The 72,089-nt window shown below is 44.0% G+C and overlaps 2 protein-coding genes across 6 annotated transcripts; one reads left to right on the top strand and one right to left on the bottom strand.

The window, feature by feature from the left end:
* The first annotated feature begins 25,446 nt into the window (after nucleotides 1-25,446).
* SAP18 (Sin3A associated protein 18) lies at nucleotides 25,447-38,193 on the top strand. Of its 2 annotated transcripts, none has more exons than XM_075592273.1 (4): nucleotides 25,447-25,655; nucleotides 28,997-29,106; nucleotides 31,291-31,413; nucleotides 37,871-38,193. In XM_075592273.1, exons 1-4 carry the CDS (start codon nucleotides 25,584-25,586, stop codon nucleotides 38,025-38,027), a joined length of 462 nt encoding a protein of 153 aa, XP_075448388.1. In that variant the 5' UTR covers nucleotides 25,447-25,583; the 3' UTR covers nucleotides 38,028-38,193. The 2 variants fall into 2 exon arrangements, with proteins under 2 accessions (XP_075448388.1, XP_075448390.1); XM_075592275.1 differs by lacking the exon at nucleotides 25,447-25,655 and adding an exon at nucleotides 25,720-25,829.
* Nucleotides 38,194-41,104: 2,911 nt separating this feature from the next.
* On the bottom strand, nucleotides 41,105-70,861 carry SKA3 (spindle and kinetochore associated complex subunit 3). 4 transcript variants are annotated; one of them, XM_075592272.1, is made up of 11 exons: nucleotides 70,770-70,861; nucleotides 67,839-67,992; nucleotides 66,745-66,815; nucleotides 63,139-63,304; nucleotides 59,712-60,105; nucleotides 58,518-58,621; nucleotides 56,914-57,095; nucleotides 54,599-54,808; nucleotides 53,637-53,744; nucleotides 52,956-53,074; nucleotides 41,105-41,287 (listed from the first exon to the last, which is right to left on the bottom strand). In XM_075592272.1, the coding sequence occupies exons 2-11, from the start codon at nucleotides 67,945-67,947 to the stop codon at nucleotides 41,278-41,280; spliced, it is 1,473 nt and encodes a 490-aa protein (XP_075448387.1). In that variant the 5' UTR covers nucleotides 67,948-67,992; nucleotides 70,770-70,861; the 3' UTR covers nucleotides 41,105-41,277. The 4 variants fall into 4 exon arrangements, with proteins under 4 accessions (XP_075448387.1, XP_075448386.1, XP_075448384.1 ...); XM_075592271.1 differs by lacking the exon at nucleotides 70,770-70,861 and adding an exon at nucleotides 69,526-69,663; XM_075592269.1 differs by lacking the exon at nucleotides 70,770-70,861 and adding an exon at nucleotides 69,320-69,491.
* Between the last annotated feature and the right edge of the window lie 1,228 nt (nucleotides 70,862-72,089).

Here is a 72,089-nt window from a genome sequence, read left to right as displayed (position 1 = left end):
GAACCCATCAATGTAGTAGATTGTCATGTTTTTAACTTCCAAAAGAAACGAGGGGAAGGGTGAATGGAAAAAAGAGGCGGCAAAACTTCAGATATATAATAAATATATGTAATATGACAGAGGATACCTGTAAGTGTCCTAAAAAACTGGGGTATGTGTTGTTCCCCCTGGAACAGTCATTAAAAAGTATCATTGTAGCCTACAATCTTCAAGTACTATGTGAGTGCTGCATTAAAGCTGCCGTTTTAATTGTTTGTTTTTTTCTCTTCAAATTTAATCTGCACACTGACCAGTGATTAGCTAAGCTGCAGATCGATCCGTTCTCCTGTAATCGATCGCTTGCTACGGGTTATTTCATTCAGTTCTTGCACGGCATTCTGGGCAATGTAGTTCCTGGAATATGATTGACTGGGCAGTTACTAGATACAATTGGTTCACTGCTAGAGAGAGGGCGGCGCCTATCAGAAGGGGAAGGGGCTGTCACCTTGGAAATGCATCCTATATTAGAAACATTAAAAATGTCTTTAAAACATATTTTTTTCAATGCTACAAGCATTTTCTCATAGTACAGAACTGATTTATTAAAAAAAACAAAAAAAACACACCTAGGATATTGCTTGGACTGCGGCGTTAAGGGTTGCTCTGATATTTCAGGTAAGTCAGACTAACAAAGGGGCAATTTAAAAATTATGTTTTAAAACACTGTGACTTTAAAGTGAATGTGTGGCAATAAGGAACTTCCAGGGATATAGACCTACAGTAGCTCAACAGCCACCTTGATAATGCATTATATTTGATTGAGTTCCTCTTATGAAATACATGTACGATTTATTGGCATGAAATGCGTTACATTTCCCCCTCCGCGGGTTCTGTGTAGTTTTGTGTTTCTGTTTTAAATATTTTAATACTTGTTTAACGTTCACCCTGCTTGCAGAGAGTTGTGCTGTAATTGTGAGCAGCAGCTGTGATTTGTACTGTTACTCTTGTGCACAGCAAAGTGTGTTCTGTGTGGCTTTGGCATCCGCTCAGGGTGTACGCTGCATATTTTCAGCATGAGTATATGCAATTCTGAAGGGCCCTCTGAGTTTGAGTTAATGCAGATGTTCTGAGCCCCCGTACCTCCTTGGAGCACGAAAAGGTATTGTTTGCTTGAGTGTATTGAGTCTGGAAGACAGCCATCCAAATGTAGTCAGATGTGAACATATGGAGTTGTTTCTGTACTTAACATATACTGTATTAAAGACACATGGTTATTTACTAAAGTCTCCTGGCTGGAGAACTGGAGCAAAAGCCTTACAAAAGAATTGCATCCCATATATTCAAATTAGACTCTTTTGGCTGGATGTCTTCCATGAACAAAATAGTCTAATGTTCATGAACTTCTCATACACTCACTATCAATGTTATTACTCTTCCACTTTCTATTCTGCCCTCTATTTTGGAAGTGATTCTAATTACCTGTTTGTAAAGTAATACAAACAAGTGTGTTGGTTACATAATTACATACAGGAGGGCCCCGCTCATATGGCGGGTTCCGTTCCATGGCGCCACCGCAAAGCGAAAATCGCAGAATATGGCGTCTCCTTCCCTTCTGCGCATGCGCAGACTTGCAGTCTCCACTTCTACGCATGCGTGAACTCGGCCGCTACCACGTTCTATGCATGCGCAAACTCGGCTACTCCCCGTTCTGCACATGCGCAAACTCGGCAGTCCCTGATCTGCGCATGCGCAGACATGGCGGCCCCCTTCTCAGTACCGCCGTATTGGCGGATCGTCCAGAAGCGGGTCCCTACTGTATTAACATAGTAGATGAGGTTGAATAAAGACGTACGTCCATCAAGTTCAACCTATGTTAAATTTAGACAATATATTTGTACTTACAGTATATTGATCCAGAGGAAGGAAAACAAAAAACAGCAGTGAAATATCATCTAATGATATCTCATAAGGGGAAAAATAAATTCTTTCCTGACTCCAAATATTGGCCATCAGATAACTCCCTGGATCAACATCCTTCCCATGTTAACTTATTTGGTATATCCCTGTATACCTTTTCTTTCTATAAAGATGTCCAACCTTTTTTTGAAGATACTGTATCTATTGTATCTGCCATCACAGTCTCCATGGGTAATGAATTCCACATTTTAACAGCCCTTACTGTAAAGAACGCTTTCCTTTTTGCTGGTGAAATCTCCTTTCCTCCAACTTTAAGGGATGACTCTGTGTCGTTTGTACTGTCCTTAGGATGAATAGTTATTATGGTCTTACTAAGTGTGGTCTTACTAATGCTTTATAAAGGAGTATCATTATGTTTACTTCCCTTCCATTCATTGCCTGTTTAATGCAAGATCAGATCTTGTTTGCCTTTGCAGCTACTGCATGAATTTGGACAGTATTGCTAAACCTGCTGTCTACAAGCACTCCTAAATCCTTCTCCATCCATAATTATCCTAATTTGTCCCCACTTCATTTGAAAATTGCCTATTTATTCTTGTTTTCCAAATGCATAACCTTACATTTATCTGTATGAAACCTCATCTGCCATTTACCAGTGCAAATTTCCAGTCTCTCCAAGTCCTTCTGGAGAGAAATTAAATCTTGCTCTGATTATACTACCTTACACAATTTAGTGTCATCAGCAAATATGGAGACATTGCTCTCTATGCCAACCTCAAGGTCATTAATAAACAAGTTAAAAAGCAGGGGTCCCAGTACAGATCCCTGAGGTACTCCACTCATAACTTTAGTCCAACCTGAAAAAGTTACATTTATTACAACTCTCTGTTGTCTGTCCTTCAACAAGTTTTCAATCCAGGTGCATATATTTTTACCGAGTCCAATTTGCTTTATTTTTACACCAACCTCTTGTGTGGAACCGTATCAAAAGCCTTTGCAAAATCTAAGTAGACCAAATCATCTGCATTACCCTGGTCTAAATTCCTACTTACCTCCTCAAAGAAACTAAAAAGGTTAGTTTGGCACGACCTACTCATCATAAATCCATGCTGACTATTACTAATAATTTTGGTTTCCATTAGGTATTCCTGAATATTATCCCATACTTTTCATTATCCATTTTTGGTCATTTGATTGCCCTTTTGCAACTTTTGTTACATTCCTTATAATTCTGATATGATGCCTTCGCCCCTTCTGACTGCCTGCTTCTTCTTTTCCACTTCCTCTCCTTCCTGTTTATTTAGCCACAATGTTTTAGACTTGTTTCTTTTATATTTATTACCCAAGGGTAATGTTAGTAAAGTGCTTTACTAACAATGTTTTAAAGATTGTCCATTTATATTCCTACATTTTCCCTGCAAAAACATCATCCCAATTTATTCCTTTTCCTCAATTTATTAAAATCTGCCTTTCTGAAGTTTAAAGTCTTTGTTGAACCCAAGTAATATGATTTTTGATCATTTATTTCAAATGAGACTATGTTATGATCACTGTTACCCAAATGTTCCAGGACTTGAATATTTGTTATTACTTCTACATTGTTTGATATTACCAACTCTAGTATTGCCCCTCTCCTGGTTGATTTCTCAATAATTTTGGGCATGTAATTGTCTTTAAGCACCCCCTGAAACCTGTTTCCTTTCGTTGTAACGAGGAGAAGGAAAAACTGGCGCACAGTCAAAGGAGTGAGTTACCAACAGAATGAATGAAAAAAATCAACTCCTTTATAAAGTGTATTTTGATACACGAAACGCGTAGGAGGGTGTCTACCCCCGTTTCCAATATGGACCAATAAAGGATATTTTTTTCATTTATTCTGTTGGTGACCCACTCCTTTGGCTGTGCGCAAGTTTTTCCTTCTCCTCGTTACCTTAAGCACTTGGCTGCACGCCAACCAGGACAATTGGATTGGGGCATATATGTGAGTATTATTTTTCTCTTTATTTGCGCATTGTTACATGCTGTGAGTCCAGGGACCATCCCTATGAAGATTTGGAAGAGGACATTGCTATCTACCCCATATCTAGGGATATTGGGTCTCCTAGGGGACTTTACATCTGTAAGGATCCGCGCTGCGGGTATACCCGCTTCCAGCACCTCCTTACCTCTGTTCCATGCTGCCCAGGCTCCCCGGTGGCGTACCTCGCTCCTTGTGGCTCCCTCTCCCGCTGCCCCCACACTTCCGGGTCGTGCGCGTCACCCCTACGGGCGCGCGCGGACCCAGGCTGCCATTTACTGGCGCCGGGCGCCTGACCCCGCCCCCGATGACATGGCGCACTCCACGTGCTTCCCTGCCTCTTCCCCATCAGGTCCGCCCCCCAGGCCCTTCTCTCCCATTAGGCTCTTCCCCGGGTTGCTCCTCCGCTCCTCCCCTTGCTGTGACAGGCCCCAGCTACCCAGGCACCTTCCCCCTATCAGGTCCTCCCTCGGGCGGCTCCTCCGTCCCTCCGCTTGCTCCGATAGGCCCCAGCTTCCCAAACACTTCCCTCCTATCAGGCCTTCCCTCAGACCACTCCTCCGTTCCTCCCCTTCCTCTGATAGGTCACAACCCCCTATTTAGTCTCCCCTCACCATTTCCTCTTTGCTCTGCATAGCTTCTGTACCTTGGTGCTGTCTGCTGTTGCCTGGCCCCTTTTGTCTTTCAGTCCCTGTTCCTGTCCCTGGATATACTGCTGACCTCCCTGGATATTGACCTTTGGCTTTGGACTTCGTTTATGCTGCTCTCTGGTACCCTTGGAATTGGCGTTGGACTCTTTACCTTGCAGACTTCTATATCCCTTGGACACGGCTTACAGACAATCTACTTCGCTGCTCTCTCCACTCCACGACCCAGGCTTACGGACACTCTACTACGCTGCTCTCTCCAATCCACGACCATTGGCTTACGGACCTTACCTACCACCGCTGGAGTTGGCAAGTACGGCACTCTTTCTATTGTTGTTACCCGGACCATCTATGCTACTTCCACACTCCAGCCGTGCCCCGTTTACTGTTAGGTGTGTGGTATTATCCCTTTCCACCTCAGTCCCGGGGTCTCGTCTGGCTTGTGGGCCGGCCGAGCGTTACAACATCCTTATATATCTCAGTAGCCCCAATCCCAACACCTACCTGCATTATTTGAATTACATGGATCCAGCGCTGGAGCGCATTAATCACTAACCATTCCTTTCATTGTAATGCTGTCATTGCCCCAGTCTATTTCTAGAAAGATAATTCAAATCACCCATAATGCAAACATGACCTAGTTTTGATACCTTCTCCATTTGCAAAAGTATTTTGTCTTCCTCTATCTCACCTATATGGTGGTTTATAGCAGGAGTGAGCAAACTTTTTAGGCCGAGCCCCCCTTTTAATCCATGAAATTTCTCGGGCCCCCCCCTGTCTGATCAAAATCACATTAAAAAAAAACCTTTATTAAACGGTATACAATGTAAATACAAATATGTCTAAGGCCGCGCGTATAGTGCCCGCGACGGCGACGCTAGCAAAAGTTGTATTTCGCTTTGCGGCGGCGGTGCGGGCGACCTGGCCATTGATTGGTTATGGGGCTGTCACATGAGGCGACAGCCCCTGAAAAATCAAATATTGCCGGCTTCAAAAAATCGCATCGCCACGTCACGCTTACTAGAAGCGCACGCGGCAGCGACAATGCATTTTTCGGATGACGTCGCGTCGCCGGCACTATAAGCGCAGCTTAAATACTTACATACTTCAACAGCTCGCTCTTGCAAAATTAGACTGCGTCCACGCTGCCGCTGAGAGCGGTGACATCACCAACTCTCCAAGCATGAGCACAGGGTGTCCTGCATAATTTTGCAAGCACAAGTGGGGAAGTGTTTACACTTTTTTTACCTTAATTCTGTACATTCATAGTATGAGTGATATAGTGGCAGCCTACCCTTTCACTTGCAGAGGATCGCAGCGAAGCAGGTTGCCAGCGGAGGAGAGCAGCAACACAGCGTTATTGTAGGGCAGACACCGGAGGGAGGGGCGTTTGACATCACAGGGCTCGCGCGTGCTCCTCCCCCGTACCTCCGAATTATGTGACCGCCACCTGCACTATTCTGTTCGGCCGCGCGCGCACATCTTTTTCGCCTGCGCAACCAGGTTTTGCCGCACGCGCCCCGCCTAAATAATCTTGCGCCGGGGCGACCCCCCTCAGATTGTGCACCGCTGCATTCAATCACCACCAACACACAGACACAATACACACTGCAGTCATATATATACACATATATATATATATATATATATACACACACACATATATATATATATACACATATATATATATATATATATATATACACATATACATACACACACACATATACACATATACATACATACATACATACACACACACATATATATATACACACATACACACATACATACACACACATACATACATACATACACACATAAATACATATACACACACACATACATATACACACACATACATACACACACACACACACATATACACATATACATACATACATACATACACACACACACACACACACACACACACACATATATACACACACACACATACATACACACACACATACACACACACATACATATACACACACATACATATACACACACACACACACACATACATATACACACACATACATACACACACACACACACACACATATATATATATATATACACACACACACACACTACCTGGGGGAGGGAGTAACTAAACCTGCTCCGGTCCCCCCATGTGCTGCAGAAAACGGGCGGGTAACAGACAGGAGGAGGAGGGCTTGTCTGTGTGCAGGGAAGGCCCCGCCCCCTCTGCAGGCCCCGCCCCCTCTGCAGGCAGACACAGCATAGAAGCAGCAGCAGCAGTCTCTGCACGGAGCTTCTGGCCCCGCCCCCTCTGACACAGACAGCAGGGAAGCAGCCAGTGCACGGAGCTTCTGGCCGCCCTGCACAGCTCTGCCCGCCCCCAGGTTTCCCCGCACTCAGCCCGCGCCCCCCCTACATAATCTTGCGCCCCCCAGTTTGCGCACCGCTGGTTTATAGCATACAGTATCTCTACAAACATTTTCTTGGTACTCCCAGGGTTTAATTTCACTCCTCACCAATTTTTAAGGTAAGATAGGTTCTTTCATTATCCTATATGGATGGACTCAGTGTAGTCATTCTCCCTCCACAGAGGTAAAAGAGAAGTTTCAGCAGGTCAGTGTTAGGACCTGCAAAATTTGGTTATGCCTTGACGTTGGCTTGCAGGCTTATAACGCTTTGGCCAAAGGTTTTAACTAAATGATCCTTATTTATGAGAATATTATTATTGAAGTATTTAACTATATACTAATTACTATATATTTTGTGAAATTGGATGTAGCATTGGGCTTTTCTGTCTTTTGTTGTATACATTTGGCCACACTCAGTAGCACTCCTTTCACACACACATACACACACACACACACACACACACACACACACCCCTCCATTCTAGTTTAAAATCTCCTCCAACCTTTTGAACATTGATCTCCCGAGCACAGAAAATCCCTGTCAAGACTTACCTATGTGTGAGATGTGGACATGTGTTCTGCATCTGAAGGAGCTGAAGGAGAAGCTCAGTGGTATGGTCAGGTGAACCTGGGTTGAATCCCAGTGTCAGCTATACTTTTGATCTTGGGGAAATCTCTTTATCTTAGGCACCAAAATTAGATTGTAATCACTGCAGGCAGGGGCTCATTGTGCCTGCAAAAATGTTATGTAAATAGCTGTGTACATATATAAAAAATACATCATGATAGGGAGGTGGTGAAATCTTAGTTACACTAAACTTTCAAATATTGTCCTGTATGGGTATAGGGAATGCATCAAAAGTCAAATGCTCTCAAAGGTCATATGTATCTAGATACTAAAATAGGAATAGCTTTTGCTTCATGGTTTATTAATGATATATATATATATATATAATTAATATAATATAATGTATTGGAGCATGTTCGGAGTATCAAAAATTCTGAGCAGGACTTACTCAAAGGCAGGAAGCGCACGACGGGGGCTAAATATTTTCGAACAAATCACAACTCTGATCCTGGTCTACTTAAGGCTTTTGCTATAGATCAGGTGATGTTGGGTATTCGGGGGCAGGGGGAGAGAGTGATATGGAGAGGGCCCTCCTGCAGCGTGAGTGCAGGTGGATTTTTAAACTTGGCACTCTGCTTCCGGGGGGCCTGAATGAATACACAGGGTATACTATGTTTTTGTAAGTATATGATCTTTTCCCTGTGTCTGTTATGTTTCATCATTCACTCATTTTTTCCTCCTCTTTTAATTTCAATTCTATTACCATCCCCCCTACATATCCTCTTTTTCTTCGCTATACATCTTTTTACTCTTTCCCTTTTCCTATGGGATACTGTTCTTATGTTATGTTTCCGTGTGCTGTATACTAGAGGCCATTATCTCTAGGTATATTTTCTTCTTTTAAATCACCATTGTATTTAATTTCCAAATTGAGTTTGTGCAATCTATATATTTTTTAGTATAATTCTTGCTGAGATATATATGTAGATTAAAAAGATTCTTTCACAGTGATCCCTCTAATGAGGACAGTGCGAGCAGATTTGAATATCATACATCATTGTGAGCTGTGGAGAGCGGCTTTTAGCTACGAATCTACCTCTGGATACATTGCTGCAGAGACGTTTGCTCTAAGGGACCTGTGTAAAGATACACACACTTTTTTTTTCTTCTCAACTCTGTCTTATACATTGCGGGCTTAGGTATGTCTTGGATGTTTTGCTCTTTTCACCTGGTCCCTTAGGGGAAGTAACTAATGACTAGGTGGAACTCATTCTGGTGTGCTTTTTGAGCCATGCAGGCACTCTTCCACCTTTGCACAGCTGCAGGCTGGATGGCATTATAATCAGTGGGCTATTTAAATCCTTGGTAGCATGCATTATTTTAAGCCCCCTGATGAAGTGAGGGTGAAACATGTGTTGGGGCGTTTGTTGTTCCCCGACACCCCTGCGGATGGACCCCTCAATTGGAAGATCTTTACCCTTTGGACATTTTACTATCACAGTGTGGCATGGATGGTCTCATGGACTATGTTAACTGATGTGAACTGTTATCCATTGTTGATCCCATACTAACAGTCTCTTTTTGGTACTGTGCCTGGTTTGCCTTGATTATACCAACTGCATTTACGGTGTATGTATATAATATATGTATTTGACATCAGCATGTATTAGGCAATTTGGTGCATGTGTTATCTATGCTTGCTGTGTGGTTTTATATTTACTAGGGGTGAGGCTGGCCTTGTAGGTTCAAGGGGATATTGTTAACCCCTTGTTCTACATATATTTTGTGCGTATAGGCTTTTTCCCCTTGCCTTGGGTATTGGGCGTCCATCAGTATCTTCATAGGGGATTCCCCTGTCTGATACATATTCTATCACAGGAGGATGTCAGTGTTTGTTTTAATATTTTTTGTATTTTATGTTTGATTATTTGTGCTGTTAAATAAATCATAATTTTCTTTGATATTTGTTCTGAGTATACTTGAGTGCTGAGTTGGGATGGTTTTCTTTTTCTTTTCATTATATATATATATATATATAATCATTCGACAATGCTATACATTTACACACCCGGGGCGTGTAGATTTAACCTCCGGGCGAGTAAATATTAGTCCAAGCAGCACACGTGTTTGTTTTTTTAAATTTCCCCCGCTCACGCTGCCTTTTTTCCCGCACTCGCGCTGGACAAAAAAAAAAAAAAAAAGCCGGAGGCGGGTTCATGTTGTTGGGGGTTTACCCCGCCTACGGCTCTCTGAGCAGTGCCCTCCCTCCTTCCAGCAATACTTTCCCTCCTCTCATCGGCGCTTTCACTCCTCCCCTTTCTGGAAACCAGCCCCTTCCGCGCCTGTCTGCTACAGGCCCCTGCAGGGCCATCTGTCGCCCCTCCCCCCCCACCATCGGGCCATCCACCCCCCCCTCCCAACGGGCCATCCACCCCCCCCCTCCCATCGGGCCATCCGCGCCCCCCCTCCCATCGGGCCGTCCGCGCCCCCCCTCCCATCGGGCCATCCGCGCCCCCCCTCCCATCGGGCCGTCCGCGCCCCCCCCTCCCATCGGGCCGTCCGCGCCCCCCCCTCCCATCGGGCCGTCCGCGCCCCCCCCCTCCCATCGGGCCGTCCGCGCCCCCCCCCTCCCATCGGGCCGTCCGCGCCCCCCCCTCCCATCTGGCCGTCCGCGCCCCCCCCTCCCATCGGGCCGTCCGCGCCCCCCCCCTCCCATCGGGCCGTCCGCGCCCCCCCCCTCCCATCGGGCCGTCCGCGCCCCCCCCTCCCATCGGCCGTCCGCGCCCCCCCTCCCATCGTGCCATCCACGCCCCCCCTCCCATCGGGCCGTCCGTGCCCCCCCCTCCCATCGGGCCATCCGCGCCCCCCCCCTCCCATCGGACCATCCGCGCCCCCCCCTCCCATCCGGCCATCCGCCCCCCACCTCAAGCGGGCCATCCGCCCCCCACCTCAAGCGGGCCATCCGCCGCCTGGCCCATCATGTTGTACCAGAGCATCCGAAGGTCCCAGGCCAGGTAACGGCTGTGCCCTGGGGGGAAGGTGGGACATCGCCGCAGCTCGTGCTCTTTCTGGGTGCAGTGAGGCTCAGGGCGGCCCTGTCTCATGTGTGGGGGCTGGGAGACCTCATGATGTCCCTGGGGCGGCCGTGGCCTTGTCTCTGTGTGGGGGTTGTGAGGCCTCGCTTGGGGGTTCCCGGGTACGTTACTGATGTAACGCTGCAGTTGCCCAATCACCCACAACTCACCCACCCTCCCCCCAGCCTCCCACTCACTCACCCCCCCACTCACTCACCCCCCCACTCCCTCCCACCTACTCATCCACCTACTCACCTACTCGCCCTCCCACCTACTCACCCTCCCACCTACTCACCCTCCCACCTACTCACCCTCCCACCTACTCACCCTCCCACCTACTCACCTACTCACCCTCTCACCTACTCACCCTCCCACCTACTCCCCCTCCCACCTACTCACCCTCCCACCTACTCACCCTCCCACCTACTCACCTACTCACCCTCTCACCTACTCACCCTCCCACCTACTCCCCCTCCCACCTACTCACCCAGTCACCCCCCCACCCAGTCAAACCCAGTCACCCTCTCACCCCCCCACCCTCTTACCCAGTCACCCTCTCACCCAGTCACCCTCTCACCCAGTCACCCTCTCACCCCCTACTCACACACTCACCCCCTACTCACACACTCACCACCTACTCACACACTCACCCGCTACTCACACACTCACCCGCTACTCACACACTCACCCGCTACTCACACACTCACCCGCTACTCACACACTCACCCCCTACTCACACACTCACCCCCTACTCACACACTCACCCCCTACTCACACACTCACCCCCTACTCACACACTCACACACCCACCCACCGACTAGTCACACACAAGCTTCTTAGTAGCAATTTACGCCTTTTTAAAAAGTGGGGGTGGGGCTAGGGGCGGGACTAATGGCAGGCTGGGGGCGGGGCTAGGTGGCGAGTAGATTTTTTGGTTGGGCGAGTAGATTTTTGGGTGATTTGTCGAACACTGTACAGGCATACCCCGGTTTAAGTACACTCACTTTAAGTACACTCGCGAGTAAGTACATCTCGCTCAATAGGCAAACGCCAGCTCACGCATGCGCCAGCCAGCACGTCCTGAACAGGAGTACCGGCTCCCTACCTGTACCGGAGGTGTGTGCAAGCAGGGAGACTATAGAGCCTGTTACAAATGCGTTATTTACATCAGTTATGCACGTATATGACGATTGCAGTACAGTAAATGCATCGATAAGTGGGAAAAAGGTAGTGCTTCACTTTAAGTACATTTTCGCTTTACATACATGCTCCTGTCCCATTGCGTATGTTAATGTGGGGTATGCCTGTATGTATAAGGGTATATATATATATATATATATATATATATATATATATATATATATATATATAATGTGTATGTATTATATACAGTTGTGTGAAAAAGAAAGTACACCCTCTTATAATTCCATGGTTTTACATATCAAGATATAATAACAATCATCTGTTCCTTAGCAGGTCTAAAAATTAGGTAAATACAACCTCAGATGAACAACAACACATGACATATTACACCGTGTCATGATTTATTTAACAAAAATAAAGCCAAAATGGAGAAGCCATGTGTGAAAAACTAAGTATACCTTATGATTCAATAGCTTGTAGAACCACCTTTAGCAGCAATAACTTGAAGTAATCATTTTCTGTAGGACTTTATCAGTCTCTCATATCGTTGTGGAGGAATATTGGTCCACTCTTCTTTACAATGTTGCTTCAGTTCATTGAGGTTTGTGGGCATTTGTTTAAGAACCAGCCACAGCATTTCAATCGGGTTGAGGTCTGGACTTTGACTGGGCCATTGCAACACCTTGATTCTTTTCTTTTTCAGCCATTCTGTTGTAGATTTGCTGGTGTGCTTGGGATCATTGTCCTGTTGCATGACCCAATTCCGGCCAAGCTTTAGCTGTCAGACAGATGGCCTCACATTTGACTCTAGAATACTTTGGTATACAGAGGAGTTCATGGTCGACTCAATGACTGCAAGGTTCCCAGGTCCTGTGGCTGCAAAACAAATCCAAATCATCACCCCTCCACCACCGTGCTTGACAGTTGGTATGAGGTATTTGTGCTGATATGCTGTGTTTGGTTTTTGCCAAACGTGGTGCTGTGCATTATGGCCAAACATCTCCACTTTGGTCTCGTCTGTCCAAAGGACATTGTTCCAGAAGTCTTGTGGTTTGTTCAGATGCAACTTTGCAAACCTAAGCCGTGCTGCCATGTTCTTTTTAGAGAGAAGAGGCTTTCACCTGGCAACCCGTCCAAACAAACCATACTTGTTCAGTCTTTTTCTAATTGTACTGTCATGAACTTGAACATTTAACATGCTAACTGAGGCCTGTAGAGTCTGAGATGTAACTCTTGTTTTTTTTTTTTTTGCAATTTCTCCGAGCATTGCACGGTCTGACCTTGGGGTGAAATGGCTGGGACGTCCACTCCTGGGAAGATTGCAACTGTCTTGAATGTTTTTCACTTTTGAATAATCTTTCTCACTGCAGAATGATGGACTTTATATTGTTTGGAAATGGCCTTATAACCCTTCCCAGATTGATGGGCAGCAACAATTGCTTCTCTAAGATCATTGCTGATGTCTTTCCTCCTTGGTATTGTGTTAACACACACCTGAATGCTCCAGACCAGCAAACTGCTAAAACTTCGGCTTTTATAGAGGTGGTCACACTTGCTGATCAATTAATCAAGGGCATTTGATTAGCAGCTCCTGTCTGCTACTTAGCATCTTAATTCCTATGGAAGCAGTAAGGATGTACTTAGTTTTTCACACATAGCTTCTCCATTTTGGCTTTATTTTTGTTAAATCCTGACACGGTGTAATATGTCATGTGTTGCTGTTCATCAGAGGTTGTATTTACCTAATTTTAAGACCTGCTAAGGAACAGATGATTGTTATTATGTCCTGATATGTAAAACCATAGAATTCAAAGAGGGTGTACTTTCTTTTTCACACAACTGTATACTCATCTTATACATTTGCAACACCTGTAAATATCTTGTACACCACTTTGCAATGTGTTTCCGGCTCCCCTAGCACGAAGGGGTTAATGCAACCAGATGTATGTGTATTGCATTTCCCTATTCAGCATTGCGTTGTTTGTAAAATATGCAGCAACATTAAAATATATATATATTTGTCGTAATGGGGCGCAGTTTTGCCTAAAGCCTGGCTATAAATTAAGCTTTTTATTGTTACATTTTCAGCTCTGTGATCTCCCCCACAGAGCTGAAAAAAATGTATTAATTCCACTCATCAAGCTGAGCACATTCTGTACACTTAAATATGTACTTCTGTCTGGTCTCGTATTTCTCTAACATGACAAATCTTTACCCATGTAGACCGAAACCTGGGAGTATCCAGTCTGTGGTCAGAATAGATTAGCCGAGTCCACTAACCCACTGTGATTCATATACATATGTGGTATGTACAAGGGATACTTTCCCTCCTGAAAAGCAATTTATATCCTCCGATGATTTTGTGATGTAGCGAGTACCGGTCGCCACTATAATAAACCTACTCAGCCCCCTGCTGTGCGTTCACAGGTCCTCAAAAGCAGAGCAGGTGATCTCAGCAATTGCCAATGTGGAAGACAGCGGCAGCAGAAATAGACCTCCAACCATCTGGTGTGCAATGGCTTCACCACAATAAAAGATGTCACACAGATGCGCCTTCCATAGAAACAACAGCTTTAATCTTATCACTACTTCTTGGATTCACATGGACCATATCTCTCCGGTTGTGTGGGTGGAATCCTAGAGGTGGTGATAGGATTAAAACTATCTCCCAAAAGGAGCCCTCTTGTATACATAAATTAAAAAATTTAGTTCCCCAAGGATTGATATAGACTTGGTTTCCTTCCTTGATTAAAAAGACAAGTTTATTTAGGTGGGAATTCTCCCTTTTCTGATATTTTTAACTAAATTAAATTAAATCAATTAATTCAATAATTAAATTAAATGTATTAATTAACTCTACCTGTTTAGACTTATGAGTAGTGTTGTACCGAGTCCTCTTTTTTTTTTTTTTACAAAAAAACGGGTACCAGGGGAAAATTCAAAATTTTGCCGGGCCGGGAACCGGGTGCCCGGATGGGTAGCATAGACTTACCTGCAGCCGGTGGCAGAGGATGAGGAAGACCGCTGCAGAGGGTGAGGAGTACCGCGGTGACATCGTGGGAGCAGCGGCAGACATCCTGGTGGCGGTGGCAGCAGAAGACGTCCTTGTTGAGCCGGTGGGAGCAGCGGAACAAATCACAGCCGATGCCGGTGGGATCCAGGGAACCATGTGACCGGAGCAGGAGCGTTACTATTGGACAGCCAGCTCCTCCTCGGCATATGGTTTCCCGGCTCCCACCGGCATCGGCTGTGATGTGTTCTGCTGCTCCCACCGGCTCAACAAAGACGTCTTCTGCTGCCACCGCCACCAGGATGTCTGCCGCTGCTCCCACGATGTCGCTGCGGTCGTCCTCACCTTCTGCAGCTGGCTGCAGGTAAGTGTTCTAGTCTTCAGCTGCTCTGCTCCTGCCGTTCTCCAATTGGAGGACTGAGGGAGCAGAGCCAGAATGCGGAAATTACCCAGTGCCGGTTCCAGCTCCCTGCTGCTGGGACCGGGTAATTTACGGGTAGCTGAAAAAGCGCGGGTAAGCCGGGTACTGGGTAATTACCCGGTACTAGGTACATCACTACTTATGAGAGATGAATTTGTTATATCTGTTGCGGAGTCACATTATAAGATGTCTCATGTGAGTCATTGCAAATGGAGGATTACTACTGCACACCATATATTGCAAAATCTTTCATATTTACCGGTGCACTTGCGTTGAAAGAAGTCCTGCTGGAAATCCAAATCATACACTGATATAAGAATAACACAAGGCACTGCGGATGTTTCTAAATGCTATTTAATGAGCCAAGAACTTAGCGACGTTTCGACCAAAGCAGTCTTTTTCAAGTGGTGAGTGGCTTAAACTAAAGTGTCTCATAGTCTTATAAACCCATACAAATCCCCAGAATGCTCTTTGACGATAATCAATGACACCTGCTGTCATATGCTGAATCCTCATTACTCCTTAATGTTGCAGCTGAAAGGAGGCCGTGGCTTCTGCACTATCCAATGAAATTTCTTGCTGCAAACATCTGACCCAATACAGCAGGTGTCGTCCACACATGCGTCCCCGTAGTCGTGGTAACGTTTCAGCATCGGGCTCCATCTTAATACCATCATTGTAGATGCATTTACTTTTCCTCTCTGTGTTTAGTGATTTGACACGCCCCCAAATCCTCCGTAGTCATGGAGATACTCCTATTGTGCCGGGCACCATCATGATGACGTCATTAAGGCTGTGTTTCTTCTCATTTGTGCCTTGGGATGTAAACATGCCCCACGTCCACCTACCTGGCGTCCGTCATCGTCATGGAGATGATCCCAGTGTGTTTCTTCTCCTTGCTGTACACTGCGGTGTAGATACGCCCCGCGTCCTTCTGCCCAGCCATTACCATGTGTCACATTACATATACATTTGTAATATTACACTTAGTTTATATAGATACAATATATTTGTACATTTCTTCTTTCTCTTCTCAAAGTTCGCAATAGAAATTCCATATTGTGATCAAGATACATTTTTCGTATACATCTGGGGTATTCTATTTCTTCTCTTCTACTGACGTTCAATACTCTAATTTGTTACTACAGTATAGTTAGTTCATTGTAATTGTTTTGTGTATATACAATAAACAGGGACTGTCCCTTTAAATTAATGTCAAGAATTGATTGTTACAGTAGTTCTCATATACATTTAGGATCTTTTACTCCATTGTATAAAACGGCTTCTATAAAACTGTATTATCTCACTAAAGTAGGTCCTTCATTTTGTTTTGTGTATGTAAAATTAGGACTGTCTCTTGTATGAATATATATCAATAATTGATTAAGCGCAAGGGTATTTAAAGCAGCAATACGGTTTCACTTAAAAATAAAAACTGATTACAGGATTGTAGCAGGGGAACTCTGCAGCTGAACTGTGTTAATTTAAGCTCCGGAGACACCCTGCTTCCAGAGATACTTACCTCCATAGGACGTGCCTATGATTCAAAAGACTGTTAATTGTCCCAAGGTTCAACAAAGTATCCGGACGCTCCTCCTTCTCTTACTGTGCACCCCACAACTGGAACAATCTACCTGAGATTCTCACTGCCGCCACCAGTCTAAATTCTTTCAAAACTAAAGCGGTCTCACATTTTAATCTGGTCTGTAACTGTTACATACGCCTATAATATATATTATCTGTAACTGTGCATGCAATGTCTTGTATATAATGTATAACTTTGTTCACTTAATGTAAGAATGTATTTGTAACCATGTACATGTCATTATAACTCTATGCCCAGAACATACTTGAAAATGAGAGGTTTACTACTCAATGTATTACTTCATGGTAAAACATTTGATTAATAAATAAAAAAGATTCAAGTTGAGACTCTGGAAAAGGTTGAGCACTTTCCATATCATGTAAGCCATCTCTCACACAGGGCTGGCATATATGAAGAAATCCAACATTGCCACAAATGTTCCATGTGCAGCCTTCGGACACCTGAGGAAACGGGTGTTCGATGATCACAAAATCAGATACGAAACCAAGATGCTGGTTTATCAAGAAGTCGTGATCTCCACTTTACTGTATGCAGCTGAGACATAGATAACATATGGGAGACATCTGGATCTGGAAAAGTACTATCAATGCTGCCTGAGAAAGATCCTTCAAATACAGTCGGAACACATTTCCTGGTCACATGATGCATGGAATTTGAATGGCCATTTTGTTTCCCCTGGAGACATTGGTAACTTCAATGGAAAGTATTTTAGTATGGGGATACTGAAAACTGAAAATAACGCTGTTCAGCTATGGAGGACCCCCTGGTTCCCAAATAAGGGGTTAGAGAAGCGGGATTGCTACTTTAACCCCTGGCATCCCTTATGCATAATTGGCAATCCCTCACAGTGAGGATGATTGTCTTCTTATTATGTCATCTGTTCGTCAGCAGATGACTGATCTGGGATATATAAGAATACTTGCACAGTGGACACAAAATGACCACATGGTCTGGACTTGCTCCGGCCAGTGGCCAATAAATGTTGTAATGTCATCAGGAGATGACGTTACAATTTTCTCCTTGTGACCCCATCGATATATTTGTTCTGTTTTTTTGTGGCAAAAACGGCACAAACTACTTCAATATCTTTGAGGGTTCCTGTTATGGTACAATGTGCAACTGAAACATGCAACACCAGATTACATTTTCCTTTAGTTTTTTTTATTTATTTATTTTCATGTTTCATATTTTCATATGTCAAAGGCAGAATAGGACAATTCTGAGGAAAAACAAACTGCATCAGATGTATCAAAGAAACAATCCTACTGATTTCAATGGATCTTTTTTCTTTTATACACGTATAGCAGGGTCATCCCTGACTACTATTCTGCCCTTCTCCTGGCAGTAAGCCCTGGTACAGCAGGCCTGCCAGTAGTCATCATGGGGTTTTCCCCCTTCACTGGTGCTGCCCCTGAGTGTCGGAGGATTGGGGTACAGCAGGTTTGAGATTGCCCAATCCTGGGACAGACCTGGTGCCTCTCCTGGTTTTACTTAAAGGCAGACACCGCCCAAATGATGTGTTCCGTCTCCTCTGAGGACGGCAGGTCACACAACTGGGAGCCTGAGATTGGGGTCTTCCCATGTGCTCTACCCTCTGGGGGAGAGTGAGTGTGGACCATACCTTTGCCTCTGCTAGGGAGGTGGGGAAGGGCTAGGACGGCTACGGGTGCCCTCGGCCTGTAGTGACGGTCCAGGGACCATCTTCAGTGATAGCTGACCTGACAGACTGTATCCGGCAGAAGACTGCCGTGTAACTGTTACTGCAGTGTAGTAATAAACCCGTTCCTGTTTTTGCAATATACCTCCTGCCTGGTGCGTGACCTTACTGGGGGGAGAGGTAATAAGTTCTACCGTGGAAGATCACCTTCAGTTCCTGGAGTCCACAGCAGATGGAGGCGCTGCACTGCTAAGGAGATATGTGGGTTATGAACCCCAGAAGCCTGTTCCTGTGTCCACATTACCATCGACGGACGACTCAGCCCTCCTGTTGCCAGCAGGTATGTAGCGGGGTACCCCCTGGCTACTAAATCTACCCTATGGGCTGGCAGTAAACCCTGGTATTCACAGGTCTGCCAGTAGTTATTATGGGTTTTCCCCCTTCATCCTTGGTGCTGTGCTTGAGTGACAGCAGGGGGTGGCATATCCTGTTGCAGCTGGGCCAACGGGATGCCCGCCCTCTGGCTGTACTTAAGGGCTGGACCGCCCTAAAGTTAGTGGGTTGTTCCTTCCCCATGAGTAAGGAAGGTCACGACTGGGAGCCTGAGATTGGGGCCTTCCCATGTGCTCTTCCCTCCGGGGAGGAGTAGTGACTATACCTCTGCCTCCGCAAGGGAGGTGGGGAAGAGCTAGGACGGCTGCGTTGCCCTATGCCCATAGTGACGATCCAGGGACTATCTCCGGTGATAGGTTTGTGTTTGGTAAAGGCGCTACTGCGCATGACAGAAATGCTCAAGGTCCCGGATGATACAAAAAACTTTATTGGCACAGATTCATAATGGGGCTACACCACGATCTCCTCCTCTACGCGTTTCACCCTTAGGAATAGGGCTTCGTCTTGACTTTTTTCTTTGGATACTATCTCCGGTGATACCTGTGAGCTGATATACGAGACTGTGATCCGGCAGGTGACTGCTGAGTACCTGTACCTTACTGCACTAAGAGTAGTAATAAACCCATTCCTGTTTTGCAATATACTCCTGCCTGGTGTGTGATCTAACTGGGGGGAGAGTTACGATTCTACCGTGGGAGATCGCCTCCATATTCCTGGAGCCTACGGCAGATGAAGGCGCTGCACTGCTAAGTATATCATGGGGTATGGACCCCAGAAGCCTGTTCCTGAAGTCCCAAAGTTACCGCGGACAACTCTGCCCTCCTGTTACCAGCATGTATGCACCACAAACACCCAGTAATGGCCCCGATCTGCAATTGGGGGGGGGGGGGGGGGAGGGGGAGGGGAACACAGTTACACATGTAGCCATGCATAATAATGACTGCGTACATCTTCCCTGTTGGCAGTAAGCCCTGGTAAGTACAGGCCTGCCAACAGTAGTTATGGAGGTTTTCCCTCACACTCTGGTGTGGTGCCCTGTGTAAGGAAGGGAGTGGCTGTATGCTCTGAGTCCCTGGATAGTGACATCAGAGATGCGCCTGCCCCCTGAGGTATAAAGGGCACAGCACTGTCAGTTAGTGTTGTTGAAAGTGTTAGCCAGCAGTTGTGTGAAGCAGCTGGTAAAATGTATGCTACGGCATAAAGGATTGGAGGAATACTTTTGTGACCCTAGTGCTGTAACTAGCGGTAGCAGAGTGACCAATTAAGTCTGTCTAAGCCACACTGTGTCCAGGGACCTGGCGCAGTGGTGATCTCCCTAGGAGAAAGGGAAACCCACTTCAAGACGGGAGGGCGTACCTGGCAAAGGGACAGCACGGAGAGATGTGCGGCTAGAGCCGGCAGCTGCATGGGGCAGCCTGCTACATCCCAGTCTACAATAAAGATGCCATGTTCAAAGAAAACCCCACTGTGTGAGTGTGAGATTACTCTGCAGTGGCAGTCACCACCAAGAAGGAGTTCCTCACCAGGACAATCTCCCTGCGGAAGCATAGATCCTGATGAGGTGGAGGCGCTGCACGTGAAGTAAGTTGCACTCGTAACCACTACCTCAGATATCTGTCCTGATGATATCCTCTATAACACCAAGCGGGAGGCTCAGGAGTCCTGGTACTGGCAGGTGCACCACCACACACGACCTTGTAATGGGGACCGGTTAGACCACACGGGCCAATGTGAGATTGGGTGGGTCAGACAAGGGGGGTCCAGCCGTTACATTTGGAGGCGCTGCTGAGAGACCTGTTAACAGGACAGGCTTTTGCTAGGCACACATTAGGAAACAGGGAAAGTGTCTGCTGCCACTTTGTGCTGCGTGGGACGGAGCCAGGGGTAGTCAGGGAGATGCTAGAGCTGCATGCCGCAAAGACGCCTTGGGATCCGTAAGGGGTTAGTGAGTCTGGAGCAGGGGGCTATTGCTGTTCTAGTCACCTTGAGGTAGCGCTAGCGGGGGACGCCTGAAGGGATAAACTGGTAACTTAGGGCAGGAATTCTGGAAGGGTCCGCACTAGGCTAGCCAAAAGTAGGTCGACGCCCAAAGTACTGCATGGAAGAGCCAGAGTACTCTAGTCTCCATTCCAGATCACTTACCAAGGAGCACAGACTGGAGGAACGTGTTACAGTAGACACAGAAAGAGTGAGCCTAGCCTGAGGTAGTGCAAACACGAGTCAGATCTACGTTAGGTATACAAGGTGGTGCACAAGGCATGTTTATTGTACGGATGTGGTAGCTGCCCCGCAGAGCGGAGCTCCATGTACGGGAACCCCGTGTTCAACGATCAAGAGAGACCTGTCGGAATGGAGGATCTGCACAGAGCAGAAGGTCCAGGATGGCAGCGAGAGAGAACCGTCAGAATGGAGGATCTGCATAGAGTAGAAGGTCCAGGATGGCGGGGAGAGAGAACCGCAAGAATGGAGGATCTGCACAGAGTAGAAGGTCCAGGATTGCGGTCAGAGGAAGAACACGCATATAAACTGTGCGTGGGTGAAGAACAAGCTACAGAAGAGACTTTTGTGAGTTTGTTGTGGAATGGCGTGAAAGCCGTGGCTGCGCCGTGTTTATCATGTTTTTGTTCTCTGGATGATACCCCTGAGAATAATGAGCATGACAGTGTTATCCGATGGGAGGAACGAAATGGACTTTGTTATACCCCAATTAACAAACAGCCAGACGCTACCTCACATGGAAAGAAGGACAATACTTACCAAGATGGCGGTTCCCGCGTTCCCGGGACACCGCGTGGGCATGCTGCAGAAAGTCTTGCAACTTTGCAGTTTGCTAATTGTTGGCCAGGATTGGCGCCAATGAGAAAACTCCACCCCGAGGGGGAGTTTGGCGCGAAAGCTGGAGCCGCGCCCTCATGGACTATGACTCACTCTGCACCTGTGCTGGGTCAGCCTACAAGTGTACGAGACATCCCCCTAGTTTCAACCAGGGGGAGTGGTTTGCAGTTCCACCGGATATCGATGGAGAAAGAAGGAGGAGGGGTTGCCAAACCCGCCCCTGCCCTTCAGTTGCGAAGAGCCATTGACCAGTACAGACCTCTGAAACGAGTGCCTCCGCTGGTGAATATGGCTGCAGTTGCTGATAAAGTGGACCAGGGTCCGTTGATCTCTACTCATCCCTACTCGGCTCCAGGAGGCTTCCTGATCATCCGTGTAGAGGGTGTGGAGACTGTGGCGTGTCTTTGCCTGCAGTGCAGACTGCCGGGCGGAGCCGTGGGCAGCGAGGCCTGATGCCCCCACTGTGGACTGCAGTACATGTGGCCCATGACCACTTTTGTACCGGTACAAGCGGTGGGAGTGGCAGGAAATGTCCCGATGCCGATCGATGAGCAGCCGGGAGCACTGTGGAATGAGAGTGCAGGTCCCGCGGAGTCGGAGTCAGGTTCGGTGCTCCCGACGGAGAAACCCAGCCATCGGAGAGGTGATCACCGAGGAGCCCATCGCCGGTCTCCTACTGGGATGCCTCGGCCGAAGTGCCAAGTGGAATCCTCGGACGAGGAGTGTGCTAGGCTGTCGAGTAAGATGGTCATAAAAAGAGACTGTCATACTATTGGTACGCCATGGAGAGATGCCATTCCCCGTGGTGTAGAGACGCGGAGTAGAGTGTCTCCAGTACCGCGACCACCCGATCGCTGGAGTCCCACTGCCGTGGTGACTAGTGGATCGGAAGGAGGTCGATCCACCCCGACCCTGCGAGGTACTATAAGATGACACCGTGCCTGTCGCAGACCCAGGGGGTGGAGGAGAAGGAAGAGCGAGTCCAGAGCCAGACTGGATCGCGCAGCAGACGGGTGTTGCCGAATGTCCTCGTGGAGGAAGAGATCCCGATTGGGGATCCAACCCAAGATGGCGTCGAAGCACGTGCGTGTGCGGAGGTGATTCCGGATGACCAGAGCGGCATCGAGTGGGAGATGGTCGCGCCTCTGAGGTCGAGCAGCGGAAGTCGTTCACCTACTGCCAGACGGAATGGGCGCTCGAGTCGGAGAGTGAAGAGTCCCACTGCCGGTGAGAAAGAGACTTTGTGCCGAAGCCGAGACAGGTATTGCTGGGGAGCAGGTCGTAACCCTGCCTATACCTACGGTTCGGTCCCGTCCCCAAAACCCGTCCACACCCAAGGTTAGCCCCAAGGCCCTAGCTAAAGCCCCTGTCCCCGTCACTATTTCATTCGGGTCCAGTTCTAGCTTAGGGTTGTCCGGGGAGTCACGGGGTCCTTCCGAGGATCGGACTGGAAGCCTGGACTGGGGAACTTCGGATGATGGGTCGGAGGGAGGATGTGCCGACAAGTGTCGGTATCCAGTGATTGCCCTAGTGTGCTAAGCGTTACCGTTAGAAACACCGCACAGTACAAAGGAATTGTTGAGCGATCTGAGGGTACGTCCGGGGTATCTTCGGGTGGGCCTGATGAGGAATCAATAGAGGAGTCTATAGACCCTAACTCCGAAGAACGGAGGGAGACTAGGTGGTGGGCCCCGTTATACGAGGGGTATGTAGCCTGGTTCGACCGCACTCGATTTATCCTAGAGAGGGAGGGAGTGGTTGATCACTGGTGGGCTGCAGGGGACTTTGATGACGAGGCATACCTTAGGGCCCTAAGGGTAAGGTGGGATCGCATCCAGGCAGGCCTTATTATCCCAAAGGGGTCCGCAGGGTTGGATGACCCGGTAGAGACCGATGAGCCCCTGTCATGGGTGCTGCCCGGGGCGGCTGGCAAAAGTAGCTTGACCAGGACTTGCCGAGCTGAACGGGCTATTGCGGCAAAATACAGAAGGTCGCATGGGCTTGATTACCCGTATGTCCCGGAACCTCTAATGAGAGAGATAGAGGAGAATAGGGAGAGATGGCTTAAAAACGATATTCAGCACTATATCGTAGAAAAAGGGGGAGCCATTAAAGGAATTCAGGCCGAGCAGAGGGTAGCTCAACTTATGCGGGTCTGGAAGATAGGACGCAGTGTGTACATGCACAAAGTGGTGTATTGCAATGAGCGAGGAATACCACGGGAATACAGCGTGACTGTGCATGATGCCGCGGGGCAGGAGGTGAAGAAGCCAGATCCTCGACATTACTATTGAGTGCCAAATTAGAGTGGTCTGATTTTTCTTTAGCGCTCCCTGCTGGTCAGTGAGTGAGATGGGCTTGCATTATTATGTCAATGTGATGAGGTTTGCCATGTTATTTGTGTGTTCTTTTGCAGTGTTTCCTGGCGCAAGGTACACCAAATTTAGGTCCCAGCCGGGACGGTGGGTATTAACCAGGGGGAGTATGTAGCCATGCATAATAATGACTGCGTACATCTTCCCTGTTGGCAGTAAGCCCTGGTAAGTACAGGCCTGCCAACAGTAGTTATGGAGGTTTTCCCTCACACTCTGGTGTGGTGCCCTGTGTAAGGAAGGGAGTGGCTGTATGCTCTGAGTCCCTGGATAGTGACATCAGAGATGCGCCTGCCCCCTGAGGTATAAAGGGCACAGCACTGTCAGTTAGTGTTGTTGAAAGTGTTAGCCAGCAGTTGTGTGAAGCAGCTGGTAAAATGTATGCTACGGCATAAAGGATTGGAGGAATACTTTTGTGACCCTAGTGCTGTAACTAGCGGTAGCAGAGTGACCAATTAAGTCTGTCTAAGCCACACTGTGTCCAGGAACCTGGCGCAGTGGTGATCTCCCTAGGAGAAAGGGAAACCCACTTCAAGACGGGAGGGCGTACCTGGCAAAGGGACAGCACGGAGAGATGTGCGGCTAGAGCCGGCAGCTGCATGGGGCAGCCTGCTACATACCAGTCTACAATAAAGATGCCATGTTCAAAGAAAACCCCACTGTGTGAGTGTGAGATTACTCTGCAGTGGCAGTCACCACCAAGAAGGAGTTCCTCACCAGGACAATCTCCCTGCGGAAGCATAGATCCTGATGAGGTGGAGGCGCTGCACGTGAAGTAAGTTGGACTCGTAACCACTACCTCAGATACCTGTCCTGATGATATCCTCTATAACACCAAGCGGGAGACTCAGGAGTCCTGTTACTGGCAGGTGCACCACCACACACGACCTTGTAATGGGGACCGGTTAGACCACACGGGCCAATGTGAGATTGGGTGGGTCAGACAAGGGGGGTCCAGCCGTTACACACAGTTGCAGATTTTGTCTCCCACAGACCTTGCACCACTTTCCATGTCTTGATACATAAACCCCCAAATCGTGACACTATTCCTTTCCTTTTAGGTAACTATTTTTTGACACCAACGTTTACAGATCGGGGCTGATTGACTCATTACATTTAATTCCCCTCTGCATCAAAATGCAGAGACATATACCGTTTTTCATTCAAATAAATAAACGAATAAACGTTTAACTGCCAAACAGACCGGCTCTAAAGATCCTAAATAGTGAATAGTAAGGCATCCCACATTTGCTGTGTACAAAACTGGCCGACAACTCCAGGATTCCTCTACATTAGAATCACATAATTTCGCACCTCTGTACTGAACGCCCTGAACAAAAATGGCCGACCACAGATCCACGTTTACGTGACGTGTCTGTGCGCTATACCAACACAAGATTTATGCGGAGTGACGTAGCAACCATCGCCCGGGAAGTGTGCTGCCTGGCGCCGGAAGTTGGTGTGCGACGGGTGAGCGCGTGGAGTGTTTTGTCCGGTGTTTCTTCGCGCTCACGGTGTCCCTGTCCGGAGTGCGAGCTGGATAAAATGGCGGTCGAGTCTCGGGTGACTCAGGAGGAGATCAAAAAGGAGCCGGAGAAGCCTATCGACCGGGAGAAGGTAACGGAGATGAGAGCAGAGAAGGTGGCATTTGCTTCCGGAGAAGAGCAGGCCCAGGGGTTTATTTACTATATATACGGCGGGGTGGGGGTGATGGTGCAGGCTGGCGTAAAACCAAGTGGTAAAGAAATAATGACCTGAGTCATAGGGGGGACACGGAAGCTGATTGTGATGGTGAGTAGAGGGGATTGCCACTTACATCTCCTTCAGTGCCAGAAGCAACAGTACTGTATGAGCAGTTTTATCTATGTATAACATGTTACCCGGGCGTAATACATTGAGTTACCTCTAGTTCGTTTCACTATCCTATGGATATGCATTGTGTGTACAGTAATCATAAGACTGCAAATAGCCTCCTTCAAATATACAGCCGCTTTTACAGTGACACTATTACACAGTGACACTATTACACAGTGACTTTATTATTCAGTAAAAATGTACTTATCGAATGATCATGGTTACATTGTTTCTCATTCATTGGGTCAACATGAAAACAAATGGGGGGGGGGAGCGGGAAATATAAACTTGTAATGGAAATGTTAAAAATACGCAAACCCCGTGTACTCTCCTGTCTTTTTACCATTGTCTGACATTTTGTATTGAGCAGCCCCACATTTTTTTTTTTTACATTCTGTATTTGCATTCTCATTTGCTCATTCTACAAATTTAATTTGCAGAAAATGTGCCTCCCAGGGAAATAAAATGGCTGCCACTACACCTAGACATTTTTATAGCAGGGCTGGTGCAATGGTAAATGTGGAATGCCATTGCATTAATATACATGTGAAAAAATGAACAAGAAATATGTTGGCACACTGTAAACTGTCCATTAATATTATCATCTGCTTTAACCCTTTCATTGCCTGATGGGATGTAAACACATTGCGCATGTGATGCACCGTCCATGTATTCAGAATATACCTGTGTTAACATTGAACTTGAACTGCAGGAGCAATATTAACCCATGCTGCCGTGTTTTGCTGGTCCCTCTGACAGCAGAGGAGTGATACGTTTCTATTTTTCGTGAAATGTGTACCAAATACTGATACACTGCTTGTTGGTGATATACCAGTACATAGCAGAATTAAAGCTCTTGGCCATGTCAGGAGTGGGTTACTGTATAGCAGGGGTGCGCAAGCCTTTTTGCCCTGCGCCCCCCTGTCTGCTCTCCCCAGCTGCTCGCTCCCCCCCATACCTAGTCTGAAGCATCAAATGACGCACTGGGGTCATGTCACGTGACCCATGAGCCATTTTACGCCGTGTTGCCATGGCGACGCGTCACTCAAGCCGACCGAGTCACGGTAAGGGAAATTAGAGAGGCCTCGCGTGGTCCCCCGGCATTTTATTTAAATGCCTTGGGGGAAAAGTGCAAGGCCTCTGCAACCGTCGCACCCCCCAGTTTGTGCACCCTGCTGTATGGTATTGTTGCAGTGGGCTCCCTACTGATATTCTAGTTCTTGGGGGATTTAAACTACAATTGGCTCGACCCTAAAAACCACAAAATCCAGATACAACTCAAGTCACTAAACCTAACGCAACTAATTTCTCAACCCACACGGACAAACCTGAAATCTTACAACCACTCCTTGCTATACTGGATTTGAGGAGAGAATACAATCAGTGACCATACAATAGTGTACTGTGTAAGGAAAAGTAAACCACCCCAATCAAGCCCTATAGTTCTCACTAGAATATCCCACAAGGTCCAAGAAAGATGACTGGGATCGACGCCTATTACAGAAAGGAATGTAAATGAATCTGGAGGTTACAAACCCAGAACCCTTTAGGCCTAAATGAATGCTATCTATATTAATCCTTTCTTTAATTTGTAGACACACAAATAATTATGTTTTATTTGTGGCTTTGGAGGAGACCTGTATGTGTATATATACATATATATTTATGTTGGTATTTTATATTGGCATAGACACCTTATTGTATAGTACCACATTCACTAGACATAATTATATTAACTTCCTTTAGAGGATCGGTTACTAATTTAACACTTTATCACTTATGTTTATTATCACTTAGAGGTTACACTAATAGTATACTTGTGGCACCATTATAGTTCTTAGATCCTTCTTAATATTTTTCTCATTTATGGGGATCTATGTATATAGATTTAATATTCACTATGATCTGTATTTACCTTATGGGCAGATCACACATGGGCTCACATTCCTACACAAGAACACATTAAGATAGTTTGTATCTTAATTTCATTGACCTGTATTGCTCTTAGGGGTAGATCTCTTAGATAAGCACAACTACATTATGTAATCACCAGTGACTGTTGTTATATACTAATATTACCTTTTTATCTTGTACATTATTATTTTTTTATACATTACTACACGTATGTGTATTGTTATTAGTGTACATAAGCACCTTAGTATCACTTATTATAATATTTTTTTGTGCCTCCTGATTGCCACTTACATGATTATGTATGTGTCCATTTATATATTGGCTTCTGGGTTTATATGTGGTCAATTCTATTTGATATAACATTCTTATATATATATATATATATACCGTTTTCTGTTTTTTTTTTTTGTTTTTTTTAATTAGTTTTGGTGCTATTTTTATGTATATACAGCCATCTGAACCTACAAATAAATTCTCATCGGTCCCTGTCGCGTCACTATACATGGGCTAGTTTTCAGCTGGGACATGACCACCGCCTTTAAAGCCACATAGTGCAAGTAGGACAATTTGTAATGTCCACATGGAGGAGCTGAGACTCCATTCTTTGAAAATGTGTAATCTTTTGAAGCTGTTGAGGTTCATCTAGGGCAGATGTTCTCTAACTAATCCCTTGGATACCTGTGGTTTCCAAAGCCTTTCACAACTCTTCATGCAGCTGTCTTCTGCAGTCTGCATTTTTCATCACCACTAAAGGTAATTTTGAGGTACTGGTACAGATTTTTTTTTTAAAATGTTATACCAGCCTGGCAAAGAAAATTAATTCTCCAGTCCCTGCCTAATTTTTCTAGGGTTATATAATATAACTTGTCATGTCCACAAGTTGGTCACGTTGTAAAACAACTTAAATTGTCCAGGCCCTCCTGCCTTTTTGCAAGCTCAGAGCGCCTAACAATTACAGTAGAGCGATATACATAACATTTTATAGAGATGCTGTCCCTATTACACATATACAGAAATCATTTGAACAGCAAAGTTTAATTATGGGGTCTCTCCAAAACATTGTTTATAAGCAGCCTCCGTGTAGCTTTTGTGATTTACCTGACCTACATCCCCCTAATAGAGTAATGTGTAATAAGTACTTTCATTTGCTATTTATATAAATGACGTATTTGTGTTTATTTTTTTACTAGACCTGTCCCCTTCTGTTGAGGGTGTTCACTACAAACAATGGAAGACATCACCGAATGGATGAATTTTCTAGAGGAAATGTGCCATCCAGTGAGCTGCAGATCTATACATGGTGAGCTACACCAAGTAATAGTCAAGCAAGAACAGGACTGTTATTCTCTGGGCGTGTGTGCGTAATTGTATTTATGTAGCACGAACAATTTACATATTACTTTACAAAGTTATAGCAGGGCAAATAAATAGGACGCCATATTGGTAAAGACAAAAGAACAATGCTCTAATTGCTCTCAATACCGTTGTGAATATGAAATTGTTTAAAATTAAAACAAACTTTAATAACTAAAGTAAATATGAGAACTCGTGAAAAAAAAGGACAAAATAGCAGCAACTACTAATATTATAAACCTAGTGTTGGCAGCAAGTAATAAAATAATAGTAATTGCAATAGCCACTATTAGTGAGGTAGTATACAGACTATTGCAAAGGAGAGATTAGCCTCTTATTATATTGCAAACGCTCAGTGGGTTTGTTGGGGAGGGATCAAGCTGAGCTCTGTAAAATAATAGTATCTAGCTCAGTGGGTAAAAAAGTTACCACAGAAAGCTACCTCCAAAGTCTGACTCAGTGGATACTTCGGCCGAGATTATAGTGGCCGCGCGCGCGGTTGAGCTCATGACATAACGTGCACATGTTGCTCGCGTGAAACCTGCACGGAGTTCTGAGGCAGATGGGTGGCCATGACATCACGTGAGCGGTTTGCCCTCATTGACTGAACCGCGCACGTGACCCGGCCATTGCGCTTCTTCTCGACTTAAGCGGGCATGCTTCACCAGTCACGTGCTCTATGGGCGGCCTCATAGAGAAGAGGTCTGTTGTTGGCACCATTGCTGCCACTATAATCGAAGCCTTAGTAATTCTGTTGACAGTGTTCTCTTAGCTGCCTCCATTTTTAACTCCACGGTAGTCAGGAAGGAACATACTAAACTGTCATTCTGAATATCTCTTCCAAACAAGGGCGATATGGCAATTATCAGCGTCGTACAACCATGGCAATGCAGAGACTAAACATCTGTCTGCCACTGTTCGTCACCATTGTAGAAGCGTCGTCTGACATCATTAGTCAGACGCCGTCTAGGCAAGCAGCAACTCGCAAGGAAGTCGGTGTCTCCGATACAAATGGAGCACCATTCGTTTTAACTGAGAAAGGGGAGTTACTATCAATAGTGGCATTGATACGCTACAGATTGGGGATATATTAATCTCTTTATACTCTTGCTCTTTACTTATCTTTTGCTGTCTTTCCTCCCTTACTACTGCAATGGAGTTGTAAATAGAGGCAGCGAAGAGAACAGTAAACAGAATTACCAAGTATCCACTTGCAGATTTTGAAGGTAGTTTTCTGTGGTTAAACAGTAACTTATTTTTTTTTACCAATAGAGCTGGATACTATTATTTTACAGAGCTCCGCTTCAACAGACCCACTGAGCGTTTGCTATATCATAAGAGGCTAATATCTCCTTTGCAATAGTTTGTATACTACCTCACTAATAGTGGCTACTGCAGATTACTATTTTATTTGCTGCCAACACTAGGTTGATGATATCAGTAGTTGTGGCTAACACCAGGCTTTTATTTTGTCCTTTGTTCTTTCTTCTGTGTTTCATAAGTTCTCACATTTATTTTAAGTTATTCCATTTTGTTTTAATTTATAAACATAATTTCATATTCACAATAGAGTATTGAGTGCAATTAGAGCAGTGATCTTGTTTTGTATGCATGTACACATACATGCATACATACGTATATTTACCAATTGAACTATGGAATACCAGCGTTGTATTATATAGGTTCCATACTTTTGTATTTCGGAAGAGGGCATGGTAAGGCAAATACTTATTATTTGTCTGCTTTTCAAAATGTGGTATACAGGCATACCAGACAATTTGAGAGAAATGCTGCACACCTCAAAATAGAAAAATAATACAGTTACCGGTGCTCCAGTGTTTGCACGAAAGCCTGCAATCAGTTCTGAACAGATGAACAAAGGAACATAGGGCACAACGGGTTTAGCAAATCAAACTCATTTATTGAGCCAACACGACGTTTCGACCATAATGGTCTTTATCAAGTGACAATGGCATGTCATTGTCACTTGATAAAGACCATTATGGTCGAAACGTCGTGTTGGCTCAATAAATGAGTTTGATTTGCTAAATCCGTTGTGCCCTATGTTCCTTTGTTCATGTATACTGTAGTTCTAATCCAAGTTGAATGTTCACTTTTTTTTTTTTTTTAGGATGGATGCTACATTGAAGGAGCTGACAAGCTTAGTTAAAGAAGTATACCCAGAAGCTCGTAAAAAAGGGACTCACTTCAACTTTGCTATTGTTTATCCAGACCCCAAACGACCAAATTACAGGTATTTGAATCATTATTTTTTAATAAGTGTTTCCCCAACTGTTGTAATCTTATCTATCTTGTGGTGCAATCGCCAAATAAATTCTTAAATATACTTTGGTTTTGCAATAGTTTAACATTTTCAGTGAAAACAAACCTTTTCAATACTGGAACGTGCCCTGGACATGGTCACCTTAGTTGACTTCTAGTGTAGCAATTTTAAATGGTCGCGGCCTGCCCCTGATAGGGATGGAAGAGGGATTCCTTCTGTTCCAAATCAGGCCAATACTGTTGGCATCCATGTTGTAGAAACAGCACAAGCGCTCAATGCTGGTTGAGACGCAGCTGTATTGTGATATGCGTCATCAAACTACTGTATTCAGACACTATTTTTTTATTCTAGGGAAACTTTGTTCCTTATTTTCTCCACAACTCCACGAAGGGAAAAATAGGAAACCTTGATATATTTGTGAATTATGTAATACTGCAGTTTCAAAGGAGTTAAACTTCTCCGTTTGAAGCGCATGGTGGGTTGTCACAGTTAATAATAATTTGTAAAGCGCCAACATATTCCGCAGTGAGGGTACAATGGGGGTATAGTTATGTATATTACATAAACGGTTACATACAAATGAGAGATATGCACAAACATATACAGAAGGTAATGAGGGCCCTGCTCGGGAGCTTATAATTTAGAGGGAATCAGGGACAATGCTGAAACAAGAAGGTAAAGTGGCTGTTCATTGTAGGATGGAGTGCATCTTGGGTTGGAGTATGATCCAGCCTGACCGCTGATTTCATGTTTGGGGGTTGGGCTCTTGCATAGGGTGGAGATTGGTTGGAGGGGGAGTTGGGTGTATTGTATGTCTTTATTTATATAGCGCCATTAATGTACATAGCGCTTCACAGTAGTAATACATGTGGTAATCAAATAATTAACAGATAATATAAATAACAGGTCATGGGAATAAGTGCTTCAGACATAAAAGTAACATTAATGATGAGGTGTCCCTGCCCCGAGGAGCTTAGTCTAATTGTTAGGTAGGGAGGACGTACAGAGACCGTAGGAGGGAGTTCTGGTAAGTGCGTCTGCAGGGGGCCAAGCTTTATGTATCATGTGTTCAGAATATCCTCAGTGCTATTCATATGCTTCTTTAAGCAAGTGTCTCTTAAGGTGGGTCTTAAAGGTGGATAGAGCGGGTGCTAGTCGGGTACTGAGGGGAAGGGCATTCCAGAGGTGTTGGGCAGTCAGTGAAAAAGGTTTAAGGCGGGAGAGGGCTTTAGATACAAAGGGGGTAGAAAGAAGACTTCCTTGAGAAGAACGCAAGAGTCTGGATGGTGCATAATGAGAAATTAGGGCTGAGATGTAAGGAGGGGCAGAAGAGTGTAAAGCTTTAAAAGTGAGGAGAAGAATGGAGTGTGAGATGCGGGATTTGATTGGAAGCCAGGAGAGGGATTTCATGAGGGGTGATGCTGAGACAGATCTAGGAAAGAGTAGCGTGACTGGCAGCAGCGTTTAGGATAAATTGTAGGGGAGACAGGTGAGAGGCATGAAGGCCGGACAGCAGGAGGTTACAGTAATCAAGACGGGAGAGAATGAGGGCCTGAGTCAGAGTTTTAGCAGTCGAGCAACAGAGGAAAGGGCGTATCTTTTTTATATTGCGGAGGAAAAAGCGGCAGGTTTTGAATGTGAGAGGCGAATATGAGAGAGGAGTCGAGTGTGACCCCGCAGTCAGCGTGCTTGGGCTACTGGGTGAATGATTGTAGTTCCAACAGTAATGTGGAAGGAGGTAGTAGGGCCAGGTTTGGGAGGAAGTATGAGGAGCTCTGTTTTAGCCATGTTGAGTTTAAGGCGATGGAGGGCCATCCAGGATGGTATAGCAGAGAGACATTCAGAAACTTTGGTTTGTACAGCAGGTGTAAGGTCAGGTGTTGAAAAGTATATTTGTGTGTCGTCAGCATAGAGGTGATAATTAAACCCAAAAGATGTTATTAGGTCACCTAGAGAGTGTGTACAGAGAAAAGAGAAGAGGTCCCAGGACAGAGCCCTGGGGTACCCCCACAGAGAGATCAATGGAGGAGGTGTTAGCAGAAGAGACACTGAAAGTACGATGGGAGAGGTAGGATGAGATCCAGGATAGAGCTTTGTTCCGAATACCAAGAGTATGGAGAATGTGAAGGAGAAGAGGGTGGTCCACGGCGTCAAATGCTGCAGAGAGGTCGAGTAATATGAGCAGAGTGTAATGACCTCTGTCTTTGGCAGCATGGAGGTCGTCAGTTATTTTAGTGAGGGCTGTTTCCGTGGAATGAGCAGTGCAGAAGCCAGATTGTAGAGGGTCTAGGAGAGAATAGGTGTTGAGAAAATGGAGCAAGCGAGAGAATACAAGACGTTCAAGGAGTTTAGAGGCAAAAGGCAGGAGGCAGACAGGTCGATAGTTAGAAAGACAGGTAGGGTCAAGCTTGCTGTTTTTTAGTAATGGTATGACTGTTGCATGTTTGAAGGAGGATGGAAAGGTTCCAGAGCAGAGGGAGGAGTTACAAATGTGTTTTAGCGTAGGGATTATAGTAGGAGCAAGAGGTTTTAGGAGATGGGAGGGAATGGGGTCAAGAGGGCAAGTGGTAGAGGGAGAAGAGGCGATCAACAGCGACACATCCTCCTCTGAGACAGTGGAAAAAGAGTCAAGGAAGGCAGGAGGAGAGTTAGGAAGAGGTGTAGGATGGGAGGAAGAAACAGAGGGGATGTTCTGCCGTATAGATTTCACCTTTTCCTTAAAATAGTCAGCAAAGTCCTGAGTGGAGATGGAGGAAGGAGAGGCAGCTGAGAGTGGTTTGAGTAGAGTATCAAAGACAGAGAACAGTCGGCGTGGGTTAGACTTGTGCATGTTGATTAGAGACGAAAAGTAGGCTTGTTTAGCTTGCGAGAGGGCAGAGTTGAAACAGGATAGCATAAATTTGTAGTGAAGGAAGTCTGCGAGAGTATGAGATTTCCTCCAGAGGCGTTCAGAGGAACGAGTGAAGGAATGCAGCATGCGCGTGTGGGAATTTAGCCAGGGTCTAGGGTTAGAAGGGCGAGTGCGGCAGAGAGAAAGTGGGGCATGTAGATCAAGAGAGGACAAGGCAGAGTTGTAGTTCCTGACCAGGTTGTCAGGGTCTGTAGCAGAGCTGAGGGAGGAGCGTAAAGTGGACTCAGTCGGGTAAGTGAATAGAGCGCAGGTTTCTGCAGAGCTGGGGGGTAGGTGGAGGTGGAGAAGGGGAGAAGCGAGATAGAGAGAATGCGATGAGGTGATGGTCAGAGAGAGGAAAAAGGGAAATGGAGAAATCAGAGAGAGAAGTTTTTAGTGAAAACCAGGTCTAAGCAGTGGCCATCCTTGTGGGTGCTGGCTGCAGTCCACTGTTGACGGCCAAAAGAAGAGGTTAGAGAAAGAAAGCGGGAGGCCCAAGGGAGAGAGCGGTCATCAATGTGGCAATTGAAGTCCCCAAGGAGAAGAACAGGGGAGTCTGAGGAGAGGAAGAAAGGGAGCCAGGATTCAAAGTGAGAGAGAAAGGAAGAAGGGGGATGAGTAGAGGTAGGTGGGCGATAGGTGACCGCCACATGGACAGGGAGAGGAGAGAAAATCTGGACAGTGTGAGCCTCAAAGGAGGGAAAAACAAGAGATGGATGAATAGGAAGGGTTCGGTGGAGGTATGGAGGATAGACATCCTTGAAAAGGTGAGGTTTTTTTCAATATTTTAAAGCTAGGTGGAGAATCTGATGGCACTTGGTGGGGGATGCCAGAGAGAAGTGAGATGAGGTATTAATGTAGGAGGAGAGGCGGATGTTATCAGCAGAACATAAGGAGTGTTTAGGCATGTATTTGGGGATAAGGGCTGAGATATAAGGGGAGCAGCACTATTGAGAGCTTTATAAGTCAGCTAGGGTTTTACATTTCATTCTAGTGCATATGGGAAGGCATTGTAGGGATATGCGTGGTGGAGCGGTGAGTGAGATGAGTCTAGTAGCAGCATTTTGGATGGATTGGAGTTAAGATAGGCAGGCAAGGGAAATTACAACTAGAAGGTTGCAGGGGGACAAGATGTATGTGAATTAGGATTATAGTTGCATCATGGGAGAGGAGTATCTTGGTGATATTGAAAAGGTGGAGATTGTAGGACTTCGTGAGGGACTGGATGTGAGGAATGAAGGAGAGATTAGAGTCAAAGATAAGTCCTAGGCAGTGGGCTTGAGGTGTTGATGAGATTGTGGTGTTAGACAGTGAGGGAGAGTTGGCGGATAAGTGGAAGGGGGGAAAGTATATTCGTTCTGTTTTGGACATGTTGAGTTAAGGTAACGGTGGACATCCAGGACGAGATTGTAGAGAGACAGTTTGTGAGGGGAAGAGGGCAAGGAACAAGATAAATGTGGGTGTCATTGGCATAGAGATGAAACTGTAAGTCAAAATATTGTATTCACCAATTGAGGAGGTGTAGAGTGAGAAGAGGAGGGCCAAGGACGGCCTTTTAGGGAACACAACTGAAAGAGGGAGTGAAAATGAGACACCAGAGAACGAAGTACCGGTTAGAAATGTAGGACGTGAACCGGTAGGGGGCTGTGTCACGGAGGCCAATGGAGTGGCAAATATTCAGAAGGGGGTCATCAACAGTGTTGAAGGCAGCAGAGATGCAGGAGAATTAGGCCTCGGACATAGTGCAGGAGCGCGTGCCGTCATGTGCACCCATACTTGCCGAGATGTGTCCTGCAGGGTTGTGTAATGAGGGGCGCGCCTGTGGTGTCACGTGAGCGGTTCATCCTTATTGGGTGAACCATGTACATGATCCGGCTGTCGCGTGGCAAAATCAAACTTGTTTCATTTCAGCCGCACCGGTCGGGTTCACTGGCCTTGCAGCCAGCGACGTCATCTAAACTTTAAATGTCACTTTAGCAATGGAGACGGGTGACGTCATTGGTCGCGTCGCCGGCACTATAAATGCGGCTTTAGGAGGGAGAAGTGACCTTTTAGATTTAGCTGTGAGTAGGTAATTGGCCACTTGTGTTCGTGCTGTCCTCAGGAGTGTAGAGAATGGAAACCAGATTGCAGGGAGTTAAGAGAGAGTAATTCATGTGGTTGTATACAAGTCACTTGGAGCAAAGAGATGGCAGTAGTTAGAGGGAGGCTGGGTTCAAGAGTTTCTGAAGAATGGGCGTGATCCGTGCATGTTTGAAAGAAGATGGGAATGTGCCGGAGGTGAGAGGTTAAAAAGGTGAGTTGGGTGTGGCTTGGTGTGCCAGAGTGATTGTGAGGTAATAGGATCATGGGGGCAGGATGTTGGGCGATTTGATTGAGGACGAGGTCTCCACGCTCCTTGTCACGGGAAAATTAGCTGAGCGTGGATTTAGGTGTGCAAGGTGAAGTAGGTGTTGCATGTGGAGCTGGACATTGAGATGTCATGTGTGATTTGATTTTAATCTTGTCTGTGAAGTAAATGGTGAGGTCTCAGGCCATGGGGGTTGTAGGGGGGTACAGGTGTTGGCTGGAAAAGGGAGTAAAGGGGGTGAATAGGCATTGGTTTAGAGGACAGAGATTTGTATGAGTGAAGAAAAGTAGGTTTCCTTGGTAAGGAGGTAAGGCAGTGTTTTATAGAATGAGTGAATTTAGCAGAGGAAGTCTGCTTTAGTGTGATATCCTCCAGTAGCGTAATCACTTTGAGGTAGCGGGTGACATGTGTGCCACTGTTGTGGCTTGGATTGTCTGGGGCAACGTGTTGTGACAGGAACTGTGTCGTTTAAGGCTGATGCATGTACTGTTGTATAGAGAGGTTGCTAGTTTGGGGCAGGAAAGGGGAGAGATGGCATGTTGTGTAAATGTTGAAATATTTTATTTATTACTGTTTTACCAGGAAGTAATACATTGAGTTACCTCTTGTTTTCAAGTATGTCCTGGGAACAGAGTTCTAACAATACATGGTTACATTAAATGAACAGGGTTATAGTCAATTCACAGACATTTCATGGACAGTTACAGTTGGAAAATTGGGTGCAGGGGATAAAAGGTTGGAGCGTTTCAGATTGTAATACAGCAATTTTAACATCAGCAAACGGCTCACACCCTTTGTCTGCGCCAAAGGCTGTCCGCATTTGGGGCAACACAAATGTAGACTGAAGGGGTTTAGATCGAATGCAGCTGTGGAGGGAGTCCTTTCTGTATGGGTATTGTGGTGGGTGCATAGGGTGAGAGTGAGGTGATCAGAGAAGCAGAACGGTGTGTTGTGAGTTAGAGGCGGAGCAGAATCTGGAGAAAATCAGGTCATGAGTGGCCATTGCTGTAAGTAGTAGAGGTGGTCGACTAGGAGACTGTAGGAGGAGGTTGATGAGATGGGCAGTTTAACTGGTTGTTTTCACAGTCCCCTGTGGAAATATAAATTTCATGTTCTTGTATGTAAATTGTGACATGCCCAATTTATTCAAGTTAATATCATTAACTATTTCTTTGTTTTATGTTTAGAGTAAAGGAGATCGGCAGTACTGTTTCGGGGAGGAAGGGAACAGAAGATCCTATGACGCTACAGTCGCAGAAGTTCCAGATTGGCGATTATCTGGACATAGCAATAACCGCTCCAAACAGAGCGCCACCAATTTCAGGACGCATGAGACCGTACTGACAGCTGTTTGTGGAACTTTTTTTATATGGATTTTTTTTTAAGTGCTAGTCTCAAGCTCTTAATATTGTTTAATTTTGCAGTTTGTGTGTAAAATATCAAACTGTTTTTCTTTTAAGTTCATGTAATGCATAAATTTTAATTGATAAAGTGTTTCTTATGAACAGTTGCTGAAATCTCTCTATGTGTGTATCTCCCACAAATTTGTGTTAACATTTGTTTAGGGCTCTATGCAAGTTGTTTACTTTGAGGTTGTGTTTTTAATGCAGGAATTTGTCCACTTTTAATATTCCATCATAGACATGATTCATTGACAAAGTTTTGTAAAGTATTGCTATAATTAAGTATTAAGACACGAATGGTGATATATAGATTATGTATTTATTGTGCCTCAGTCCCAATTCCAGCCCCTTAAAACGTGCCTATCCCACAATTGGCATCTATAAGAATCTTTCTCCCTACCAACATCAAATTTGGACTGTTCCTTGTAAAAAGCATAATGTCAACCTAACAATGTCACTGGCACCAGCTGTTACCTTGGCAAACAGTCTTAGGCACATTTTCTGGTGAGTAAAATGGTCTGCTACTCCAGAAATCCAGTAAAGCTTGTTCTCTGTTCATGGCGTAGCAACAGTTTTCACATGTTTCTCACTAATCTGGAGGGGGAATGATGCAGATTGAGGACTTTTGCTGAATATGTTCCCCTTCATCATAATGTCTGTGTGGTTGACTGTGCCCAATGTTGGTGTGTATTTCTGGATAATCTATTTGTGTAGAGTTCAGGAGTTGTAACAAGTAATTATCTGTAGGGAAAAAAACCACAGCCAGATCTATGCTAGGCTGCAGTCTACTGGGTTTGGTACACCAAGAAATCCACCGTTGGACTGATTACACAATAAAACAGATTCAATAGACCCACTTTGCTGCTGGTGTTCAAACAATAAAGAAAAAAATATAATTTGCTTCTAACATTACATTGTGTGTAGGGGGGGTGGTACATTACTCTGCACGTTATATTAATTGTTTTCACTGAACTCTGGTGCTTCAACTCAATCAAAAGGAAAACACAGGGGGAAAAAAGTAAACAAAGATTGTATATTCCTCTCAATGGCAATCATACCTCCCACTTTTGTTTTTTCTTCTTCAGTAAGCAAATTTGCCATATACTATAAGTTGACAGGAATTTGTCAAAGCATCATTAGGTGAATTAAACACCTACAACTGGTAACAACTCATGACATCCCACTGTTACACTAGAAAATACCCACTATTTCACACAATGCATAGTATATAATAGTATATAATACAAATGACATGTCAGTTGTATCTAATCGATAAATGAGAATCAGTCTGCTTCCCCCCCAAAGTGTATTTTTTTTTTTGACCAAATGTAAATAAAACCCACAAGTGAGGTTAGTTGAGAACATTTGAAGGGCATATGTGTTGCAAAAGTAGCACTAGCAATACCCTCTACTTAAGGCTAGCAAATGACATCCATAATTTTCCTTGTTCACCTTTGCATAATTCATAGTGTGCACTGGGTTTAGAGATGCTGAGAAGCTTTTTACTTGCTAGACATCTGATGTGACTGCTGGGAGGGGACAATCCACTTCAGTTTTCTAATTTCAGGTGACATTCATCACCATTCTTCCTTTCGCGGCCAGTCATTTAAATCGGTGTTTGTATAGACATAACCTGGCACTAGTGATAGTCATTGTTGAAGAATGAAAAAATAGGCAGCTCTAAACCCAAAAATAAATGCCTTTCATGAGCATTCTTATTTAAATCTGTGTCCCTGTTCAGTAACTGGACCTTGTTACCACCTCCTAATCAAGTCACAGCATTTTTTTTTTTTTTTACTATGCTGCTCTAGCGTCAGTTTACCGACACATATCTCGTTCACCTTACTAATCCATCCTCCCTTGAATAGAAGGGGGGAGGAGAAAGCAAGCTTCCAGCACAATAACAAAACCAACTGATCACATTTACAGTCATGTACAATATATTTACAAAAACCTCAAATAAAATTTCCTCATTTAGTCCACCGGGGTTAAGAGTCCCTAGATCAAAATTCTATTTTGTTTAGGTTTTTCAGCAGTTCCTGATCCCTATGTTAATGCATTGCAATCCACATACTTTAAAACCAAGAACATCTCCAACACTATTGTTTGATGTCCCTTACATGTTATCTTTCATGGGAGCACATTTACAGGAACATAAATAAATTACTGCACTGGTCTTACATTTAACAAGACTTTATTTTATACTCTATTGTTTTGGACATTACTGAATATCTGATTAATGCGTTTGCAGGCCAAGCATTTCCCACGCGGGAACTGTCCATTTGTATTTTAATGTTTTCAGCCACATTGACCTGTGTGATGTTGAAGTGTAGTGGCTTCTAAAAAGGTCACCCCTCACGGTAGATGCTGTTCCCATCAGTGGGGGAGAAAAAATCAGACACTTTTTTTTTTTTTTTTTAAATCCTCAAGTGAAAACTTTTTTTAATTTGGATAGTTTTTATAATGTGTTAAGACTTTTCCTTAAGCTTTGTTCATGCAAATTAATTATGAAGCCAGCATTTGCCAAAATAGAGTAACAAGTAGCAGATAATGTTTTTGTCGAATTAAACCACCTACAGCTGAAGAATTGCAAGGGGATATGTTTGGTACATTCCCTATTGCAAGGTTTTTGACACACAAAAAAAAAAGTTTCAAAGAAAGTTTAAGAAAAGCTGCAGCCTGCACTGTTATTTATTTTTAAACCTACCTGAAGCAGTGTCCCCTTGAGCTGATCCATGGAACTCTGACATGCAGAGATCTTCTGCTTCTTGCCCTATGGGACAAAATAGCTGCGGGTGTTTGACTAGCTCCAGCAACTGCCATTGCAATTTATTTTTTTATTGGTGATCCTGTTGCCATAGGTGTTTTATTTTTCCCTCCTTATGTAACACCAGTACAAAAAAGCTGCAAATATCTTGGGTATCAGGGCAGAGGACCAGGATTGTTGCTTTAAGAGGAACAATGACAGCAAAACCATGTAATGGACTTTGGACAGTAATAAAAAAAAGTAGAGGTAGATTTCATTTGGATAATGCTTTATTTGTGAAACCCAATACTATTGCAAGGAAAAGGCTTTTAGAGATTTTTTTTAGGAAGTGTTCCATACTTGGTGTGGCCAGGGGGATCTCCAGAAAAATCCTGGACCGAGTGTAGATACCAATCTGCTTTCCTTAAATATTCGTTTAGTGGAATCAAAATAGTCTACAAAAACATACAATAAAATGTGCTGTTAGTCATTATTAGCAATAGTGACTTAACTCCTACAGCATATCACAGGCATGAAAAACTAGGAAGGGGGTTACAAAAATAACGTAAACAAGAAATGTACGCTATAACTGGTAATGATTCGATATAATGGAAATAAGGAAATGGTCCTAGTTTGTTAAGCTGATGGCCAGTAAACAAATTGGTGCTGGCAATGTGCTGTAAACCCGAGAGGAAGCACAGGTTTAATGCCTTTCACATGGATTTAAATTGGAACTGGCACAAACGCACAGGAGACAGCCAGGAGAGAAGGTGAGCCAGAGTTCAGGCTCCTGTTTAATCAGAATGAGGACGGCACATCAGCATATAAGCGCAGAGTTGTTAAAGTGGTAATCTCTCCAAGAAGCAAAAATAATCTCTCCAAGAAGCAAAAATAAAGTCATCACTTAAAATGCAGATCTATTTCAGACTAGTTTTATTGAATATATTTTGATTGAGTTCACACTGGTTTATTAGTACTGTTTTCTTAATGAGTTTGAACGACTGGTAATTTTAATCTCCTAAGGAGGAAAATTTGTTGGCACCTCACATCTCCAAAATTCAACAACCGAATTTAAAATGGGCGGGATTGCTAAAAACAGCAAAAACATGCATTTGCAATGATAAAAAGTAAATGTCTCCTTTTATTTTTATGGCGAGTAGAGCAGATTTGCTGTTTTAATTTCACATTAGTCAAAGCAGTCATGGCTATTTGGAAGATCTATGCAATAGGCCCTGGCTTACTTTCCCTCTTATCAGTGGAATGACACCAGGTGCTGTCCCTGTGTGCATGGTCCACCTACCAAAAACATCTTGACCCAAATAGTATGCAATCATTTGGTTTTAAACTATTCTATGGAAATCTCAGTATAGTAAAGCAGTGGTAACATGATGTACCTCAAGGGCCCCGCATTACACACATTTGTATACAAATATACGTGGTGCACAGGCAGAAGGGAAGTTGCAGTCATGGATTGGAGCTTCTGGCCACCTCTCCACCCCCAGTCCTCTTCTTAATGCTGGTGCACTAGTGAATACTGTCCCATGGCTCTCCTTACACTGGGAACTAATGATTAGCACAGGAGAGGAGTGGGCTAATCAGTGTCATTCGACAACTCGGGGGAGTAGGGAGAAGCTACAATCCGCACCAGCAACATCTCCACTCCCTCTGCACAAGGGAGTGTTGGCTGCGGGGGTGGCCAGGGGCTGCATGCGGCTCACACGCAGCCTATTTGCTCACCAATGTAGTAATTTAACCAAGGAGGAAAAAGTAGGTATTATGATATATTTTATTGCATCAACAGCTAGCTTGTAAATGACTAAATGTCATACCACACCTGGTTCTTCATCAGGTACAAATCTAAAATAAACCAACTTTGAAAACTGGCCTTGTGGGAGTAAGTTGTCTTATCGGTGAGGCTTCGACTCGTCCAACTCATAAGACACACTCACTTTGGTTTCTCCCAAGTTCTCTATGGCAGTCATTACTCATGAGGTAGCTGCTGTTCCTTACAGCTGGTAGGACAACTACTTCTTGTGACCACTATATGCGGGGGCGTTATCCACTCTAGGTCAGTTAACGTCAGTCAAAGTTCTCTTAAAAGGAAGCATAAACCATGAATATGCTTAACATAAGACTCGAGGGAGGTTAGAAACAGAAATATCGGAAGGGAAATGTCCTTTTCTTCTGCATCCTCTGGCAGTAAATACTAAATGGGATGTACCAGAGTAATCCCTAGGTGAGGGGTGCGCAAGATTTTTCAGGGGAGGGGTTTGGCGGTTGCAGAGGCCCCGCGCTCTTCACCAAGGCATTTAAATTAAATGCCGGGGGATCGCATGAGGCCTCTGCAACTATCCTTACCTTGTAGAAGATCCGGAACCAATTCCAAATATCAGTACTCAAAGTCCATGAGACAAGTACAATAATGTAATCACTTGTAATATTGTATAAATGTGCTTGAAGATAGATCATGTAAGCCTCTGTGAGTCCCTATGACTTAGTGTGCACATAAGCTCAGATGGGGACATATATAGTCAGTCCTGTGGTGTAAAAATAAGGCCAACTGTATATAAACAGACGGTCCTGTATGAACACCAGGGATAATAGTCACCCTAGAGCAGCACCCATATAAAACAGTCACATCTCCTTAGATATAGAGGAAGAAAAAGGGAATACTCACAATATGCAGACAGTCCATCTTGATGCGTGCACCACGCATGAAATTAGACAGATTTTCCGCAGCGAAAAAACAAAGCACAGCTGCAGCACAATGGGGCTAAACACCAAAAAAACTAATAAAATCACCTTAAGTGCATTGTTGACATCGTGGAGCACAGGTAGAAGATACTCTGAAAAAGAGCTATGCGCGAAATGCGTTAGAGTGCACCTCGGTGTTGACCATGCAATAAATGTGATTTTATTAGATTTTTTTGGTGTTTAGCCCCATTTTGTGCTACAGCTGTGCTCCATTTTTCGCTGTGGAAAATCATTCTATCCTTACCTGGTCTTCGCCGACACCGGAGACAAGATAGGAGAAAATTTAAACAACTTACCGTAATTTTCTTTTCCTGGAACCATGGCAGTGGGCACCATTGGGGTTAATCCCTTCTCACTTTAGGTAGGACAGGAAGTAGACTTTTGCAGGTAGACCATATAAGGCCCCTCCCTCTACCTGCACACTAGTCTTACGATTCTTCCATAGCTGAAAATATATAACTGATAGGCATTAGACATACTTAGGGAGGGTAACTATGTGCCCACTGCCATGGTTCCAGGAAAAGAAAATTACGGTAAGTTGTTTAAATTTTCTCCTTTCCTGATCACCCTGGCAGTGGGCACCATTGGGACATACCCAAGCAGTGCAATTTTTAGGGAGGGATACATCAGAATAGACAACACCAGTTTAATGTCTTATCAGTTCAACTTTTATTAATACACTTTACACTTTATTTCACTACAGTTTCTAAGACTCTACGCCCAAAGCTTGCGTCAGCTGATGATTGTACGTCTAGTCTGTAGTATTTCAAAAATGTATTGAATGAGGACCATACTGCTGCTTTGCATATCTGCCCTGGTGTGGCCTGGGCTTTGAATGCCCATGAAGTAGCCATGGCCCTTGTAGAATGGGCCTTCACGTTCAAAGGTTTATCTTGTCCTTTGGTTTCATACGCTCTTTTGATACAAGACACAATCCACTGTGCAATTGTAGTCTTCGATGCTGCTTGTCCTTTCTTTGGTCCCTCTGGAATGACAAATAATTTGTCCGACTTTCTGATATCTCTCATCCTTTCTAGGTACACCTTAAGACATCTTACAACGTCCAATTTGTGTAACCTTTCCTCTTTCTTATTTTTTGGTTCTGGACAAAATGACGGGATCACAATCTCCTGATTCATGTGGAACTGTGACACCACCTTCGGCAGGAATTGATGTATCGGTCTAAGAACTGCCTTGTCTTGATGTATAATTAGGAATGGTTCCTTAGCAGATAGCGCCTGTAGTTCTCCCACTCTCCTTGCCGAGGTGATTGCTATCAGAAACGCCATTTTCCATGACAACCATTTTAGGCCTATGTCCTGTATTGGTTCAAACGGAGCTGCTGTTAATACATCCAAGACTAAAGACAAGTCCCATGTAGGTACTCTGTTCTTAATTTGAGGTTTTAACCTTTTAACTGCTTGAAAGAACCTGATTATCAATCTTTCCCTTGCCAGATTTCTTTCCAACAAAGCTGATAGTGCCGACACTTGTACCTTTAATGAGCTGAGACTGAGACCTTTCTCAAATCCTTTATGCAGGAACTCCACTATAGAAACAATTCTTGGTGAAAGGAAATTTTCTCTCTCTTTTTCACACCAATCACAAAAGCAAAGCCAGATTCTATGGTATACTGTTGATGTGGAACTTTTCCTTGCTTGTAATAGGGTTTGAATTGTTTTCTCTGAACAACCCTTCAGTCTCAATGTCTCCCGCTCAATCGCCATGCCGTCAAAGCCCATTGTTTGGTATTCGGATGACATATTGGCCCCTGTTGCATCAGGTCTTTTTGATCTGGTATGCGCCATGGTGTATCCACTGCCATATTTACCAGGTGTGTAAACCAAAGCCCTCTTGGCCAGTATGGTGCTATGAATATCACCTCTGCTCTTTCTTCTCTGATTTTCCTGATTGTTTTTGGAATCAGAGGAATTGGAGGGAACAGGTATCCCAATTTGAAGTCCCATTTGAGACTGAGAGCATCTGTAGCTTGTGCGCTTGGGTGAAATTGTCTGGAACAATAGTTCCTTACTTTGCGATTCTGGTGTGTCGCCATCAGATCGATGTCTGGTTGACCCCATCGCTCTACCAGTTCTTGAAATACTCCTGGATTTAACGCCCATTCTCCTGGGTGAATAATATTGCGACTTAGAAAGTCTGCTGTGACATTTTCTAGTCCTGGGATATGTATGGCTGTGATGTCCAACAAGTGGCACTCTGCCCAACCGAGTATTTCTGCTGTGAGCTTCATCAGCTTTCTGCTCCTGGTTCCTCCTTGTTTGGCTATATATTTGACCACAGAGCTGTTGTCTGATTCTATCTTTATACAGCCACCTCTTATTTCGTCCTGGAAAACCTCTAGGGCTTTTTGTACTGCCTTTAATTCCAGTAGATTTGATGGTAAGTGGTTTACCTGATTTCCCCAGGTTCCTTGCACCACTTTTTCTCCCATCTGAGCCCCCCAACCTGTCTTGCTCGCATCTGTTGTAATTTTTAACCAGTGCACAGGTTGTAGCGTTTTCCCTTTGACCAGGTTCTGGGTATCTTCCCACCATTTTAACTCTTGTTTTGTTTGTGGGTATAACAAGATTCTTTGTCTTGTGTCTTTGTGATTCCCGTTCCATTGTTGTAGAAAATTGTTTTGCAGAGGTCTCATGTGCAACGCTGCCCACTTTGTGACGCTTAATGTTGAAGCGAATTTCCCCAGGAGTCTCATGCATTCTTCTGCAGAAGTCCTGGTAGCTTTTCTGAGCTTCCTTGTTCGCATGGCTATGTCTAGCCTCTTTGCCTCTGGTAATCTCACTTCTCCTTTCTCTGTATCGAATTCTACTCCCAGGAATTTTAAGAGCTGAGTGGGTACCAATTGGCTCTTGTCTCTGTTTATTAACCAACCGTGATGTTCTAGGAAGGTTATAACCATCTTCTGGTCCTGTTGGAGTTTCTCCCGATCCCTTGATTTTACCAGGATGTCGTCCAGGTAAGGGTATATCTCTACCCCTCTTTTTCTCATTTCTGCCACTAACGGGGCTAGGACCTTTGTAAATGACCTTGGGGAAGTTGCCAGACCAAATGGTAGTGCTGTGTATTGATAATGCTCCTGATTTACTGCAAACCTTAGGAATCTTTGATGTCCTTTTGCTATCGGTACATGTAAATAAGCGTCTTTTAAGTCTATCGCCACCATTCAGTCTCCTGGTTGTACCTCTTGTATAATCAGATTTACAGACACCATCTTGAACTTTCTTATCTTCAAGAATGTATTTACCCTTCTTAGGTCTAGGATTGCTCTGTAATCCCCTGTAGGTTTCCTTACCAAAAATATTCTGGAATAAATTCCGCTTCCTCTGCTTTCCTGAGGTACCTTTTCTATTACTTCTGCCTGTAGTAATTTCCTTAAAGCTATCTTCATCTGCTTTTTCTTTTCTTTGGAGTGTATCCATGTTATTACTCCCATATTTCTTTTTGGTACTTCCCTAAATTCCATACTGTATCCTTGACGAATGGTTTGTAACACCCACTCGTCCTGTATTGTTTGGGCCCATGCTGTGTAAAACCTTCTCAGCCGTCCTCCTACGGACAACTGCTGGGCCCTCTGACCTTCATGTGGATTTATTCTTTGTGAATGATCCTCTTCCTCTAGGGCCACGAAAAAGCCGGTTCTGGCCACCTCTCCATGTTGTTTGCGTTGGAGCAGCCCTACCAGGTTTGTATGCCTTTGCTTCTCTATATTGATTCTTATTCATCTGTTGAAGATTGAATCTCCTGGCTCTGTATTCCTGCGGCAAAAAAATACTCTTTCCCCCTGATGCCTTTGTTATTATTGCATCAAGTTTGCTGCCGAATAGGAATTCACCTTCAAATGGCAATGTACATAAGGTGTTCTTTGATGGTGTGTCAGCCATCCACTGTCTGAGCCATAAAGCTCTTCTTGCAGATACCGCCAGTGCCATAGACTTGGCTGCTATTTTTACTGCATCCAATGAGGCTTCTGCTATGTAATCAGTTGCCCATTTCACCTCTGACAACGCCTTAAGAATAGTACTTCTTTTTACACCTTTGTCTATTGCCTCTTCAATATTGGCAATCCACACTCGCATAGCCCTAGCAGTTGATGTAATTGCTATAGCTGGCTTGTAAGCTGTTCCTGCTGTAACATATGCTTTCTTTAATGCATAATCCATCCTTTTATCCATAGCGTCTTTTAATGACGCTGCCTCTTCTAAGGGGATCGTGGTCTTTTTTACTATTCTGGAAATAGCAAGATCCACCTTTGGGCTAACCTCCCAATTTCTCATTTCCTTTTGTGGGAATGGATACATTTTCCCCAATCTTTTAGGCGCAAATATTTTGGCATCTGGTCGGGACAATTCCACCTGAATAAGATCTTTAATTACTTGATGGATGGGAAACTCTCTATCCTTTCTTTGTCTCGCCCCAAAAAGTTTATCCCTCTTATGGGTTAACTCCTCAGAGTCTTCTAGTTCCAATGCCAGCCTCATGGCTTTAATCAGTGGATCCACAACTTCTATATCAAATTCAGATTCCTCTTCCTGAATCTCTAGTTCTGATGAATCCCTTTCTGCCTCTGACACCTGGAAACAATCAATCTCAGACTCCTCTGATGAAAAACCTTTCCCTTTATCCAGACTGGTTTGGGATCTAGATCTTTTTTGCGTAGGGTTAACAGCCTGCTGGACTGCTTCATCCACACTCTGTTTAACTGCCTCCTTCATTAACACAAGGAAAGTGCTCATCTGTTCACTGGTATCACCTGCTGCAGTTTTAATACATTCTTTGCATAATTTCTTTCCTATAACAGCTGGATTCTCACAAGCTGCACACCACTTCGTTTTTTTAGTAACTTTTCCTTTACTTTTATGTTGCAGGGATTCCCCAGCCCCCTTAGAAGATTCCGCTTCTGGGAGGGTAACCAACGCACTAAATTATAAAAACAAAATAAATGCTAAACATACACCCTAATGCATATATATATACCATCTCTTTTTTCCCATTGTAGAACTAAACTAAGGACTCACCCAGTCTTGGGAACTGATGTTTTGGGTGTTTCCAGTTTTGCATCCATATCCAGCACTTGGCTTCTCCCTGCTGAGCGTTCCATGCTGCAGCTTCACTCACACATCCACGTGTGGCCGTCGCATCCGTGACGTCATCCAGTGCTTGTGCTCGTGCACCCGCACGGCTCGCGTGTCCCTGCACGCACCTGCCGGCCTGCACGCGCGCGCTCCCGAGCGGCTACGTGCCTTGTACCCTTCCCCGCAGTATCCTGCGGTCCTCTGAACCTTCTCGGTTTCCCGCAGCTTCCTGGGGTAGTACCGCCGCGTTGTCACGCTGTTGCGGTCTCAGAGCTCCTCCGCTCGCAGCTATTGCTGCTCCCCCTTCCGCTGTGGCGGGCTGCCGGGTACTTTACCGCAGCGTACTGGCGCTTATGCGGTGAGTCTGGGCCTCCATTGGTCCCTGCTGCAGCATTGTGCGCCTCGTGTCTTGGGCATTGCACTAAGTTCCTCCTGCTGCAGCCGTTTCCCCCCACCCAACAGGGGCACCCCCGACTCTAAGGGGTCTCCGACTTGCCCCCCGCAGGGCGCACCGCGGAGCTTCAGGGGAGAGAGGTTGAGACCCTGGTTCTCTGCACAAAGTGCAGTAGGTGAGCCCTGTTTAAAAAATAACAAATCCTACACCTAGCTGTGAGGACAGGAAAAAGACTAGTGTGCAGGTAGAGGGAGGGGCCTTATATGGTCTACCTGCAAAAGTCTACTTCCTGTCCTACCTAAAGTGAGAAGGGATTAACCCCAATGGTGCCCACTGCCAGGGTGATCAGGAAAGAGGGGGCGCAGCGGGGAAAAATTGCGCACCCCAGCCCTAGGTTGTTTGGAGGCAGTACTTCTTTCCACAGTTGGAACAACTGCTTGAGGCACCCTTCTTGCAAAATTCACATTCGCTGATGAATGAAAACCCAGACAGTAATGCTCGGCAAATGTGTCAAGACCAGGTTAACACTTTCCAAATTTCCTGGCCAGAGACCTGAGCTTTTTCTGCCCATGAACTTTTTCTGCCCATTACCTGAGCTTTTTCTGCCCATACAGGACCGTCTTTTTCAGCCCTAACAGAGTGGGCCTTCAACCCAACAGAAGGATTTTCTCCTGCTATTCCATATACCTCAAATTTAGCTGCCTTAACCCATCTAGATATAGAAGCTACGGAGGCTGCTTGACCCTTTCTGGGTCCATCATAAAGGACAAAACAACTTAGAGTTTTTCCTAATACTATCAGTCCTTTGCACATATGTTGTTCGAGCCCTAACTACATTCAGATTGTGTTGTTCTTTGTCAGAAGTAGGGTTTGGACAAAGCGAGGAAGCGATAATATCCAGATTGATATGAAATTTTGAAGTGGGACAGTCCTTAACACTATTCTGGTGTATTTGAAAGAAATGGGTCGCGACTCAAAGCCTGGAGCCCTCCAACTTGACGTGCTGTAAGTAATTGCCGCTAGAAAAACTACTTTAATTGTGAGTAATCTCATAGGGCGCTCGTGTATTGGCTCAAACAAGGTAGAAGGAGAAGTTGCTGTAGCACCAGATTCAGATCCCACGGAGGAACGAAGCAGAAGATTGGGGAAGCAAGCAGACCTCAATTCAATAATACAGAAATCAGAAGAACCCACAGCTCCTGTACTGAAGCTCTTTAGCAGAGGGAATGGGGAAGTGTAACAGATTGAAATCCCAAGTGATCGAAGAAGCATCCCTGGCTATGGCTTTCGGGTTGTGCCCCCTTGACACGTACACCTGTACTTTCCCATTCGCCTGGGTGAATGGAGTGCCCGCTGAGAAACAGAAATTATAAAAAGGTCTAGACACCTGAAATGTAGCCTGCGGAGATACATGGAATCTCTTTCTCCAACTGGTGTATTATTCTGAAGCTTCTGAAAGAACATTCAGACTCCTTGTTCCCACTTGTTCGTTTATAGGCTACTGCAGGGACGTCAGATAGAATCCTTAACAGGGAACACTTCAATGTGGCCTGAAGACCCTGAATGGCATAGAATATCACTCGAACCTCCAATAGATTGATTGGCTGACTTTCTTGATGCGACCAGAGTCCTTGAATCACCTGATCCCGAAAAACCGCACTCCAACCTGAGAGGCTTGTGTCAGTATTCAATACTGTCCAGACCAGAGGTATAAAAGACTTGCCCGTGCGCAAGTGAGGTCCATCAGTGTAAGCGGAGCTTTGTGCTTGGTAACAAGCGCGTGAAATCTTGGTGTCCTCAAACTGAGAATTTCCTTGAAGTGGTCTGAGATGAAGTAAGGACTAAGGCGCTGTGCCTGTGACTGAATTGAGAAGCCCTATTGTGTGCATGAATTGTACTCTTGATGGTCTGGTGAGACTTATGAACAAAAATCAGACCTTCGCAATCCTGTGGACCCTGGAGGTCGGGAGTGAGACTAAAAAATTTTTCTTGTGTCGAACACGACTTCTAAAAATTGAAGGATCTGAGCTGGTACAAGCCTGCTTTTCTTAGGTTAATAAACCTCCTGTGGTCTATTAAAACATCATGCACTATGCGCACATGATCTTTGGCAACTTGCTCTGATGGCCTTGATCAGCCACTCATCCAAGCATGACACTACAAGAACACCTTTTTGTCCCAATGCTGCAATCACAGACATTACCTTTGTGAAGGCTCTGGGTGCTGTGGCCAATCCAAAGGGAAGTACAGGAAACTGGTAGTGACAGCCATCTAGATAGAATCTCAGGAACCGCCTCTGCGATTCTCTTATTGGAATATTGAGATAAACATCCTTTAAATCTATAAAGGCTAGAAAGGCTCCACTTTCCATTACTGCTATGACTGTCCTTAAGAACTCAATCTTGAAGTGCCAGATAAGACATTTATTTAAGACCCGGATGCTTTCTGCACTAGAAACAGGGCCGAATAAAAACCCATGCCTCTCTGAGGTGGAACTGGCTCAATTCCCATATTGAGCAACAGATTGTGAACCACCTCTTTCAAAGCCAGGTTCCTATCCGGATTTTTTGAGAGATGCGATTCCTTGAAGCGAAATCCTGGCATTTTCAGGAACGCCAAGGAATACCCCATGGCTATAATCTGCCGAACCCAGGAGTCTGCCGTTATTTGGGCCCAGCGATCCAAAAATCCCACCAGTTTTCCCCCAACCTGCACTGTACTCTGGACTAGGGTCATCTCCTTCAGGTGTCTTGCTTCTTGATGGTCCACCGCGAAGCAGGCTGACCAGAGCAGCCACGGCCCGAGGCTTGCTGTTGTTGTGACTTAAATTCTGATTATAAGCTCTCCCTGGTCTATACGATCTTGCATCCTGGCAACCTCGTTCTCCGAAGAGATAAGCACCTATAGTATATGCCGAGGATCTAGCTGCCAGCCTGATCATGTCCATGAGAAGGGGGTGATGTATGCATGCGGATGGAGGGTGATAGGGCTAGTGTGTGCATGAGAAGGAAATGTAGTATGGGGAATGTGTCCGGGAGGAGTGTAGGGAGAAGGGTGAAAAAAGCGCAGGGGAAGGAGGCATGATTGTGTGCAGGTTGGGTGAAGAGGGGATTGTGTTCAGCATGGTACAATACAAGAGATCATTTGAAGTATGTGGTTGTATTTGATGCATTTTTTTAAATTGTATTTGTGTGGTAGGAAAACGAATTTTGCCTGGCAATTACAAATTCTGTCAAAGTATTTTTTCCATCCCTGTAATGTCCTTTTCTGCCTACACAGAAGCATGCAATAACAGACAAGTGGGCCCTATTTATTAAACATACAGTAGTTTATTTTCTGCACTTATCTGTCGTAGCAAGGAGACTGTTCCGAAAAAAAGGAGCCCTCAGTTTGCACAAATGCAAAAGAGAACAAAAATATTAAAATGTATGTTTTAGATATTCTTTTTAGGTTAAATTGCAACCTGACAAGACTACATTAAATGCGGGTATACCTCTTGCCTTTGTTGGACAGTTTGCGGACAATTAGGAAACATGGACTATAAATGATAGTATTTCCCAATGTTACAACTCTTATGGAAACCGTAACAAGTTGTCATTAATCCTGGGAACCGTAGGTTATACTACAGTTCGAGATGCAAGGTGAGGAAGGGTACTCCCCTAGACACAGCCTTATTAAACCCTTTGCAGCCATGGGGGCCTGCAACGCATTACTCTGCATCTTTAAATGTTACATGTGAATGTCCCAAAAACATGGTCCAGCTGGTGTTTTGAAGACAGGTGTCAGTGTACAGTACAGTATATGGTGGTGGACAAAAAAAAATTCTTCTGCAATGTGCAGTACAGTATATACAATAGGTAAAAGCAAGCTGTTCATGCTCACCTGTTTTCTTTGTCATTATGCTCTGTGTTCACCTTTCCAAACCCGGAAGAGATGCTTTTTTGGTGTCCCCACACCATGTCTGATGGCTTTGTTTTATTGTCACAATACTGAGAGAATGTCTGCAATAGAAAAAGTGTTCAAGTTAACAATCCTTATTTATTTTCTAACCAAAGTCCCTAATATTTTGCCAAAATATATTGAAATACCATTTCCCTAATTTCTTCCATATCTTTTGGGGTACATTAAATGAAAGTCGTAAATGCATATGGAAAGCCTGGCGTCTTTTCTCCAGATTTACCCCTCTGCTCTATTATTATGCTTACACCATGTTTAAAACTTGAATATCTACCATTGTAGCACTTTGAGACAGACACTGGATTTAGCTGGTCTGATGTCGCCACAAAGTACTCTTCGCACACCGTGTGTGCAGAGCTTTTGAAACCTCACAGATTTATTTACCATAAATTACATCTACGATTACCCCTAATGTTGCTCCCCTAAATGGTGTCACAACCTACAGAGTTATATTGCTCCAGGGTTCATACGGCTACCAGAACTTTAAACTACAGAAAATGTTAAACATTACTTGGGAATCTGACAGTAAGAAGTTTCTGTAATGCTAGATGCATGGCATTGACCAAAAATGCATGAAATACTATGGAAAAAGTATAAGAATAAAACCTGTGAAACATCCTCTGTTATGCAGGATGTCATTTCAGGGCGTGGCGGCGTCCAAAACAGCTTTTTATATTCGGACATCTTAGGGGGAGAGGATGGATTCATATGATTCTTTATAGGGGGGAGGGAAAAAAAAACAATTTTAAAAACGAGCTTCACCAGAAGAAATGAGCAAGTAAATGCATCTCAATCTTTTACATCACTTAATTTTTTAGCTGCAGATAGTTACAGTTTACCAACACCTTGAGGTGGTGTCTCAGCAAAACCGAGAATGATACATTGTTGTAATTAACCACAATGTTTATTGCAGTATTAAATATTGTGTATTGGTTCATCCTTGCAGAAGAAGTGATCTACAAATGTTTTTTGACTAAAAAAAAAAAAAAAAAATGCTTGCCACAGGAAATCTACATGAATCTGGTAGAGTTAATGATTTTACAGCAAACAGAAAATAGACAAAGTGAGTCAAATAGTCCTGATCAGCCATAACTTCGATTTCTCACATGGATAATAAATAGAGCTGAAATTAGAGACATGAGTGGTTCGAAGGCAACATCCTTACAAAACCATTTCACAGCAGCTTTTTCCAACCCCCCCGTCATTCCGGAGCAGGATAACAAAGCATTGTGTTGTACTAAACTGATAGCCTTTCAGATATTAGACAAAGACTGCTAATGTGGTCGAAACGTTGGTACGTTGGTATTGCCATTAAATCAACTTTTTTGCAAGACCGTGTGCCTGGATGTTTTCCTTCTACTTCGTGATCTCTCTGGGGTAGTACAGAATCTTCCCCATCTCCAAAAGCACCAGAAGCACCAGCAAGCACCAAAAGCACCGGCAAGTGATCTATATTGCTGCTATTACAGTGTGCCTGTGACCTCTCTGCGTTCTTTCAGATATTAGAGCCATGTGTGTTTTACAGCACAATTGAATGCTTAAATAAGTTTAAAGAAGGATAGAGATACCTTAAAAATGTCTTCTGTTAAAGAAATGGTCATTTCCGGCCGCGGAGGAGTTGCAATATAGTATTCCCTCGTCTTGGGGGGAGAGGAGATTTGTGCTGGATCTTCAGAATATTTATCAGCGCTTAAAACGAGTGGAGCAGGGTCCTCAAAGTACAGCTTGTGCGAAACATCCAGTCTCAACATTGTTTCTGTGACGTTCATTGGCTTTGCCTGCCGAATAAAAATCATCCATGTTTGACAACGAACATAATGGAGACTCTTGTCTTTTTGTAAACCAGGGGCGGACAACTCCAGTCTTCAAGAGCCACCAAAAGGCCAGGTATTAGGGATCTCACTGCATCATAACAGGTGGTTCAATCAAAGACTGAGCCACCTGTGCTAAAGCAGAGATATCCTTAAACTCTGGCCTGTTGATGGCCCTTGAGCATTGGAGTTGCTCACCCCTGTTGTAGACATTCAAGGAGAATCAACAGTACTGCTTACCACTAGGGCTGGAAACTTCCTTGCTGGCACGTACAGAGTTTTGATAGAAAAAATCCTTTGTGTTGTAACATAATTCCACGACGGAAGTGACGTTACGCTACTACTGTGCGCGCAACCGTGCGCACGCCACACCCACGCATGCGCAGACCTCAAAGCGCTTCCCTCAGACTTCCAGTCCGCACTTTGTGCGCGCCACACCCGCAGACCTCAAAGCGCTTCCCTCACTTCCAACGCACAGAGTTTGGAGCCAGCGATACGGCGGCCGGGCTCGCCGCACATGCGCAGTGACGGCCGGGCTCGCCACACGTGCAGTGGCGGCGCCGTGCACAGGTGCGGCCGGCGCCATGCGCAGCCAGCACGCAGGCCCGCCCAGCGCATGTGCAGGACCCCAGAGGTCAGCCGCAAGTTCCATAATCAGCCGCCTGGACCCCTTCCAATGCCTGGCCCACACCGAACTCTGCGCTGCACAGATGGGCCCCCTCTATACAGAGTCGCGCACACAGTGTCTTGCGCGCGCACACGGAATTCACAGTTAGTATAAATATAGAAGTGCAAATAGCTAAAACGGTGTGTGTGCAGAGCACGCGCGTTCTAAGTGAAACTTTTGTGCTGTCACCGAAATTGTGTTTTGATTTTTAATAAAAAAACAGCACCATCACCAATACAATTTCTGTGACAAAACAGGGACAAAAAAACAAAAAAGTTTCACTTAAAATGCACATGCTTGGCACACACACTATTTTTTAAATGGTGCAAGTATACATTATTTCTGAAAATATTTTGTATTAAAAAATTGCAGCTTCTTATTAAAACCAAAAACACAATATCAAACAAAAATGGACAGCTTCCAATCAGGGCCAGTGTAAAGAGACACCATTGCAGAAAGCATGTTCTCAGGTCAAAACAGGACTCCTTGAAATAGTTCGTCACATTGACACAAAAAGTAACTGACAAAATGGCAAATACCCAGGTAGCCTATTGCTTTCTGGCACCCCTATGCCAAGCAAAACAGTTTCAAACATAAAATACCAACAAAACATACATAAAAGAAATCAGCCCAGCAAGCTCTCCTTAAATCTACTTGCACTGGACATTAGCACTTTACCTCTGCTAATGTGGAACATTTTGTGAAATGGTCTTTTTATTACACATTTCACATATTTTTTTCTAGGTATTTAGATTTTTTTTTGTCGTCAAAACATACATAAAAGAAATTAAGAGGTATAAATATTTGACAATAATTTTGTAATGCTTTTGTGTTACCACTAACAGGAAGTCTGGAGCCAATGGCTGTGCAGAGCCAGGGCATGTTACTTTTTATTTTTGAATGGGCTTAATCATTGTCCTTTGATCAACTCTCTAGAATGAGATTCTTAGATTGTAAGCTCTGCGGGGCAGGGATTTCCTTTCCTATTGTCTGATTTTGCTGCACTTATTGTATAATTACAATTCTCTGTACTGTATTCTGTGTGAAGCGCTGAGTACACTTTTGGCGCTATATAAATAAAGACATACAATACAGTACGAGAGAGCGACGGTAATTGTCAATCTTCACTTCATCACTCCAAAACACAGTGGGGGGGAACAGGGTAAGAAAAAAGAAGGCAGAGATCGACGAAGTAATAAAACACCCTAGACTTCAGAATACAAAGTTTACAAATACCACATAGAAAGCATTAAACATTAATCCGAAAATACATTTTGCAACAAGACACCAGTATGTATTTCTTCAGCCACAGTGGCTGTATAAAGCAGTGGGTTGTTGGCCCTTGTAGCAGTGAAGAGTTTAAATCACTGGCCATAGTTTTCTCATATCCCCTTCCCCCTCTTACCGCAGCATTACTCTTTGGCCAGTTTGTTTCAAAGTTGGGTACGGTTGGAGTAGCAACGTGATCCGTCACAGGCGGCTCTTTACTCGGTAGGGTTTCCACAAACAGAGCACTCTCTTTCTTGTGAACCTTCAAACCCGGGGTGCAGAACACTGGCGGGAGCGGAGAGTTTACACGGGCCGTGTCTAAAATGAAGGGGAAAAAAAGCACAAAAAATAAACACATTTCCAACATGTGCGTTCACAATTCTGCCTTGGGGAGAAGTGTTACAACTTGACGGAATCCATAACAATCGTCGCACAGCTGCGGAAGCCTTAGTGTTTTTTGTTAACACAACTGAAAGCGTAATGTCCATCTAAACCGCATCGCTGCAAATCGCTTTTTAAGGCCCATTTTTATCCAGTTGTCAGGATGTGAATCTTCTCTCCTGGAACACGTTAACCTAGCAGTGTTTATGCAAAGGACTAGGGAAAATAAAAGCTTTAAAGCCAGAATATTTGAGGAGACCCCAGCACAAAGTTTAAACCCTCCAGGGCCAGAGAGGACTGCAGTGTATTGCAGAGAGGAGACCATGGGGTTAAAGTTCATCTTATTGTTAACAACATTTGTCAGCCACCACGGGCCTGCCGTCTCTCTCTCCTTGTACAAGTGCTGAGCACTTCTCTGCTGGCAAATTCTCCTAACAAGACTATACATCTTAGACGAGGCTTCCGTGCCCATGAACAAAAGGTTTTCCTCCGACAATGAGATTATTCATATGTACAATCCCTCCCAAGAAAACATTACTTTAATTAGGTCTATCAAAGTAATTAGATATGCAAGCTCGGGTTGGCAATAACTAAAAAAAAAATGCTCACAAATAACATTACCAAGGAGTGCATTGCCACAACTTTTATTGCAATACATATCCACTAAACATGCTGAGGGGGGTTGGAACAGTCGGCCCCTGTGCCAAAATATTTCTGCGCCCCCAGCCATATCACGCTGTAGTGCTGTGGATTGTACAGTGTGCATTTTCTTGACCGCAATAGTGTATTGAAACGTTGTGCGCTCAATTTCTTAGTGGCAGCGATGATGCCACGAGGACTACCAGGCAAAGCTTTAAAAAGCCACCACCATGGCAGCCAGAGCAATGGTCCCTTAAAGCCGGGGTCCTTTGCAGTGGCTAATTTCCCTTCCCCCGGAGCCAGCACTCTAGTCGCTGTGGAAGGGGCACTCGTGTTAGGGAGAGCCAGTTCAAACATTGGAAACTGCCTTGTGTAGGCCCCCGTCTCTGATTGAGCTTCCAGACACCCTTCCCCGGGTGGAGCATGATCTCGCTGCAACCGTGGCACCCAGGAAATGGCAATACCGTGGTAATAACTAAATGTTGTATATGGACTTTCCACCAATTTTAGTATTCATGCACTTGATTATGTATTTGATATGAGATTTGGAGAGCTAAACTTTAGAACTGAATATAATCTGCCTGGTGTTAAAAAAAAAAAAAAAAAAACAAGCCCCCCCGCACCCCCAAAAAAACAACCTAAGAAATTATTTAGTACTATAATTATAAAAAACAGTATAATTGTTGAACCAAATGCCATTTTGGTTACATGGCAACTTACCAGCTCTCCGAGACCCGTGTGCTGGTGTAGCTAGTATGTTTTTCAAGTCTCTTGATGGACATATTTCTTCAGAATGTATTTCTTTAGCAGCATTTTCAGGCACACTAAATAGGAACATTGAATGAAGTGTTTATATATTATTTAAAAAAAAAAAAAAAGAAAGCATAAAAATGTTGACATTTTCCAAATTTTAAGTCTCAAGCCGAGATTGTTTGGATATCGGTTTATTACTGGAAAAATGTATATTCTGGAGTAGTTTGCTTCAATACATTGGGATAAACAACCTTCCTTTGGTGACTATTACTGGAAATGGTTATTTATATTATAAATAGGGTAGTATTGCTTGGTTGCATTAAAATAAATATATGTAAATACTATTTAGGTGATGCTATGTCTACTGGAAGACACCCTGCAGCCCACTCAATTCATTGGACAGTATGGTGTAATCCTGCGGTGGAAGGAGTGTTTTAGCAGAAGACCGCTTAGTAAATATGGCCCACAATATTATGTTTTGACAAGTTAAAATTAAGGAATTGATGCCTTCACAAAAAAATAAAGGCAAGTATAAGTATTTATAAAGAATTTGCAGTTGGACAATTTTCCTGTTTACACTTACGAGAGGCCCCCCCCGCATGAAAAATAACCAAATTAGGAAGACGGGACAGGACAAGGCAAAGATAAGAACTGTAACATCAACCGAAATGTCTGATAACAGCGTTTACAAATATTGCCAGGAAATGTTTATATGGTGTCATATTTTTATTACAAATATCCAACAATATGAGAGAGGAGATATAGATAGATAGGTAGGTAGATATATATATTGAACGACTTGCAGAGATGCAGAGATATCTCTGCAAGTTGTTCAATACAGTTGTCTCTCTATATATCTGCAAGTCGTTCAATACAGTCGTATATATCTATATCTATATCCAGTGTTCGACAAACCTATACATTTGCTCGCCCCGGGCGAGTGGATTTAACCCCCGGGCGAGTAAATATTGGCCCAAGCTGCACACGTTTGGTACTAGGTGGCGAGTAGATTTTTTGGTGATTTGTCAACCACTGTCTATATCTATATCTATATCTATATAGATATATATATGTGTAAGTCGTTCAATTTAGCCATATACCAGACTCACTGTATTAACACAGACATCTGGTCACATTTCTGTGGTCCTCTTTAAAACTTACTTTCCCTTCTTCTGCATTTTCTTGTTGATTAGCGCCATTGTATAATCATCATTCAGATTCGTACTATAGTCACTAACGCCAAAGTTCTCTATCTGCGGAAAGTCGTCTTCCAGCCTCAGGTCACACTTTGGGGTCTTGGCCACATTGAATGGAAGGATATCGGTGGGAGCCTTTAACACGTTCGTGGCATTCTCCTCCAGTGAGGTTTTTGTGGGTACTTTATTAGCCAGTGACCCCCACGCTGAAGGGAACTGGTAGTGAGACAGACCAAAGTCAGAGAGCTGTGGGGGGTGCAACAGATCCCAAGAGGTTGACGGCTTCTCCAATGCAGGCAGAGGTGGTATGTCTTCTGGGTCAGACTTATGAGGGCTCTGGTCATCGTTCTCACTTTCTGCTACATTTCAAAGTAATGAAAGTCATAATGAAAAGGCAGACACATTAATAACATAAAGACAACATGCTTATTGAAAAAGTCGCTCATAAATTGAAGCGAAAGCATCAAAGCTTCGGGAGTCCAATGTGCATTTTTGTTAACTGGCATGTACACTCCCATCTGAATCAAGCTGCAGGGGCTCATTAAATAGTGGAATTGTCAAAGGAACAGGTTTACCATTTTAGTCTAGAACAGGGGAGCGCAACCTTTTTTCCCTGCGCCTCCCTGCCGGCAGTTCTCCTCTCTTCGCGCCCCCCTCTTACCTTTGCTTCGGCGGCGGCATGATGTCACGTTGCCATGGCAATGTGACGTCATGACCATGCGGCGTCATTTGATGCCGCATCGCCATGGCGACACATTTAAGAAGCCGCCGGAGCCAAGATAAGTGAGGTTTACAGAGGCCTTCACCGCTTCCCCGGCACTTAATTTAAGTGACTTCGGGAAGCACGTGGGGCCTCTGTAAACCCAGCACCTCCCGCAGACAGTCTCGCGCCCCCCCCCCAGTTTGCGTACCGCTGGTCTAGAATCTAGACTAAATCTTTAACAAATCCAAGCACCTTCTCAATCAACCCTTGAACCCCCTTCAATCACCCCCTGGGGGTGAAATCATCTCTGGTTAAGAACCCCTGGTCTAGATCACTAGCTTTGCAAAAATGTTTAGTTTTTCTATGCTCATTAAACACATTTTGAATGAGGAACACCAATGAACAAGCATATAAGAGAATACAGTAGAAAAATGTACACTTTGAACATACTTTAAAAACATGCAGTCCTATTTGGCGGTTTTAAAAGAAAACATTTTATTAATCAATTTAGCAGTGTACCTGACTTCCTTAGAGAGAAGTAATCACTCTTATAAAAACCAACGCAAAAAAAATGATTTTTTGAAAAATTGATGCATTCAGTTGGGCTCTCTGAATACCAGCATATCAGCCAATTATAGGATTGACTAATAACGGCATCATAACTACTTTACAAATCAAACAGAAAAAAACCCCAAAATAAAATGATCTGTAAAATTGAGGACCATCTCATCACCGAAAGACAAGATAAAAATTATAAAATGCCTCCAAAGCATTTATTATGGAGATGTCAAGTTTAAAAAAAATATATACACACACACACACACACACACCTTAAAAATACCTGTCCGATTTTTATTTTATTTAGCAAATCAGCTACATTACTAACATATGTGTACAAGGCCATCTGCCACCACACGGATTAAAAAGGACTCTACATACTCTTTTAAAAGCATTTTTGTTGCTGGGGCCTTTTAGCAGATCACTTCTCATGCTTTCTATATTGGTTTTTATTTTTCTATCCGTTTTGAGGATTCTACTTACTTTCCAGAAAAATAATTAGCATCGCTTTTATAGGGACATTTTTACGTCTTTAAAAGTCGTTTCTTCGAAAATCGAGGAGTCAGAGAATTCAAGAGTAAAACAAAGAATGCATATATAAAAAGTACATTTTAAAGAAAAAAAGCTTCAACTGAGAACACACAAATTAATAATAATAAAAAAAAAATGTAGGGGACTGCAACTAATATTTGTGAGTCTAACGTAGATACCAACAGCATTGTAAAATAATTAGCACTGCCATTTTGAGACTCAAAAGCTGGATTTCCAAAACAAACTGTTTTTAAACACGGACAAGACTGTAACAATGGTATTTGGGAACAAGGCTAAACTTCTGAAGCTACCAATGACAGAGCTTCGGATAAGAACCAACTCTAAGGCCGTGATTATACCCAAAGCGGCCGGCGGCGTCGCGCAGCTCAAAATCAACTTGCAATAATACAATTAAAGTGTACATACCTAGCGCGACGCGCACGCAGACAGGGGCTGCAAAGCAACAGACAGGAGGGCAGACCTGGGAATTTGTTTTCATCAGGCGACGGCCACGTCACGTGAGCGGTTCAGCCAATGAGGGCGAACCGCTCACGGACGCGCCTCCCTGTCGCCTCCGGCTGCCTTCTGCCTGCAGTGCACATGCTGATCGGACGCATCGCAATGATGACGTCACGAGATCGCGCGCACACCCAGGCGGAGCTGGTATAACCGTAGCTCAATACCATCCTAGCCCCTTTCACTAGTTTCAAATACCTGGGCATATGGTTTGACTCCCATTTAACATTTGGGATGCACATTGATACCCTGACATACAAAATCTATGCCAAACTAGGTGTACTTTATAGGAACAAATCCTCCCTAAGTCTGCTGGTCAGAAAGCGCATCGCACAGCAAATGGCAATTATAGACTATGGGGACATAGTATATGGTACAGCACCCCAAACTCACCTTAGCAAACTAGATACCCTCTACAATTCAATATGCCGTTTTGTTCTCCAATGCAACTACAACACATCACTGCGAAATGCTCCAATAATTAGAATGATCATCACTAGAGTCTTGGCGCAAAGTTCATCTTTCCTGTCTTGCCTTGAAATACTTTCTGGGCAACCTACCCGCCTATCTGAAAAGCTCCTCACCCCTACCACATGCAGCACTTATCTGAGATCTGACTCCAAAAGACTGTTCATGGCCCCAAGGTTCAACAACGTATCCGGCCGCTCCTCCTTTCCGTGTACCCCAAAACTGGAACAATCTATCTGTCTCACAACCACCAGTCTAAGTTTAAAACTAAAGCTGTCTCATATTTTAATCTGGTCTGTAACTGTTACATACGCCTATAATATATTTTATCTTTAACTGTTCATGCAATGTTTTTATATATAATGTATAACCCTGTTCACCTAATGTAACCATGTAGTTGTAACCTTCATAACTCTGTGCCTAGGACACACTTAAAAATGAGAGGTAACTCTCAATGTATTACTTCCTGGTAAAACATTTTATAAATAAAATTACAAAAAAAAAAAATTCCCCATTGCTGCTCTAATCAAGAATCTGCAAAATCGCACAAAGACCTAATAACAAAACAAGCGTTATGTTTAAATGTTAAATAAAACATATTTATTACAAAAAATACCTGAATTGCCAATGTCAAGAGGTTTATATCCATATTTCTGAAAAGCATCTTTCACTTGTTGAACATCTGAAGCTGTTCTCTGCTGCAACACTTTGCAAACCTTCAGAAAAGCAGCAATTTCTTGACCTTTCGTAAAAAAAATGTCAACAGTGGTTTCGATATCGCCCTTAAAAAAAAATTAAATAATGTCAAACAAAATGTTATATCAATGTCGTAAATGCTTTGGGCAAAAAATAGCAACTGTACACCCCCCTCCCCTTATAATAAAAGTGCTCAGCATGAAACAGTAGGAGATTACAGCCCCTCCACATATCATATGGATATAGAGATATATATATATATAGAGATATATATATATATAGAGATATATAGATATATATAGAGATAGATATATATATATATATATAGAGATATATATATATATATAGAGATAGATATATATATATATATATAGAGATAGATATATATATATATATAGAGATAGATATATATATATATATATATAGCGATAGATATATATATATATATATATATAGAGATAGATATATATATATAGAGATAGATATATATATATATATATAGAGATAGATATATATATATATATATATAGAGATAGATATATATATATATATATATATATATATATATATATATATAGCGATAGATATATATATATATATATATATAGAGATAGATATATATATATATATATATATATAGATATATATATATATATATAGAGATAGATATATATATATATATAGAGATAGATATATATATATATATATATATATATATATATATATATATATATATATATAGATAGATATATATATATATAGATAGATATATATATATATAGAGATATATATATATATATATATATATATATATACAGCTAAACCCCGTTATAACGCGCCTCGTTATACCGCGATTCGGTTATAACGCGGTTTTCCCGTGGCTCCCGTTTTTTTTTAAAAAAAAAAAAAAAAAAAAAAAAATTTTTTAAAAAAATTTTTTTACATTTTTTTTTTTGCACACTGCACACACTCACTGCACACACACTGCTCATTGCTCACACTGCCACACTGCACACACACTGCACACTGCACACACACTGCTCATTGCTCACACTGACACACTGCACACACTCACTGCACACACACTGCTCATTGCTCACTGCCACACTGCACACACACTGCACACTGCACACACTCACTGCACACACACTGCTCATTGCTCACACTGCCACACTGCACACACACTGCACACTGCACACACACTGCTCATTGCTCACACTGACACACTGCACACACTCACTGCACACACACTGCTCATTGCTCACTGCCACACTGCACACACACTGCACACTGCACACACACTGCTCATTGCTCACACTGACACACTGCACACACACTGACCACACTCACGCACACTCACACACACTTACGCACACTCACGCACACTTACGCACACTTACAGACACTCACACACACACACACACACACTTACACACACTTAGACACTCACACACACTCACACACACTTACACACACTTACACACACTTAGACACTCACAGACACACACTCACACACACTCACACACACTTACACACTCACAGACACTCACACACACTCACACACACTTAGACACTCACAGACACTCACAGACACTCACACACACTCACACACACTCACACACACTCACACACACTCACACACACTCACACACACTTACTCACACACACTTACACACTCACAGACACTCACACACACTCACACACACTTACACACACACTCAGACACTTACCCACACTCACACACCCATATACACACACACACTTTCTCTCCCATATATACATACACACACACTCTCTCACTCTACACAGACGGGCCGCGACCAGCACCACCACCCGCTCCCCCCCCTCCTCCCGCGCAGGCAGCGGGAGCACCGGGGACAGCGGTGGGGAGAAGAAACCCCCCGCTACAACCTCCATGCAGGCAGCATGGTTCTGAGGTAAGCGGCGACCTGAGGGGACATCCCCACTCCCATCTCCTGCCCCGCGGCCTGTCCCGAGGTGACAGGGGGAAGCGGGGACAGGAGAGACATCCCCGCTCCCATCTCCTGCCCCGCGGCCTGTCCCGAGGTGACAGGGGGAAGCGGGGACAGGAGGGACATCCCCGCTCCCATCTCCTGCCCCGCGGCCTGTCCCGAGGTGACAGGGGGAAGCGGGGACAGGAGAGACATCCCCGCTCCCATCTCCTGCCCCGCGGCCTGTCCCGAGGTGACAGGGGGAAGCGGGGACAGGAGGGACATCCCCGCTCCCATCTCCTGCCCCGCGGCCTGTCCCGAGGTGACAGGGGGAAGCGGGGACAGGAGAGACATCCCCGCTCCCATCTCCTGCCCCGCGGCCTGTCCCGAGGTGACAGGGGGAAGCGGGGACAGGAGAGACATCCCCGCTCCCATCTCCTGCCCCGCGGCCTGTCCCGAGGTGACAGGGGGAAGCGGGGACAGGAGAGACATCCCCGCTCCCATCTCCTGCCCCGCGGCCTGTCCCGCGGTGACAGGGGGAAGCGGGGAGCGGAGGGACATGCCCGCTCCCATCTCCTGTCCCGCGGGATGAATATGCGCTAAAGCGCGGCGGCCATTTTTTTTTCTCGCGACCCCGTTAGTAACGCGGTGGTCTCGGGGTGGACCCCGAGACCCGCGTTATAACGGGGTTTAGCTGTATATATATATATATAGAGATAGATATATATATATAGAGATAGATATATATATATATATATATATATATATATATATATAGATAGATAGATAGATAGATAGATAGATAGATATAGAGTTCTTCAGTATTAGGTGATACCTTTTTTATTGGACTAACAATTTATGTCATAGGACAAGCTTTCGAGAGTTCTCTCTTCTTCAGGTCAGCAATACTGATTTACACAGTATTTATATTTATATTTATTGCTGACCTGAAGAAGAGAGGAGAACTCTCGAAAGCTTGTCCTATGACATAAATTGTTAGTCCAATAAAAAAGGTATCACCTAATACTGAAGAACTCATTTATTCTGCACTATCGCAACTGGACTAACACGGCTACTTTCTGCTTTATATATATATATAGAGATAGATATAGAGATATAGAGATATATATATATATATATATATATATATATATATATAGAGAGAGAGAGATAGAGAGATAGAGAGATAGAGATATATATATAGAGATAGATATAGAGATAGATATCTATCTATCTATATATATATATATATATATATACACACATACATACACATTCACACCTCTGTTTTTGTAACTACGCGTGTATAAAGTAGAGCTCTACTCAAGTTCTCAATGAAGTTCTCCATTGAATGTGACTGTTATTCCACTGTTCTTGGCTGTCACATTAAATGGAAAACTTCATTGTGAACTTCCGAGTAGAGCTCTACTTTGTAACTCTGTCTTTGAGGAGACCTGCACTTTGAAGAAATGGTTTGTCTGTGGTGTGTTGGCTGCACAAGCAGGATTCTCCTCGCCTGAAGCCGTTTCCCTGTACTTTGGAATTGTACAAATGATAAAAACAGGAGATATTACCTTCAAAGACTTTATTTCAGAACGAAGATCGTGCAAGACTCGCATCGGAGACTCGTCCTCATAGTCCAGATCTAGAAAGAAAAAATGCAAAGTGTTGTGTTGGTACAGTATGAAAGATAGGTAGTTTAATAGGGCTTAGGGACTAAAAACAAAAACAAACTAACATTATTTCTAAACCACATCAACACGTACATGTACGTTTTCTAAAGCAGGTATTCCTTTCATGAGTTACCTATTGAGGATGTAGGTTTAATGCACCAATTGTATTCTGTCTATTTTGTAAAGAGCTGCATACATGCATACCATAAATAGTAGGATTTGAACTTCAGTTTATTTTTGACTCGGTGCAGCTATTTATTTGGCTAATTTTAATTCTATATCCCTATTAATATTGCTTTTGATCTACCTTAAAGAAATGTCAGTAAATTCCACAGAGAATTTATTTAAGAACATAAATACCAGGAAAATACTGATATTAAAGCAATATGACGATAAACATTTATTTTATTCGATATTACCATTTTTTATTATCACAATACTAGTATCAGTCACCCATGGGAGTCGTTGATGTCTTAGGGATAATTAGTGGCATGCAGTTTAAGATACTAATTTCTGTTATGTTAAAGGGACCCAAACACCCATCCATTACTCTGCACTCCTCGGTGATGGCAGCACTCTCATTCCCCGTAGGATCGGTTTCCCCCCTCCTCCTTAATCCTTTTCCCCATCTCTGATGTTTAATGGCAAGAGGACGTATTCTAGATTTAAAAAATATAAGTTATTTAAAAGGCACGTTTACCTTGTAGTAAACGTTGAAGCTAAAACACCTCCAACTTGTAGTAAATGTTAAAGCTAAAAAGTTCTGTTTTTTCCTGTCGAATGGATATTTATCGCAATACATTTATTAATATCGTTATTGTGACAATTTTGGGGTGGTTTAATAATTGCCCAACCCCGCCAACCAGATTACAATTTCACCACAGATTGTCCACCGACGAGTCTTTTCTATGGGGTGGAAGCATCAAATGAATCTATATTGTAGAGCATCTGCTAGGACTGTGCCTTCATCAGGCTCCTCCAGCGAGCACACGTACCACTCTCCTCGTTACTGAACACTTGTTCAAGCTGCTGTGTCTCCTTCTCCAAGGTGACGGCCAGAGACCTTAATCTACTGAAGAAATTTCCAGTCACTGACACCGCCATGCTTAATAACAGAAACGCAGAAGAACCACAAGCTTTCACTAGGAGCTTAAAAAAAAAAAAAAGAAAAGAAAAAAGTTAAAATCTTACATTAAAGTGGGACCATACAGTTAAAACGACACTTGTTAGACGGAATGAGAAAGAAATCACATCAATGTAATTACAATTTCTTGCATTGTTTTTTTTTTAAACAGTGATCCATTCTGTGTCATGTTTCTTTTTTTGGACACATTACATTTTCAATACTTTATGCATTTGTTTATGTTCTCTTTAGGTGACAGGATTGTCATTTTTAGCTTTCAAATTCAATAATATAGAAATACTATTACAATACCAATGTGAAATGAACTTATGTCGTGATTTCCTACCTTGGCACATACCAAATGTCATCTAAAATGTGTCTTGGTGGATTATTGGCAATTACACCGACACTGACACACGTTCAAAGCTGAGATTTAGCAAATAAAACAACCCAATGAAAGCAGTGGGTTACTATTTTCTTTGACAAATCGAGTCTAATTTTATCTTTCCTGGTTTTGCCTCCTTTCTAAAAAGGCCAATGGGTTTGTACAAGAGAACAGAGTACACTGCAGGTCCCACTACATATCCCCTCGAGGGCCAGCAATGCATCGCTCTTCAATGTGCTGCCGCTGCTCCCTCGGGCACTAAAGGGGTTAAAATAGCAAGCTGCCCAACATATTCCTAGTTTCTAAAGGCTGATGCCCCATGGTTATTTAATAGGAAGCCCTTGCAGCGTTCTATTGGCCTGTGGTTTGGAGGCCATTTTGTTTCCCCTAAATGGGAGAACGCTGTATGTCGGGAACCAGGGGGATCCCAAATAGCTGAAAGTAGCACGATTTAGTTCTTGACGACACAATGGCTGTGATTGTGTTTAATGAGTTAAATATAGGCGATTTGTTTACATGTATTTGTAACTTTCATGTTAAAACGATGTTTTTATGGAGACCACACGCTGACAGGCTTATGTACATCCTTCTGTCATGAGACGGATTTTGTGCCTTTGGATCTATACAGTTATATTCAATTCTCATTTCTTTGTTTAAAATAATTCTGATTATTAGCCAAAAAAGTAAAAAAAATCTGTGACACAATCAGTATCAGAATTACATTGAACACGGAATAAAAACATTGATTTCGTTTTTTTAAGATCACAAATGACTGTTTTAGTTATTTTATTATTGTTTTGCTACGTGACCCTTTGTTAACCACTGTGGATTAACACTCACAAATCTTTAGTAAATTAGGGTTTCAAAGAGCTCTGCCCACTTATTTCTCAGTTTCATACTGCCTTGAAATCTCAGCACAACGACTTGATAGAGAAATAGATAACTATGTATTCCACTATTGTGTTCACCTGCAGTATTAATTTGAGGGCAGCATGATCTGGGGCTCCCATTGGTAGATGTCACTCAGGTAAGTGGCAGAGCAGATCTGGAGAGGGTAAGGTCACCCACTGGGTAAGCCACATCAGTGACACCAAGCACATAGCTGCCTTTTTTTAGGCGCCAAACCCCAGTTCTGCCCAACAACAGCCGGACCCCGCGCGCACAGAACACTCACCCCGCAATAACGGTCAGTGCGCGAGAGCCATAGCTCCACTTCCTAGCTGTCCCTCTCCTGCCGCTGCCGCCAACAAGTTGAATTTTTTTTTATTTTCCTTCGCATTCTATCAATAAACTTTATGTGTTTATTTTCCGCGCACAGAAGCGAAAAATCATTAAGAAGTACGTTTTTTTTTTTTTGTTTTTTTTTACGACGGAGCTCTGCCATCTTGTGGCTGGCGACATGAAAGGAATCTCCAAGTCACGCAGTTTTTTTTTTCCCAATAGCTTTATTAAGAAAGCAGTAACCCACAAATGTACATGTAACTGTTGGTTAATCTGATCCGGATCAAGTAAAACACAAAACAGTTAGTAATAAAGACTTGGGTTTTTTTTTTTTTTTTAGTTGCAAGTTATTTCTGTGGAAAAAAAAGAGTGGCTGATATTTGTGAGTCGGTTTTTTTTTTAACCCCTTCAGTGCCCACTGCCTAGGTGACCTGTGATGCATTTAAAAGGTGCAGTCCCACAATGTGCATAGAGAAGTAAAGTACTTTTGGGTTTATGTATTAACATTACACTGACCAACTCTCCTTATGTATGGGAGGGAATTGAATCACTGTATTTGAGGTGGAATGGAATCAATTTTTTTTTGCTGTCTCCCTTCAGATAATTCCTCCCAATACAAGTCGAGAAGTTTTTTGAAATCTGTTATGTTTTGTTTTTTTGTAATTTAATTTTTTTGAATCCCAAACATCCCTGAAAGAAGCGTGTACATGTTGACCAGTATGATTAGCACTCTGGATAACTCGGTGTCAAGCATCTTGTTGCTTTAGTAAGGCTACGCTTATAGCGACTGCGACGTCAGGCTGCGGTCGATGGAATAATCAAATTGAGATGACTTCCAGCGATCGCGACCAACCCGTCGCGCTTACTATAAGCACACGCGACGGCGGCAACGCATTTGTTTTGACGCGGCGTCGCTGTCACTATAAGCACAGCCTTAGATTTATAAATTGGGGTTTACGCCACCTCAGCCCTGGCAGATTTTTTGACACAGCTTTAAAAGGAGGAAAAAGTGAGGCACAGAGGCGTACAATTAAATGCATCGCATTATAATAGGAGCGCCAGGCAACTCCTCCCTAAATCAGATTGCTGATCCCCATAGGGAAAAACTTGGAGCACACAACTTGATACATTGACACAGAGAGGCAAGATTATTACAATCCCCCCTCCACTTCCTGCTAATATCACTCCACACATTACCTTAGTACTGTATGTAAGGGTGTGCTAGAACCAGGTGCGTGTGTACGGCAGGTTCCGCGACGGCACGGTAATACAGGGTGCCGCCATGTTGTTGCGCAATATTGCGAAGGACACTGACAAGGTGAAGAGGTCGCGCCTGCGCAAGGGGAGCGCGCGAACATCAGGCCAATAAGGAAAGGCTCTGATAATGGACGGCAACTCCCGCGAGCTCTGGGAAAATCACCTGATGCTAGGAGCCAATGAGAGGGCGGGGATTACGGAAACAGGAACAGGAAGCGTGGGGGCAGAGACCACGCTAGGAGAGGAGCTCGGGACCGAGCGAGAGGAGGTAGTGTGAGTGCAGGGGGTCCGTGACCCGCCTGCATATGCCAGCTATTACTCCCCAGGCCCATAGGAAGTTCCCCTGAGTCACAGTAGGCTGCTGTACTGCAGGGACGCCCGATAGTGGAAGGAATTGTCACCTTAGTCAGGGACAGCGCACAGAGTTGTGGACAGTTACAGTCATCTGGGATCAGACGGCTGGACATCACGACATCCGGAGGATCCGAGCGGAGGCAACGGACCCTTTGCGAAGAGGCACCGGTCACCGCCGTGACCGGAAGGTACAATTGTAAAGCAAGTGCACCAACACCGGTCATCAGGCGCTGATCCCGCCTTAGGAATAACTCTTGTAGTGACACTAGCAGGTGGCTAGCGGACTGAGTATATTAGCTAACCTCTTACAAGGACAATACTCTATAGAGCGTGGCAGAGCCACTGTTATATGGGACAATTTCACTAGGAATGCGGCTGAGCCGCGATAGTATAAGGACTCCAACGTTATAGTATAAGTATATAAGTTATGTGTGATGTTGTATAGAGAGTAAGATATGGTTACCTATGCACAGTAAACTTGGTTGCACGCATTGTTGGTATGTTTCTTGCCCAGGGCGATCTTACGTAACGGGGATCCTGGGTAAGTGGAGGCGCTGCGCTAGAACCCTTGCCCCAGGCTCCCAGCTAGCGGAGGCTCATATCTCCTGGAGCCGCAGGTTAAGTACAGCACTAGTAGTCCCTTAGGAAGGTGTTCAGAAAAAGGGCTACATTTGGAGGCGCTGCTGAGATTCAGACCCGGGGTGCCCCTATATTTTTTTTCTCAATTGTGCAACAAGTTATTCCACCATGTCTGTGCCCTCGCCGCTTGAGGTGTGCAAGTGGGCCCAGCGGCATGAGATTCCCCTGACACGTGTTTTTAGCCTGGGGCATGTTCCCGCCGTTCTCTCACTCGGCACTGTGACGGACCGTGTCAGAAAACTTCCGCTCATGGACACTGCCCGAGTG

The sequence above is a fragment of the Ascaphus truei genome, chromosome 3 (assembly GCF_040206685.1).
Source record: "Ascaphus truei isolate aAscTru1 chromosome 3, aAscTru1.hap1, whole genome shotgun sequence".
Taxonomy (NCBI): Eukaryota; Metazoa; Chordata; class Amphibia; order Anura; family Ascaphidae; genus Ascaphus; species Ascaphus truei.
This window is presented reverse-complemented; position numbering and strand designations above follow the sequence as displayed.

Bases quoted from the DNA above. Each gene is read 5' to 3' on its own strand.
- SAP18 (XM_075592273.1), top strand. From the start codon at position 25,584: ATGGCGGTCGAGTCTCGGGTGACTCAGGAGGAGATCAAAAAGGAGCCG. The intron at 25,656-28,996 runs GTAACGGAGATG...TTTTTTTACTAG, and splicing joins AGCCTATCGACCGGGAGAAG to ACCTGTCCCCTTCTGTTGAG. The intron at 31,414-37,870 runs GTATTTGAATCA...TTTTATGTTTAG, and splicing joins CCCAAACGACCAAATTACAG to AGTAAAGGAGATCGGCAGTA.
- SKA3 (XM_075592269.1), bottom strand. From the start codon at position 69,361: ATGGGAGCCCCAGATCATGCTGCCCTCAAATTAATACTGCAG. The intron at 63,305-66,744 runs GTAATATCTCCT...TTTTTTTTTAAG, and splicing joins CTGAAATAAAGTCTTTGAAG to GGCGATATCGAAACCACTGT. The intron at 54,809-56,913 runs GTAAGAGGGGGA...TTTATTCGGCAG, and splicing joins GGCCAAAGAGTAATGCTGCG to GCAAAGCCAATGAACGTCAC.